General features: G+C 47.3%; 2 protein-coding genes across 3 annotated transcripts; both read left to right on the top strand.

Annotated features, from left to right (window-relative positions):
* Window positions 1–35,915: 35,915 nt before the first annotated feature.
* LOC123053385 (auxin response factor 9) lies at window positions 35,916–41,377 on the top strand. Of its 2 annotated transcripts, none has more exons than XM_044476854.1 (14): window positions 35,916–36,428; window positions 37,262–37,377; window positions 37,478–37,573; window positions 37,694–37,750; window positions 37,922–38,074; window positions 38,154–38,238; window positions 38,469–38,559; window positions 38,679–38,843; window positions 39,202–39,321; window positions 39,406–39,490; window positions 39,619–39,787; window positions 39,989–40,374; window positions 40,469–40,659; window positions 40,742–41,377. In XM_044476854.1, the coding sequence occupies exons 1-14, from the start codon at window positions 36,392–36,394 to the stop codon at window positions 40,905–40,907; spliced, it is 1,917 nt and encodes a 638-aa protein (XP_044332789.1). In that variant the 5' UTR covers window positions 35,916–36,391; the 3' UTR covers window positions 40,908–41,377. The 2 variants fall into 2 exon arrangements, with proteins under 2 accessions (XP_044332789.1, XP_044332788.1); XM_044476853.1 differs by having other exon boundaries at window positions 39,941–40,374.
* An 8,434-nt stretch (window positions 41,378–49,811) lies between these two features.
* LOC123053384 (CLPTM1-like membrane protein cnrB) lies at window positions 49,812–56,234 on the top strand. Its single transcript, XM_044476852.1, has 12 exons — window positions 49,812–50,122; window positions 51,437–51,583; window positions 51,673–51,787; window positions 51,869–51,960; window positions 52,087–52,184; window positions 53,005–53,042; window positions 53,301–53,536; window positions 53,774–53,867; window positions 53,957–54,147; window positions 54,879–55,098; window positions 55,444–55,611; window positions 55,700–56,234. Exons 1-12 carry the CDS (start codon window positions 49,913–49,915, stop codon window positions 55,882–55,884), a joined length of 1,794 nt encoding a protein of 597 aa, XP_044332787.1. The 5' UTR covers window positions 49,812–49,912; the 3' UTR covers window positions 55,885–56,234.
* The last annotated feature ends 15,855 nt before the right edge of the window (window positions 56,235–72,089 follow it).

The raw sequence follows: 72,089 nt of genomic DNA, 5'->3' as shown, positions 1-72,089 counted from the left end.
TGAAAAGGACTAAGGATATGTTCCTCGTTTATGGAGGTGACGAAGAGCTCGTCGTAAAGGGTTACGTCGACGCTAGCTTCGACACAGATTTGGATGACTCGAAGTCACAAACCGGATACGTGTATATTTTGAATGGAGGAGCAGTAAGCTGGTGCAGTTGCAAGCAAAGCGTCGTGGCGGGATCTACATGTGAAGCGGAGTACATGGCAGCCTCGGAGGCAGCCCAGGAAGCAGTCTGGATGAAGGAGTTCATTACCGACCTAGGGGTGATTCCCAATGCGTCGGGCCCAATGACTCTCTTCTGTGACAACACTGGAGCTATTGCCCTTGCGAAGGAGCCCAGGTTTCACAGGAAGACCAGGCATATCAAGCGTCGCTTCAACTCCATTCGTGAAAGTGTTCAAAATGGAGACATAGATATTTGTGAAGTACATACGGACCTGAATGTAGAAGATCCGTTGACTAAACCTCTCCCCAGGGCAAAACATGATCAACACCAGGACGCAATGGGTGTACGATTCATCACAATGTAACTAGATTATTGACTCTAGTGCAAGTGGGAGACTGTTGGAAATATGCCCTAGAGGAAATAATAAATGGTTATTATTATATTTCTTTGTTCATGGTAATTGTCTATTGTTCATGCTATAATTGTATTGTCCGGAAATCGTAATACATGTGTGAATACATAGACCACAACGTGTCCCTAGTAAGCCTCTAGTGGACTAGCTCGTTGATCAATAGATAGTCATGGTTTCCTGACTATGGACATTGGATGTCATTGATAACGGGATCACATCATTAGGAGAATGATGTGATGGACAGGAACCAATCCTAAGCATAGCATAAAAGATCGTGTAGTTTCATTTGCTAGAGCTTTTCCAATGTCAAGTGTCTTTTCCTTAGACCATGAGATCGTGCAACTCCCGGATACCGTAGGAGTGCTTTGGGTGTGCCAAACGTCACAACGTAACTGGGTGACTATAAAGGTGCACTACGGGTATCTCCGAAAGTGTCTGTTGGGTTGGCACGGATCGAGACTGGGATTTGTCACTCCATGTGACGGAGAGGTATGTCTGGGCCCACTCGGTAATGCATCATCATAATGAGCTCAATGTGACTAAGGCGTTAGTCACGGGATCATGCATTGCGGTACGAGTAAAGAGACTTGCCGGTAACAAGATTGAACAAGGTATTGGGATACCGACGATCGAATCTCGGGCAAGTAACATACCGATTGACAAAGGGAATTGTATTAGGGATTGATTGAATCCTCGACATCGTGGTTCATCCGATGAGATCATCGTGGAACATGTGGGAGCCAACATGGGTATCCAGATCCCGCTGTTGGTTATTGACCGGAGAGGCGTCTCGGTCATGTCTGCATGTCTCCCGAACCCGTAGGGTCTACACACTTAAGGTTCGGTGACGCTAGGGTTCTAGAGATATGTGTATGCGGAAACCCAAAATTTGTTCGGAGTCCCGGATGAGATCCCGGACGTCACGAGGAGTTCCGGAATGGTCCGGAGGTGAAGAATTATATATAGGAAGTCAAGTTTCGGCCACCGAGAAAGTTTCGGGGGTTACCGGTATTGTACCGGGACCACCGGAAGGGTCCCGGGGGTCCACCGGGTGGGGCCACCTATCCCGGAGGGCCCCGTGGGCTGAAGTGGGAAGGGAACCAGCCCCTAGTGGGCTGGGAGCCCCCCCCCCCATGGGCCTCCCCCTGCGCCTAGGGTTGGAAACCCTAGGGTGGGGGTGCCCCACTTGCCTTTGGGGGCAAGGCACCCCCCTTGGCCGCCGCCCCCCCTCCAGATGGATCTTGGCCGCCCCCCCCCCCCTCCCAGGGGGCCTATATAAAGGGGGGGAGGGAGGGCAGCAACATTACAGCCTTGGGCGTCTCCCTCCTCCCCTGCTACACCTCTCCCTCTCGCAGAAGCTCGGCGAAGCCCTGCCGAGACCCGCTACATCCACCACCACGCCGTCGTGCTGCTGGATCTCCATCAACCTCTCCTTCCCCCTTGCTGGATCAAGAAGGAGGAGACGTCGCTGCACCGTACGTGTGTTGAACGCAGAGGTGCCGTCCGTTCGGCACTCGGTCATCGGTGATTTGGATCACGGCGAGTACGACTCCGTCATCCACGTTCATTGGAACGCTTCCGCTCGCGATCTACAAGGGTATGTAGATGCACTCCTTTCCCCTCGTTGCTAGTATACTCCATAGATGTATCTTGGTGAGCGTAGGAAAATTTTAAAATTATGCTACAATTCCCAACAGCCCCCCAGTCGTGGCGCCCACGTTTTTTTGAAAACTTAAATACGGCGCAAACACGGCTCAAATTTAACGCAAACATCGGCGAGTTCATTCAAATTTAAACATATTTTACAAAAAAAAGAAAAAAAAACTACTAGGGGCTGCTCCTCACCGTCTCCATCGCCGCTCCTCGCCGTCTCCCTCGCCGCTCCTCGCCGCCCGTCCTTGCAGTTCTACATGCCGAGGAGGCTGTAGAACCGCGTGTAGTCGCCGCCGTCGTCGTCGTCGCCGCCGCCGCCTCCGCCGCCACCGTCCCAGCTGCATCCCTCCCCTGGTTGGCGCGGCGGGTTGGACGGTCCGGGGGCATCCTCGTCATTGTCGCTGTCGAGGATCATGACGATGTGCTCGTCCTCGTGCCCACGTTTGCGGGCTTCTATCTCCTCCAGGGCCCGACGCTGCCGGACCATCTCGTCGCGGTAGTAGTCGTCCCGTGCCCACTTTAGGGCCTCCTCGTCGGAGAAGCCGCGTCGGGCTATCTCCTCATACTCCGGGGGGAGGCCGGGCTCCGGCTTGGGCTTGACGAGGATGAAGCGGCCGGAGGGGGGTGGAGTCGCCGATGCGGACGCCGGAGCTGCGGGTGCGCGTGCTGACAGACGTTTCCTGGGGCTCCGGCTTGACGGGGCGGAGGCGGGGAGAGCCGGACGAGGGGCCGGACGAGGAGGAGGAGGCCCCGGGCCGCTCCATGCACCTCGGCGTCCAGGAGCTCCCACAACGGCGTGAGAAGGACGGGGGAGAGGGGTACTCGAGGCGCAGCGTGTTGCCGCCCTCGATGTACTCGAGGACGGCCTCCAACGTGCGGCCGGGCACGCCCCACCACCGGCGCCAGCCCTCGGAGTTGAGCCTGCTGGAGGGCACGACGTCGTTCGTCGCCTCGAGCTGTTCGGCATGGCGGCGGCGGAAGTAGGGCTCCCAGAGCGGGCTGTCGGGGGTGTACCGCGGGCCTTCCCTCGCCGCCCGCGGCAGGGACGCGTGGATACGTGCGATCTCCACACGTCGCGCCGCCCTGGTGGGTGGTGGTGGCACCGGCACGCCGCCGGCGCTGATCCTCCACGCCCCGGGCACCCGCATGTCCGGCGGGACCGGGTACTCGGCCTCGAAAAGGAGGCGAGCCTCGTCCTCGTGAAGATGGCGGCGCCCGAAGCCATTCGCTGCCGCGCCGTCGCCTGGGAAGCGCTCGGCCATTCTTCTGAACTGGAGACGGCGAGAGGAGGCGAGGGAGGAAGGGGAGAAATGGGCGCGTTGGCGGTGGAGGATCTGTGCGTGTCTCCGGCGCGCTGGTGGTCGGCTTATATAGGCGGAGGCGCCGCGTAGTACGCGTGGCTGGCGCATTACGCGTGGCGGGCGAGGGGACGTGCGTCGCCCGGCCTTCACTGCGCCGCCCGTGAGGCATCAATGGAGGCTAACCGGTGCAGCAGCGCGCGCAGCTTTGGCATTGATTCGCCGCGGGGAAAGAGGCGATGAGGACGACGAAGCGGCGAGAAGAGAGTCGAGTCGCTGGCAAGGGGGGCCCACGGCTCTTCGCGCCAAAAACGATTCGCCCGGCGCCCCCGAGCGCCCCCAGCGCGCCGGGTTCGGGTTGGGTCCGCCGGCGCCAATTTCGGCCCGAGCCGGCGAAAACTGGGCCCTTGGGGGCGCGATTGGGCCGTTTTTTTGGCACCGGCGGCCGAAAAATCGCCTGGGGAGCCTTGTTGGGGGCGCGGCTGGAGATGCTCTAAGGATTGCCATCAATGCAAGAGGCAATAACGGCAGAGGCTGGCGCATGTTGGCCGCGACAGATTTGTACCCCTACACGTTCGAAGACGTTGTGCGCCATCTAGGCCGCATCTTCGCGGTGATAAGCCAGGGGACTTGTTTCATCTGGTTGCCATCCTACGGTACGGGAGATTACAAACGGAATGCACAAACCATCATTTGCATCCCTATCGGTACTCCATTATTTTGCAGGGACCAGTCATCCCCTGGTCATACTAAGATCGCCGATCCTGGATGTGCATTTGCATCCGCGATTCGGTCTAACCTGGAACCTTGTAGCTGACTTTGGCATATTGGGATCAACTATCTTAGCAGTCATTACCCATGGTACCACTGATGTGCAACATGGTCACACAATCTACCACGATCGGACCGTCACCATCTACCCAGGTATTCCATTTTTTTAACCCTCTCGCCTTCTCTTTCATTGTTGTACTACTTACTAGTACTAGTGGGAGTACTTTTTACCTTGGAGGACGCATATAGCTAGCTAGGCCCTTGAAGACTTGAACCCACTAGCTCCCACCATTTTTGTTTTTCCATGTCTTACTATCTCATCCATGTAGCCAAGAGTGAGTGGCTATATATAATAAGTCGGTTATTTTATTTCCTCTATACCAGAGTAGTACTATTTGCTGCACGGTACTACTGACCGCCATATTCACAACATTATTATGCATGCCCTTGACTATGTACGTCACCATGTGTCCAGATCTGAGATGTCGCGTGTACCAGATAACGGCGCCGAGTTCGACCCCCGTGATGCTACGTGGGTGCCGAGGAATACTCTTGGAGAGTACTCGCTTTTCATTGGGGACAGCTACCCCATTGTGAAGCGGATGCCACCTTCCATGTACGACACCGAAGGCCTACCATTCATGAAGCATGGTTGTGTCTTCAGTGCACACCGCCGGATGAATGACATGCTGGGACACGCTATCCCTGATTTATGTCACTTCATCTTGGATGAGTCTCCATCGTGTGGAACCGGACTAGAAAGCTGCGACAATGATTCGCGATGCCCACCGCTATGGATCGTGTCATCCATGAAGAACACCTGGGATTGGAACCTAGAGGAGGACATGTAGCCCATCTATAACGTGTAAGTGGAGTATGGTAAATTGTGAACGGTAGCGCTGTGAATATATGTAGACTAGTCGTGCACAAATTTATCACATGAAGTGGAGATGAACTTGTGTGGTATACTAGCATTTGTCCTTTGGAATTTATTACTAGTAAATGTGTTATGTGTACGTGCAACTTGTGTGGTTGTTGCACGGGCTCCAACATGCTCTTTGAGAGAAAAAAAAGGTGGCACAGCTTTGGATATAGGTGACATGGCGGCATCATACAGTAGCATCGTTCGCTATAGTCGCAGTATACTCCTACTAGGACGACAACTCCTATAAAACCTTGCGCTTGGATCTTTGCCTCTTCGGGAGGTTCAACAGTCCGTACTCGTGTGAACCTTGCACTTGGCTCTTCGCCTCTTCGGAAGGTCCAACAATGATGATACTATAGTACAATATGCTTCTGGCAATCTGACATCGATTGAACTGCTGCACGTCCACCGCGAGGGCGAGGGCGAGGGCGAGGGAGAAGGAGAGGGAAAGGGCGCTGTAGTCAAAACCCTCTCCTCGTCCTGTGAGCCACCGCGCACGTGGGCGAGGGAGAGGCGTTGTAAGCAAGCTTCTCCTCGTTCGGCGAGTTGACGGGACACATCAAAGCAGTACTAGTACTAGTCCATACTTCATCCTTTCTGGTTAATATGGCTTAATTTGAAACGAGAAAAACACACTGGCGGTCAACGTATGTAACAATACGCTCTTTACGGTCACTATATAGTTTTGCGGTGATTATACGATCACTGGCTCATCGTAGAGCACCGTATTGCACCCTACTGACCGGCCACATAGTCGACGTGGCACTTTGTTGACTGGTTAAATTGTCACTTGGTTTCTGGGTCCCACCTGTCAGTTGGCAGAGCAAAGAAATTAGTTAAACAAAACTTTACGCAGGCGCGACAGGAGTCCAACCCTTGCGCGCTAACCACCCTGGCTATGTATGTGAGTGCATGCACGTGTACTCCCTCGGTCTTCCAACAAAGAGTGTACATCAGCTAAAAAACAAAGAGTGTACATCTACACTTCTAATGCATTTAGCCTTTAATCTAATCAATATTGATTGACTAATGCACCAACTTGTGCTCTAGCTATAGGCTACATGTCTATCCTTAATTACAGCATGCAACAACCTTCATTTAATCTTCTTCTCTCGATGGTCGCATGCACACATAAGTCTACTACTTTTGGGCGTTAATTATGCCCTGGTCAATGTGTAAATCTCTAAATGTACAGTCTTTCACAGACGTAGGGAGTAGGTTGAGCACTTGAGTGTGAGTGTGTGTGTTGCGTCGTGTGTTGTGCGCCGCATGGGTGCGTGAGTGTTGCGTGCGTCCATGTGTACGTGTGAGTGTTGCATGTTGCATGCATGAGGATTTTACTCCCTCCCGTTGACATGTTCATATTTCAAACTTCATTAAAATATTGCATGCAAGAATTAAGAGATAACTCACCCATGCGTGTAAAAGTTCTGGTCATTTGTTCCTCACGCATGCATTCCAATTAATACATTCGCAAACACAATTTTCTTGAGGAAAACGAGCCCATTATTGAGTACTCTCAGAAAAAAATTCTTCGGGCACTCATCATTTACTACTACATTGGTTGATGATTTTTTTATTGACCTGTATATAAACCTCCTTCCTGTTTAACGGTCCCCTTCGTACTTAGTGTAAAATTTTGATCATAAATTTAACTAACAAAGTGTCAATGCATGTCATAAAAAACTATACCATTGAAAACTATGTTCAAATACGAATCCAGTAATATGATTGTTGGTGAAATGCATTATCATTTTATTAGTTAAATACTCCCTCCATCTAGGTGTATAAGTCACTTTACGAAAACCAAATAATCCCAAAACACTTAGGCGCGGTGCATTAACTCCCACCTCGTTTCTTGACATATCAACCAATAAGAGATGTGGGCGTGCATGTTTTCAATGACTCGAGACTACCAAACAGGACATGTAGTGATTAGTTCACTGCATGCAATGCTATTAATTAGCAAATAAACATTAAGTTCTCTTGTTTTTACCCTCCTTGGTCACGGTGCACAACCAAAGATGACTTATTCACCTCGATGGAGGGAGTAGATGGTCAAAGTTTGACACAAAATTATTGCATTGGTAAACATAATTTTTTGAGGAAAATGAGTGCATTAATTGAGTGTTTTTGCAAACTACAAAAATTATTCCGCCACTCATCATCTACCTTGGTTGATGAGATTTTTGAATTGAGCCCTATAAACCGGAAAGGAGGTAGTACTAGTACTCCTACATTATTAGCGTCGGGTGCCTTGGCCAATGTTTCATCTTGTTAGACAGGATGAGCGTACAGGCATAGGGATACTGTAGATAGGAAGTCTTCGCGATCCATTATTCCCCATCTCGGTCAGAGAGAACTATTCAACTAGTCTTCACAGTGAAGTGACAATACACGCTGCAGCAGATGGGACACTTAATTAATAAGCTGAACCAGCGTGTTGGTGTTACTAAATCAGCCTTACCCAGTACAGCCATCATGTTTGCTAGTGGAGCACGCTTCCGCAAATACGCCTACGCACCTCTCTCCTCCATTAACTGACATATGGGCCCTCTTGAGGTAGACCCACATGTCATCGGCGTAACTATTTACACTCCGAAGGACGGTATATCCTGGTAGTAGTACTAGTAGAATTGAGATTTAATGCACTTTCTTCCCCGTCTTTCACTCTTGCTCCTCCTCTCTTCCCATCATCGGCCGCACACCATTTCTCCCCGCTCACTGCACGCCCGCCCGCGCCATCTTCCTACACCCTGCTTGCTGATGCCCGATCCTCGCAAGTGACCCAGACACCGACTTGACAATCCTACGGAGGTTGCCGTGGTGCCCCTCGACATGCTACCACTACCCGTCCACCTGTGCTTCATGCGCGACCACTACTGGGCGGGCATGAAGGCCAACTAGATCATCCTCATCCACCAATCCGGTAGTCCGTGGCGTCTCGTGGATATCTACACCCAGTGAGAGATCACCCTTCCATCGTTGGACACCGCCGCCATCGAGCCTCGCGGCCCGCCGGACACTCCTGCCTACTACGCACGAGATGTGTCGAGCTTTTGGCTCGACCTTTGTTTGGTGTAGGTTGTAATCTGCGAAGTGCCCACACCATCAGAAGACTACATGGATTACAAGCTCATTGCCTTGTTCAACATGGGATTAGTCTATCTGGAATCCGGTCGCCATACATGGTTATGGCTCATCGTCAATCCTGTTGAGGCAACATTTCTGTCTGATGCTATAGTGCATGATGGCATCGTTTATGCGGTCGACACACAGATTGGCTGCCTGTACTGGTGGAATCTATCATCGTGTAATTGTTCTATCTCATCTCATCTTTACCTTATGAATACGACTGCCTATTCATTGTTACAAATTTAGAATATATAGTATGTCTATAACCACATCATTGCTATATGTTCCTCTCATTTCCTAGATTTTTATGACCACACATGTTATTGTTAGAGTTGATATGAGAACAATTGGCATCTAATGATTGTTAGAATAGATATTATGAGTATAACCTCATTATTGCTATATGTTACTCTCATTTCCAAGATACGCATGTTATTGCTTAGAGTTGATATGAGAACAGTAGTAAGTGCTATGGTAGAATATGAGTAGGCCCTGTCATAGCTGTTTTCCTCTCATTGTTACATGATGTTTGAACCATGACATGTTGCAAGAATATAAAAGCCATTGGCTTGTTTTTTTTTAACTTGGGGTATGATTATGACCACGACATTGCAATTCTTTGTCTATGATATGTGTCACTTTATAATAATCTTAATTCCACACATGCTCTAAACATGATTGTATATTTTTGTCCTTTTGGTCTCCAATTTGATTTGTTCCAGCAGACGCAAATGCGCTTGCCTTCATGATTCCAGGACCTGGAATCATACCAGTCGATAGGTGGTGGTTTATCGCTCGTTCAGCTGACGACGGTCCTTTGATGCTCATTCGCACGTACCAAATTGACCAAACCATTACATCAAACCACATGCAGTACAATGTCTGGAGCATTCGTGACATTGATAGCTATGGCTGCTTCGTGTTCGAGAAAGATCCCAGCTCCGTTGGACCAGGCGTATTCAACTGGAGGCGGGTTTACAGCCTCGGCAACCACTCCATGTTCCTCGGGCTCAATTATCCGATCATCCAACCAATCATCGATCATGTCACCGGTGATGATTACTGTGCTAGGCAACTTCCATTCACCAGGGGGAACTGTGTTTACACATCATACAATGGGTTTCATGAATCACCATATCCAGAGATTCGTCGACACAGCTTGTTGCCAGATAATCTTCAGTGTGTGAAAGGCATCAAGCTTCCATGCGATGGATGGCTTTTGCAAACCCGACATGCGGCGATGTGGTTCATGCCAATAGCAAATATGCACAACTTGATTCGTACTAATATCTAGACTGAGCCATGTATCATGCTGCTGTAGCATGACCCTCTTTTGTTGGATATTATATACTGTTGTTAGTTTGAAGCACTCCTCTGGTTTGAAGGATAGATACCTTTCTGGGATCAAGTGCATCCTAACTCACCTGCATACGATGTACTGATAATGATGATGGAGATGTTGTGAAAAAGCCATAAAATGACGATGGATCAATTAGGCTTCAAGTGCATACTTGTTGGTGAAAGTGTTGTCCAATGGGAATTATATTTTGTATTACTCATGTAGCCTATAAAGTCTATCGCACAACCTTGTAACTTCTTACTCCATTTCTAAATTTGTACTAGTCCTCTATACCATATAATGCGTTACTCGTACTACTACCTCCCTCCTGGTTTATTGGTCCCCTTCGTAATTTGTGTCAAATTTTGACCGTAAATTTCAGTAACTAAATGTTAATGCATGTCACAAAAAAATATATCGTTTTATTCGTATTTGAACATAGTTTCCAATGGAATAATTTTCGGTGACATGCATTGACATTTTGTTAGTTAAACCTATGGTTAAAATGTGACACTAACTACGACTAGTAAGTAGTACAGTAGCAGTACTAGTATACGTGGTCAAATTATTCATCATGTCCTCACATTGAATTGACGTGACAACACGCTGCGCGTGAGGTGACACAAGAGTCCTGGTGGCGTGTTCGGGTATTGTGGACTACACATTTGGAGTACCACTTATCTGTCGAAATCTTTCATCATTCACTTAAAACAGTCGATTGATCATACATTGAGTACCATATAACTGGAATTAACCGATGCAAGTCCAAGAAGGATTGGCCAGTGCTGCCGGCTGGCGTCAAGTTTGATCCCATGGACCAGGAGCTGATCGAGCACCTTGAGGCCAAAGTGAGTGCTGACAGCGCGAGATCTCACCCTCTCATTGATTTGTTCATACCAACCATCGACAGCGAGCACGGCATATGCTACACCCATCCTGAGAAACTTCCAGGTAAGACATCGATCGGCCATCTACTTGCACAAACATATTCCTTTGTTTATAGCTGTATTTTTCTTTTTAGACGCAGACCTAGTGAAGCAATTACAATTTGACAATTAATAAAAAGTGAAACAAGTGACTGCAACATGCCAAAGATGTTATGGAAAGGCCAACTACGTACACTAAAACCTGTATTCGATAATACTGCAGGTATCACACTGAGTGGCCTAAGCAAGCTTTTCTTCCAGCACAACTCTAGGGCGTTCAAAAGGGGCACGTGGACGCGTCGCAAAATACAGTCGGATTGCGGCATGCACGCGATATGGCACAAGACCGGCAATACCTTGCCGGTGATGGTCAACGGCCGGCAGACGGGCAGTAAAAAGGTTCCGGTGCTGCACACCAACAAAACTTCGACCAGCAGAGGACCAACTGGGTGATGCACCAGTACCACCTCGGGTACCTGGAGCAAGAGAAGGAGAGGGGGCTGGTCCTCTGCAAGATTTTCTACCAGAGGATCACTAGGGCCAGGACTAAAAAGATTATAAGTTGGTTTGGTATTGGTACTTGTACTACCTTGTCGTCCGCAAGTTGGTATTGTTGTTAATGATCTTTCGGTATGAACTTGGAATTTGCTTCCAACCATCATGCCGAGGGTCGACGTGGATATAAAGCTGAATCATTTGTTTCGAAATGAATTTTCAGGCACCTAATTTTTATTTGATGGGTAGCATAAGCACCTGCCGTTCGAATTCCCAGTTCTCCAATTTTTTTTGAAACAAGTGCATGCACTTATCACGATGAAAGAACAATATACCTGTTGGATCCCAGTTATGAGTCTGTACTTGTAGAATTCTCTCGTTTATTGAGAAGGTATATTGTTTTTTCAGGTCGAACAAGTTTCGACTGGGCTGTAGACTGACCAGGCTTGGTTTTGTTTTTAACAGGCACAGCCCATGACGACAACGGGGCACAAAGATCCAGCAGGTATCTACTGGCCTCTGGCCCGCCAGCGTTAGTTATACTTTGTCTTAGAACATTCGCAGACAGCTTTTTTACTGAATCAAACACACAGCCCAGTTCTATTTTCTTCTTGAAACGCCACGTCCTACTTCCGTTTTCTAATCTCTACCTATAGTTTTACTAGTTCATATACACGTATCATTATATTGAAAATACATAAAGTTTCTTTTTCATATTTACATCCTTATTTTTGTTGTTGTTTTCCCTCCCAGCGCTGATTTTTTTATCACTTGTTTTCCCTTAAACCAACTCAATTGTCCCACATCTTATTTGCTTAAAAAAACAAAACGATTTTTTTGACAAAGCAATAAGTTATTAAAAATAAATGTTTATCATTTTGGGATTACAACAGTTCGGACTCCACCGAAATATGCAAAATAAGGTTGAACTTTTTGACCGTGGTCCTAGGCAGAAAATGGGCTGTAATAAATTACTTAAGAATTAGCAAATGGGTTGCAAATTATTAAAAAAATAGCAAATGGGCTCTATGTTGTCTGCCATAGATTTGGAGGCTGACTTGTGGGCCTACTAAGTTCATGCGTACACAAGGTTTCTCAAAAAAAAGAAACTTAGTCAACAATCGACTCACCCAGCGTCAGACTGTTAGATGTCAATCTAACGGCAATCATGCTTCTTCAGTCTCTGGTCTTCCTGCTCCAGCCACCCAAACCAGCGCCGACGGAACCGCCTGCTCCCGCCTCCCGTGGTCGGCTGTGCTGCCGGGCAGGCCTCACGGCCCCACCATACTCGCATCCCTAGCCTGGCTATCCCTGTACTCACCCACACCTCTTATTTTCCGGCGACGGCAGCCAAACCAGTCAACCCTCGTACTCGCCACCGCGTGGGCAGCCACTGTCATGTCTTCCCCGGCTCCGTGTCGTTCCCTTCGTAGGCCTCGTCGTCGTCCACCGCCCTAGTGCTCTCGGCGCCGCGTGGTCAACGTGGTCATTGAATGACATCCATCGGAAGTGGACTATACGTGGAGAGGCTGACAGCTGGGTCCACGACCGCACACAAGGAAATACGTCCTTATTACGCACAAAATAATGATTCCTCCACCTGACATCTTGGACCCACCGGAAGGGCCTCTGTATTTCGTGAAAAAAATGTTCCCCCGCTGACAGGTCGGACACACCAGCTATATCTTCGCATGCAAGGAAGTGCCTCCTTATTACGCAAAAAAAATGAAACCCCCCTGCTAGCTGGGACCCACCATAGTGGGAGGCTGACTTGTGGGCCTACTAAGTTGACGGGGACGGAGGGCTTTGTCAACTTAGTCAATATGAACGATTCTAGCTCCAGTGACCGTACGATGTCCATCCAACGGCTGTAGTGCTTCTTCAACCTCTGGTCTTCTTGCTCCAGCCGGCCAAACCAGCACCGGTCGTGCCTCATGCTCCTGCCTCCCGTGGCCGGTTGTGCTGCCGCGGAGGCCTCACCGCCCCCTACTATTCCCACTGCTAGCCAGGCCCTGCGGTGACGGCAGCCTCACACCACAGCCGAACCAGTCAACTCTCGTACTCCTCTCCGCGTGGGCATCCACTGCCGCGTCTTTCCCAGCTCCGCGTCGTCCCCTTCCTAGGCCTCGCCGTCGTCCACCGCCTTGGTGCTCTCGGCGCGGCGTGGTCAATGTGGTCAAGGAACGACTTCCATCGGAAGAGTACTGTACATGGAGAGGCTGACAGCTGGGTCCACGGCCGCAGCAAGGAAGTGCCTCCTTATTACGCGGAAAATAATGATTCCTCCACCTGACAGCAGGGACCCACCAGACGGGCCACCGTATTTCGCAAAAAAAAGTCCCCCCTGACTGCTGGGACCTACCAGCTACATCTTTGCACGCAAGGAAGTGGCTGACAGTCGGGACCCACCTGGTCGAAGCGTACGTAGCATTGTCATTCTGGTCGCGAATGTGTACGTACATACGATCGGTCTGTCTGTAGGCTGCAGCGATGAACCGTGGCTGTGTAAGGAAGGGCACGTGTCGTAGTATAGGCGCGCACATGTCGTAGTATAGGCGCGCACGTGTCGTAGTAGAGGTGCGCACGTAGCATGTCACGCAGTCCCGTTAATATCGTCTACACGTACGTATAGCCAGGGTGCAATAAAGTAAATACGGCCATGTACGTACATACGGGCGGGGTCTCGAATGCCTACTCGCGCATACGTACGGCTAGGGCTCGTGTACATGGCTGGGTCGGAAAGGAGAAACTACGTCGTGGTGTTCATCGGGAGCCAACCGGCTTGGACGGAACAGCCGATCGAAGCGAGGCCTGGCGTACTGCAGAACGGAGGAAACGACCTTGTGTTCGACTGGCCACGGTCGAAACGGGATCCTGTTCATCGGGAGGGGTGTGGCGTACCGCAAAACGGAGGAAACGGACTTCTCTTGGACCTCCTACGGTCAAAACGGGGTCCTGTTGATCGGGAGGGGTGTGGCATACCGCAAAACAGAGGAAACGGACTTGTGTTGGAGCGCTACGGTCGAAACGGGGGTCCTGTTCATCTGGAGGGGTGTGGCGTACCACAAAATGGGACTCCATGGGATATTGTTCATCTCCACCGTTGACTGCCTCCACGGGCTACTGTTCATCCACCGTCGACCTCCTCCAGCCTCCACCTGCGACTGTTCATCCACGGGCTCCTGTTCATCCAGCCTCCACCGCTCCCCCACCGGCTACTGTTCAACAAGGCCTCTCCACGGGGTTCTGTTCAACCACCCCTCCACGGGCTACTGTTCATCCAGCCCTCCACCGGCTACTTTTCAACCAGCCCTCCACCGGCTACTGTTCAACCAGCCCTCCACGGGTCCTGTTCATCCAACCCTCCATGGGGTCCTGTTCATCCACTCCCAACCGGCTCGATCGATCGGGGTCCTGTTCATCCAGCGGCAACACCACGGGGTCCTGTTCATCCAACCCCCCACCGGGAACTTTCATCCAAGCCCCCAAAAATGCTCACTGTTCATCAAGGGAAGGAGGCAGCAGGTTCAATCGGCTTCAGTTAGCAGCAGTAGCGAAGGAATCGCTTGATCAGGTTCCGTTAACAGCCATCGATCGATCGCTCGGGTTCAGTAACGCATAGCCTGGAGTGTAATCGCTCGGGGTCAGTAGCGAACGCCTCGCTCGGGTTCAGTTAGAGGCCAACGCCTCGCACCCACGCGCGTACGTGTACGAGAGAAACGCGCATCGCTCGGCCCCCGACCACCCACCGTAACCGGGAACTCCCTGATATTTTCCTCGTCCTCACTTCTACCACGTTTTTTCCATCATGGACGGCCCAAAGAATGTCATGCAGCTGCGTCTCCGGCCCGCCCAGGACGAAAAGCCCATTTTCTGTCATGATTTTTTGTCATAGAAGTAGGAGCCCACCACATCTATGATGATACCGGGTTTTGTCACAATTATCGTCATAGAAGTGTCATAAGCATGATAGAAAAAAATTTGTTCGGCCCAAAATGTCACGGATGTGTCTTTTTTTTGTAGTGTAAGGCATACTCTATGGCCTATCAAAGGGCGTTCTCCTGACGCCAAGCTTGAAGGCACCATGAAGACACTGGTCTTCTATATCATCAATGGCATCAGGTTCAACACCCAAGACTTCTTTATCCGTTAGTTGGCAGCTTCAGACATTGATCTATTTGGCCTCAAGTTTTATGCTCCATGGGTCATTCGGTTGATAAAGCTTCACTCAACCATCAACTATCAAGCTTCAGTGTGCAACCATGTTGTATTCTTGCCTGAAGTGGACATGTCTCATGAAGCTATTTATCCTGTGTCTGCTAAGGAGCCAATACGCGAAGACAATGTTGCCTTTCAAAGCTTCACTCAACCTATTGAAGGTGTTCATGTGCCGAATCCTCCTGCTCCTGCTGGTCCTCTTGCTAGTCAGCTTCGTCTACCGCATCTTGCAAACACTGATGCAACAGCCAACACGGTAGCTCACAGGCCTCAGAAGCGTGCTCGTGTCCTGAATGACAGAGAGCTTCTTGTATCCCTTCACCAGAAGCAGGATAGGCATCATGACTAGCTGAAGCGCCAGATGCAGAGTCTGCTCATTGATGTCAGTCGTATACGCAACCTTGCAACCAAGAACTCATTTGTTGCGCATGAAGCCTGTCGGCGGTCCTGGAAGAGCCTCACAATGCTCTGTTCTGAAGATGGTCTTCGAGCAGATGGCTTCACGGAACGTTTTAAGTTTGACTCCAGGCCTCCCCAATCAGCAAGTTGGCGTCCAACTCCTTCCCTTGAAGATTTTGACTATTCATCTTCAGCTCCCACTATTGTTGCGCGAGTCATAGATGAAGAGGACGACGCCACTTCACCAGTGATGGCTTCACTACATCACGATTCTTCATCAGGCCCCTCTGCACCGCCCAACTCCAACGTCGACCCTGCTGCCCCAACATCTTCACCGCCTGGGAACGAGTAGATACTCTGTGTCTTCAAACCTTTTTGGTCATTACTGACAAAAGGGGGAGAAACATATGAGTTGATAGTCTTCAAGCGCGTCCATATGGGTCGGGTGCTTATTATTTTGCCTAAGTTTTTACAACTCTCATTCTTGAACTATCGGCTTTTGACTTGTAACACTTCAACTTGATGGTCGTCTGCCACTTTTGCTGCTACCTTATGATGCGATGATAAATCCCGCATGAAGTCATTCTGCAGACGCCCATTTCTCATTATGCATTTCATTATCTTCATTACATTTGTGTATGCATGATGAATTGTCTTCATGTGTTGAAGAGGATCTCCACAAAGCAAAACCTGTCATGTGCATCTGCATTCAAAAGCAAAACATTTATATGCACATCTTCAGGGGGAGCCTCTTCCAACCTATGAAGACAATGCCTATGTAATTTAACTTTCACATACTTTTATCCCCGTTGAAAACTTCAACCAGTTTGCCATCAATCACCAAAAGGGGGGATTGTAAGTGCATTTAGTGCCACCCCTAGTTGGTTTTGGAGTATTGACGACAAATATGGTTGAGGGGCTAATGTGTTTGTGAGAATTGCAGGATAACACAGGTAGTAATCCCTCATTGATTCGGTTTACCTACCATAGATGACCCCTAAAAATGTATGAAGACATTGAAGACAGTGGTGGTTCGTGAAGACATTCATGTTGAAGATAATGACCTATGAAGACATTCACTTGAAGACTATGGAGTGCGAAGACATAGCTTATTTCATAGTTTCCTTTTCTTCCTTGTTGAGTCATAGGAACCACCGAACTGTTAAGTCCAAGTGAACAAAGTCAGATGACTGAAGTGATGCTCAACCAAAATCCTATGCCTTCGAGCGAAGACAATGAGAGCAAATCTTATCCAGAGTTGGATGAGTCAGCTTTGCTTGTAGCCCAAGTCAAGCTGCCGCGTGTGTTTGAAATCCGACCGTTGGACACGTGTTGGTTCCTTAGTGACCCAGGGTCATTTCGAACATATCATGTCGGATTGCCTCCTGGCTATAAATAGCCCACCCCGACCCTACACCATAAATTGGTGGCTGCTCAGAGTTAGTGCACGGCTTTTGTCGTTTGAGAGCAACCCACATCCGAAGCCTTTGAGAGAGAGATCCTTGCGAGGACAAAGCCCAAAACACCTAGAGCCAAAGAGTGTTAGGCATCACTGAAGTCTTTCTGTCCGCGTGACCTGAAGACTTGTTACACTTGAGGACTGTGCATCCTCCAGCCGGTTAGGTGTCACGTTCTGAGGATCCAAGAGTCATCGTGGATCACCGGCGAACGAAGTCTGTGAAGGCTTGGAAGTCTACCTTGAAGACTTACCAGAGTGATTGGGCAAGGACTAGGTGTCCTTAGCTCAAGGGGAATAAGGTGAAGACACAGTCTTCTGAGTTCAATCTCAGCCTCCCTAACCAGACGTACAGTTGTCACAGCAACTGAAAATGGTCTACCAAATCCTTGTCTTCACCAAGCTACTGGTTCTATCCCCTACCTCCTTTACATTTCAGTTTGTCTTCGTGAAGTCTTTGCTTGCCTGTCTGCTCTGTTTGACTTCACCGTGCGAAGACTATTACCTGTTTGGCTTCATACTGTCTTCCATTCCGATCCGTACTACCTAGCTGTTATTAGTCTTCGTGCTTTCACTATATTGCTTACTTGACTATGGCATGTCTAGTGTAGTTCATCCTCCACTGCATATCATATAGGTTCAATTGCTTGTTTGTCTTCAAAGACCTCGTGTTTTGTAGACTTTCATAAAAATCGCCTATTCACCCCCCCCCCCCCTCTAGTCGGTAACTAGCACTTTCATGACCCCTTAAAATTGTGTGGAAAATAAAAACTTTGGTGTACCTTTGCGAGGAATATGAAGATGGAGTGTACACTTTTTTTTATTAGTTTCATTTACTTATACAGAGTCAATGGAGCAACCGTCCTATTAAGGGGGTTCATGGTGAAAGTTAGATCGAAGCATAGTTGTGCATGCTTAATCATAAACCTATTTGTTCAGAGAGTGGAGACTTTGGAATCTCCTTTGAGACGTGATTGTGGTTGTTTTTGGCGATTTAGGGCCAGTTTGGTTCGCGTCCTGGGCATTTGGCATCTGCCTTGGGTTGTCCTTGGGAGCTACCCGACTCATGTTTGGTTGAAGTCTAGGCCATGAGGAAGTCAGCCTAGCCGGAGAACCAGAAAACATAATTAGCCTGGACCAAAGAACAAGATAACTTGGTTTGCCTGGCCAGACAACCTTTTTTGGATGCCTGGAGCAGCAGGATGAACCATTAATCACATATATAGTTCAGAAAATGAGGCGATTGGCCAGGAACATCAACGACTGTTAAGCACGCACCAGCCAGGTCGAGAATCAAATAGATATTACATGTGCTATCCTGACCAGGCAAAAAACTTGGAGTTCCCAGGCCCATACCAGGCATTGAAATTTCCAGGCACATTGTCCAGGACGTGAACCAAACTGGCCCTAGTCTCTCATTTTACCTAGTGTTTTTATTATTTTACTTGTTTTTCGTTGACTTCTTTATCATGACTATTGGCTTGGACTTGCTTGTATTTCGCTTGATTTTCGGTCATGTGGATGCATATGATAGAATGAGATTCTCCCGTGAATTTTAGTCATCTTATGTCCCCGTAAAAAAAGTTCTTCGCAACAGGTAAGTTCTTCTGTGTGCCAGATCATTGCTGACTCATGAGGACTGGCGGGTGATAAAATAATTATGTAAATTTTTTTCGAATCGCGTGAGATAGGCTGTTATGCACTAATGGTATCTTACGCTTGTTTAAACATCCGACTGGCCCTGCCAGTAGTTTTCCTGTCGAGGCTTACAAACTAGAGTACATTGACTAGAACTAGAATATCAGCGCTGGCGCGGACAGTTCACGCAGAGTGCACGACATGCACACTAAGCACCATTATCCATATAGGAGTATATAATATCCTCTGAGTTGTTACCTTTTCCCTTTCTTGATCTGCATAGATATCACCGAGCATCCAGACAATTGTTCGATCCCTTAATTCAACAAGGGTCCAGGAAACAATAGTAAAACATTGAAGAAGATATGATGCGCAGTTCGATCTCCTTGTCATGTTCCACAAGGAGAGGGAGAGGGAGGGGGAGGGGGAAACAATGAAGTCCAGTACCTAATTAGTCTTATATGCACTGCCTTCTCATGACTAGCTCTGGGGTAATAATTTTTGGATTCATTATACATATAGCAAGTCTGGATTTTTATACTGGCAGTGGCAGCCTTATGTTAAGTGCAATGTTGTGGTTTACACCTGGCTCTGTCGGCGTTGTGGATATTACGATCTGATTTAATGATCTATAACCTGCGATAAGTTGATCAGAAAAAGCACACTATATATACACACAAGGATTTCAAATCTATTTTATTTTCGAGAAAAGTATGTTTTTCATCCCTCAAGCTCCCCAAAAGTCTACATCTAATCCCTTAATAATTTTCCGGCCATATTTCGCCCCTCAAGCTTTAAACCCTGGATTTGGACTAATTTTGTTCGGTCATATTTCGCCCAAATCTTGTTTTGGACTAATTTTGTCTGGCTTTGAAACTTGAGGGACCGAGGGACCAAATGTCGCCGAATTTTTTTTAAGAGACCAGATATAGACTTTTGAGGAACTTGATGGACGGAAACATTCTTTCTCTTTATTTTATTTTTATTTACACAAGAGCGTAGCTTCCGCTCAACTTCTGAAACTTCCATGGAAAGAGATCGGATCCTAGAGCCTATAAACCAAACCCTCACAAACCTAACGGAAGTCCGAAACCCGCTACCCCTAACACGCAAGTTGCGATTATACTACCCCGCAAGCTTTTGATTACACTATAAACACAGAATCAAGGAGGAATAAAACGGAATCTTGGCCCTTGGCCACTGCCAGGAGATAGCCGGCACTAGAATAGTCTATGTTCTCGGCAGGGATTAAGTAAACATAACATTGTTGATTAGTGGAGCATGGTATTGGTACGATACGACGCTTGCGGCACAATCTGCCAATGGTCGAGCCGGCAGGCACAGGGGTTGCTTGCTCGGTCTCTCTCTCCGCAATACTAAATTTCCGTCCGTCTCCTGCCCCCTTTCCCTCTGCCGTGCTCCCCTAGCTTCCCCACCAGCAACCACGCAGATGGGGTAGGGTAGGGTGTCCACTGGAGGAATAGATTAGTCGGGCAATAATGCGGCATACATGATTAATTAATCCTCGGTGCTGCCTTTGATCATCGAGTCATGAGAAGGCAGGGTTAGAATACTATAGCTAGTCGTACATTGGCCTGGTTTAGTTTAGAGGTAATATCACCGGAAGTCATAGAACTTGCACTCAATGTTCAGTTTGGTGCTAGAACTTTGAAAATACGGAATTGCGGTCACTTAACTTGACTCAAGCGTGCACATACAGTCACAACATACATATGTAGGCGTATCCGTGTGTATGGTCCCATCTGTCAGTGAGTGGTGGCGCTCGGATGATGCATTTTTGCAAAAACTACGCGTGCATTTTTATTCACGGAAAAAGCCGACCACACGACACATTTTTCACAAAATCCCCTCTGATTTTTCTTTTATAAAAAAAAAACCCACTGTATTGTGCAAATTAACACAAAAAATTAGTGCGCCAGGTATCAACCTCACGACCCACGCTTACAATACTGGCCAGTTTAGCCACTCCACCAAACACGTTCACATGTCTATGGTTGATAATTTTTTTTTTTGAGCAACTACAGTTGATACGAAATGTATATGCACGAACGAAAAAGCATGTGGAGCTTACATAGGCTGCAGACACTATGGCCCATTTTGCACGCACTATTTTTTATGTATATTTGTAAAACATAAGTATTCTAAAAAGGTACTCCCTTTGTCTCATAATGTAAGACGTGGACGAAGAGAGTAAAATGTAAGTATAAAATTTGTTCAAATATTTGCGTCAAAAATATTATACATAAAGACGATTATTAGTAAATAAAATAATTAAATATAAACCTGTGTATTCTGTAAAAAATTGTTTAGTAAAACGGAAGTAATAAAGACATTTAAGATACTTTTTATGAAATTTGTAAAACTTAAGTAATAAAATTATGTTCGAATATTTGTGTATCAAAATCATTACACAAATAAATAATCAGTAGTAATAAAAAATTTAGATATAAAGCTGTTTGGCTACGGTTTGGACCAAATGAGATTGAGTTGCTACACCGGTATGATTGTAATCCCCATGGTTGAGCAATAAAAAATATTTAGCTAATGTGGACATTGATTTTTTTTATTAAATAAATATGTTTACTAAATCCATAGACAATTATACATTCACAAATTACATTTAAATTATATAAAATTATGAATTTAAAATATTTATGAATACTTGTATATTATTTTTACTCATGACTTATATTCAAAATTTTAGATGATTTAAATATTAGACACGATTGAATATTCATATTAGAATTTAAATTTTAAATTATACATGAACAGTTTTGAAAGTAGGTTATTTCCTTTGGATGAATATTTATAACACACGAATTTCTAAACGTTATTTTTATTACTGAAATTTATAAACAGTAGACATATTTATAAGACCCGATCGAATATGTATTTGTTATCAACAGTAGACATGTGAATGTTTGGTGGAGTGGCTCTGGCCAGTGTTGTAAGCGTGGGTCGTGAGATTGATTCCACGCGTACCCGGTTTTTGTGTTAATTCGCGCATTACAGTGGTTTGTTTTTTTTAAGAAAAAAAGGCGTAGTTGTGGTGGCTTTTTCCATGAATAAAAAAATACAATGGTGTTTTTTGTAAAAAAAAAGTGTGGTCCGAGCGCCAGCACTCACAGACGGGTGGGGTCATACACGCGGATACGCCCCCACACATGCATGTTGTGACCGTATGTGCACGCTTGAGTCAAGTTAAGTGACTGCGATTCCATATTTTTAAAGTTCTAGCACCAAACTGAACATCGAACGCAAGTTCTATGACTCCTGATGATATTACCTCTTTAGTTTAGCTCTCGCCTAACTTGACTTGTGACCAGGATTCACGTTCTCCGACTGAAACATCGATGTAAAGTGAGTTCTCTTATTCATTTTTTTTCTAATTCACTACGCTCTCTAATTTTGGAGCTCTCCCATTTGTTTGAGGTAATTATTTTTAGATTTTGTTCACGATTTTGATCGGATCAACGATTTTTTTCGAAAATCATATGGCAGCAACCGGTCTATAAAAAATATCAATCCAGCACACCCTCTCACCATCTAGAAAAAAGCATCCACGTGTGATATTGTAGCGTCAATATAATTGATGCAGCCACCGACGTAGAAAATTTCTCAACATAAGTATGGGTTGATCAACAGATAACACGGAATCACACCACAAAAGGCACACCAAACACCGCCTTATAAATATATATATAACACACTACAACATCTCCCCCACTCGTCAAATCATACTCCCTTAGTTCCAAATATAAGGTGTATAATTTAAAAAAAATGAAATTTCATTAACTCTGTCCAAGTTTAGAGTAAAAAAATATTGACATCCACACTAGTAAATAAATAAAACATGAAAATTCATTTCATGATGAGTCTAGTGACATCGATTTGATGTTATGAATATTGATATGTTTTGCTACAAAGTTGGTCAAGCTTAAAGAGGTTTGACTTTTCAAAAACTAGTGCACCTTATATTTTGAAATAGAGAAAGTAAAAAAAAATGGAAACACAACAACACCAACAATGCAACAAAGCACACCAAACCTTTTTAGTATTTTCTAAACTTGAGAAGGAGAGAACACCTTTGACCTATGCATCGATTGATATATGCAATCCTTTTATTGTAAAGCATTCAAACAAAAATAAATATAAAATGCGGCAATACGCCTCAAATGCCAGAATAATCACAAACATAGATTGCTTGTTGCACTTATGCACCACCCCAATTCTATTGCTAGATTTTCATGCAAATTGGCCGAAGATAAACGAGATTATCATATCAAGGATCATAGTACAAGTCACGTACACACAATTTGTATCATGTTTTTTGTAAGCATTATAGATAGTGTTCACTAAGTGGGCTATCTCCAACAAATAAGTCTTTTGAGAACTGCGTATTGTTGATATTTTCATCCATAAAGCCACCTCCGTGTGAGAATTCATGTTTGACCGCCCATGTTCCTTTCAAAAAGAGAATCAATGGGCTATGTATTCACTTCCGATCATCATCGAAAGTTCAATGATTCATGTCCTCTCCGATTCGCAGAGATTCTCAAAAACGCAGTAATAGAAGAAAATAAAACATAATTAGAGTGTCATGTGCTCTTGAACACCATAAATTTAGAAACTACATGAATGCAGATTATACAGTGTTTGAGGAAAAACAAAAAAATTCTACAAATAGTTTTGGAGTGGATGATCTTTTTCTCCCTTCAAGGCTTCGAATGAAGTGCAAATAAACCGTAAGGAAAAATTTGTGAGGATTTAATCATCTGAACCAAACGGGCACCAATCCTACGAAATTTCAAAAAGTTACACTCAGCCAAGATCATCATGTTTGACCGCTATTGTTCCTTTCATAATTAGAGAGCACGTGCTACTGAACACTGTGTAATTAAAAAAACTACATGAATTCAGATCGTATAGTGGCTGACAACACAAGAAAAACAAAGGAATTCTACCGAGAGGAGTGGATGATGTTTTTTTCCTTCGAGGTTCTGAATGAGGTGCAAATGAATCGCAAGGAAAAAATAGTGAGGATCTCAATCTATGAAACGAAACGGACACCAAATAAAAATTCCAAGGATAAAAAATCCCATGGATTTCCAAAAGGTTTTTTTTTTGAATGAATTCCAAAAGGTTGCACTCAACCAAGATCATCATTGTTCAAATCGATGTTATCTGAGGAAACATGGGCTGTTTTATTCCTGCATCGTCGGTTTGTCCGCTCACGCGATCAACGTGCCCGATCGGGTCATAAGTCACATCATGCCGTCTTAAATAGCCCCGCGAGCGGTCAAATGGACTCACCAAGCTACTCTTAGAAAAGAATGTATTCGGAGTTTTCGGGAACTAGGCTCCTATGCCATTGCCATTGCCATGTATGGTCCGGCAGGGGGGCAGCTACCAAACCAACGGTCGCTCTCGCTTTTGGTTTTTCATTCAAAATCCCCGATTGATCAATGAGAATCGACGGGACGAGACGTACACAAAACACCGAGAGACAGACCGTGCGTGGGATTCGATGGACAGCGACGCGCCCACTACCCTTGGCTCCGTCGTCTTCTCTTCTTCCCTTGCTGGCGTCTCTTTGTCACTTGTTTTTCTACATGCATCTTCTCGTCCATTTCGCTGCCGGCAAACATCACGCATGGCAAGATTACTACTCCCCCCCACGGGGATATTTCCACCTGGGGTAGCTACGAGCAAAGCGTATTCTACGGGGAAATTACCAGGTCAACACAACGCGCCTCATTTTCCAACATAGGCAAGCTGCTGGTTGCAGCAGTCCACGCCACCAACTTGGCACTGTGCTGCACTGAATTTGGCAGCACACCAGACTACTACACTCGTACCGGTACCAGTGTGAAATGGGATTAAATCACATGAAACCATTCGTTCATTTCTCTTGAATTCTCCACTGGTGGCGTCCACGTGTCAACGGATGTGCTACTCCCGTGGATGGATGGAGTCGAGCGAGCACTGCACTGCACTGGTCCAGCCGCGTTGCCGGACTTTGCAATTGCAGCCGCTGGCGTCACATGCGCCATCCATCACATGGCTGGATAGCTGGCTGTGGCTGTACAGCAAGCACGCACGCGCGCCCCTCCCGGGCCGTTGCTGTGACAGCTTGCTTGGGGCTACGTACAGGTACAGAAAAGAAGGAAGCGTACGTAAGGTGCTTTAGTTGCCGCGACATGACTGGCTCCGTGGTGGGTGCGGTTGCATGCCGGGTCGGTGAGGGACATGCTATCGGGCTATAGGCAGCAGCTACTCTACTACGCCGGAGGGAGATCTCACGTCGGCGCGTCGGTGGTTGCACCGCCGGCCGGCCATGCTAGCCGGTCAGGCGAGCAAAAAAAGAAAGAAAAAGCTGCTGCATAGGCTGGAGAGGAAGTGTCGGCGTGGAGCTGGGATGGGCTCGCGTCCGTGGAGCAGAAGATCCCGGGGCCGGGCCGGGCCGTGCGGGCGGCAGCGAGCGAGCGAGCGTGACGACACGGCGCGGCGGAGTACGCTGCACCCATCACGAAAGATTCGCGCGGCCGGGGCGGAGCAGCGTACGCGCGCGCGAGAGATCTCCACTGTTACCATGAATGGCAGGTGGGCCCTATGGATCCGCAGCCACTGTGGGTCGGATCCGCGCCATGCCTCCTCCAACAGGGCGGGCGTGTTCCTCGTGTGGTGTGGGGGTACCGTACCGTAACGGGAAAGCCGTGCGAGCCGGCTACTCCAACAAACAGCCCTGTACCGAAGCAGCAGCAGCAGCAGCGCCAGCCACCGACCCGTCGCCGTCAAGATGGATCCAAGACCATACATACACACGAAAACACGGGCAGAACAGGGGAGACTCGCTCCGGTGGAGGCAAAATTTAGTGTTTTGACCTTTTTTTCAAACAAAATCGAGATCAGACCCCAGTTTGAAATTTTTTCGAGATCTGACCCTTTTGCTACCGCTAGACCTTCAGGCGGTAGGGTTGCACAGTCTACCGCCACAGGTTCTGGCGGTAGGTGTGGCTGACGACCGTTAAGAGCCCTGGCGGTAGTCAGCACAAACCTACCGCTGAAAGCCCTGGCGGTAGGTTATCATAGTGGCATGAAGTTAACTGCTTTGATTTTGTCTTCAATTTTTTTGCCATAGACATAAGAAACAATAAGCACAATTTCATAGACATAAGAAGTTTGATCACATCCAAATAGTTTGATCACATAACGTAGTTTGATCACATCCAATTAGTTTTGCCATTACGGACTAAGAAATAAGTACCAAATAACATAGTTTGATCACATCCAAATAGTTTCACGAAGCCAACATAAGTAGTTTAACAAGTTCAACGGTCATCGACCACATAAAAGGTTTCATCCATAGATAGCAATCAAACATGACCATCATCAGCAGCCACACGCATATATAGTTTAGATGATATCGATGACGATCATCATCTTCAAGCCTTGACGGTTGGTGTTCCTGATAGTAATTAGGATGGCCTGTCCAACATGAAGATGTAACGCCCACGATGCGGCTATATCTCCCACGTGTCGAGGCACGACTTAGAGGCATAACCGCATTGTGGTTTTGTCGTAAGAAGGGTCATTTTCACACAATCCCATGTAATGAACAAGAATGGGATAACGAGAGTTGGCTTACAATCGCCACTTCACACAATACATAAATATAATCCATACATCCTCCAAAATACACACATAGACCGACTACGGTCAAAATCCATATGAAAATAAGATAACCACAAATGCTAGATCCCCGATCGACCCAACTGGGCTCCACTACTGATCATCAGGAAAAGACACATAGTAACGACCACGTTCCTCGTCGAACTCCCACTTGAGGTCGATTTCGTCATCTGCACTGGCATCGTCGGCACCTGCAACTGTGTTGGTAGAATCTGTGAGTCACGAGGACTCAACAATCTCACACCCGCGAGAGCAAGACTATTTAAGCTTATAGGAAAGGATGGTGTAATGAGGTGGAGCTGCAGCAGGCACTAAGCATATATAGTGGCTAACATACGCAAAAGAGAGCGAGAAGAGAAGCAACGAAACGGTCGACATCTAGCAATGACCAAGAAGTGATCCTGAACTCATACTTACGTCATTCATAACTCAATCGTGTTCACTTCCCGGACTCTACCGAGAAGAGACCATCACGGATACACACACGGTTGATGTATTTTAATTAAGGTCAAGTGTCAAGTTCTCTACAACCGGATATTAACAAATTCCCATCTGCCACATAACCGCGGGCACGGCTCTCGAAAGTTTATACCCTGCAGGGGTGTCCCAACTTAGCCCATTATAAGCTCTCACGGTCAACGAAGGATATTCCTTCTCCCAGGAAGACTCGATCAGTCTCGGAATCCCGGTTTACAAGACATTTCGACAATGGTAAAACAAGACCAGCAAAGCCGCCCGGATGTGCCGACAAATCCCGATAGGAGCTCCACATATCTCGTTCTCAGGGCACACCGGATGAGCCAGACGTCGGGTTGGCATAGACCCTGGTTGCCCAGGGGGCGCCGGACATCGCTCGGTTTGGACGAGCACTCGAAGGAGAACTGGCCCGGGGGGTAAATAAAGATGACCCTTGAGTCTGCAGAACCCAAGGGAAAAAGGCTTAGGTAGGCAAATGGTAAAACCAAGGTTGGGCCTTGCTGGAGGAGTTTTATTCAAAGCGAACTGTCAGGGGGTCCCATAAATCACCCAACCGCGTAAGGAACGCAAAATCAAGGAACATAACACCGGTATGACGGAAACTAGGGCGGCAAGAGTGGAACAAAACACCAGGCATAAGGCCGAGCCTTCCACCCTTTACCAAGTATATAGATGCATTAATTAGAGAAGAGATATTGTGATGTCCCAACATAAACATAATCCACCATGGAGCAATCTTCATCTTCACCTGCAACTAGCAACGCTATAAGAGGGGCTGAGCAAAAGCGGTAACATAGCCAAACAACGGTTTGCTAGGAAGGGTGACAAATGTTAGAGGTGGTTTCATGGCAATTTGAGAGGCATGATATATCAAGTGGTAAGTAACGCGGCATAGCAATAGAGCGAACAACTAGCAAGCAAAGATAGAAGTGATTTCGAGGGTATGGTCATCTTGCCTGCAAGGTTCTCAGAGTTGTCGAAAGCTTGATCCTCGTAAGTGTACTCAACAGGTTCCTCGTTCACGAACTCGTCTCCCGGCTCTACCCAAAACAAGAACACAAGCAACGGAACCACAATCAATCACGGGAAATGCACAAGCAAACATGATGCAATACATGAATGATATGCAAGATATGATATGCGATGCATATGCGTGCTTCGGAAGGAAAATGATGAAATAAGACAGTAACTTGGCAAACCAAGCATGCCACTGGAAAGATGAGATGATTTCGGTCGAAATTGATATAAAGATCACCGGAAACGGATGCATGGTTTGCAAATGGCAAGCAAAACAAGAATGACACGAATCTGCGATTAACAGCATGACAGCATTTAGAATGCAACAAGTAACAATGCTACAGCACTCCAACATAGCAACAAAGCATATGACAGTAATCTACAGGAGAAGCTTGACAAAAGATGAACACTGAGCTACGGCTAGATCACACCACAGCAGGTTCAAACAAGCATGGCAAAAGTGCAAAAGATAATAGGTTCACAGACTTGGTGAAATTACTGGACATGCCTGAAACAGCATCAGGTAGCAATGTTCGGAGCACGAAATCAACATGCTACAGGAACTTAACATAGCAAAACAAGGCATGGAAGTATTCTACTAAATACATATGACAAAAGTCCCTTCCTGAACATAAGCCAAAAAGGACCAGAAAATATGATGGCAACCATGTAAACATAGCAAGTTCCGTTAACAGGTTTCAGACTTGGCAGAAAACAGAGCATGGCAGAAACAGACATTATGAGAGCATCTTGGCGAGCTTGATGCACTCATCACAAAGCAATGCATGACAAAACAAGCATACCTACAGCAAGAGGGCATGTTTATGAAGCTAACCATAGCAAGAGCAAATACATAGCATGTATGAAACAACTACAACAATCTTGGCAAAATTGAATAACACGTAAACAATCTGCCAGGAACATTTTATAGCAAAAGTAGAGCAAGATTAAGACATGCTATGGCACTCCATAATTTCAAACAGGGGCATGGATGGATAGCGCATAACTATATCTACAAAACATCCTTACTGAACATCACCAAAAGGAGCATGGATCTCTCTGTAGCCACATGGATCCATAGCAACAAAATAACAGCACTCACAGACACAGAGAAAATACTAAGTCTCTGAAATCAGAAACATTATGGAGCCTAGTTTGCATGCTTGTGCTAGTCATCACAGAGATCACAAAAATACATGGCATATACCTCTGTAAAGACGGCATGGCATACAACAAAACACATATAGAGCTCATGCCATAAGATGCACAGATTAAATGCAACAAAAATAACAAATCTCCAAGTTCTGCTAAGTAACAGCAGATAACAGCAACTAGCACTCTTGCACCAGAGATTTGGGAATCTAGATGGACTCAAATGAACATGGTGCAATGTAACAAAATGAAGAGCATCACGAGACGAACATTTCGATATATTACACGCACGAAATGAAGCTATATGCAGAGAGTTATGATGCGATGAACAGGGGCATATCTTGTAAAAATCACAGGACTTAGAGATTTTCGGGGAGGAGAAGTCAACCTCGGCGTTGACTGGATCCAGATCTGGAGCAGTTCGCCGGGGCAGCGGGCTCCCCGGAGTCCTTGCTGGCCGGAGCTCGACCGGAGGGAGAGGGAGGAGGGAGAGGGCGGCGCTCGGGGAGGAGGCGCCGGACGGGGAGGCGCAGCGGCGTGGCGCCGGCGGCGAGGCGGCGGGCGGACGACGACGGCGGCGGAGGGCGCGGGGGCGTGGCGCCGGCGGCGACGACGCGGAGGCGGCGGCGCTGGGGCGCGGGCTACGGGCGGCGGGGCGTTGTGGGCTCGCGGCGAGGAAGACGGGCCCGGCGAGGGCCAAACGCGGGCTTCCCGGGCCGCGGCGGCGCGGCGTACGGAGGCGACACGTGTCGCCCTCTGAGTGGCTGGGGCGGCGGCGGCGATGTGTCCGGCCCCGGGCGGACACGTCCAGTGGCGCGGAGGAGCGGGTTAGGGTTTGGACTGCGAATGTATTTCGGAAGGGATGCATATATATAGCTAGAGGGAGTTAGGAGACTCCAAATGGAGTGCGGTTTTCGCCCACACGATCGTGATCGAACGACCTAGGGCATGGAAGTGAGTTTGCTGCGTTTTGGGCTGTTTGGAGGGGGGGTTTTGCTGCAACACACAAAAGGACTTTGCGGTTACCCGGTTAACCGTTGGAGCATCAAACGACCTCCAAATGGCACGAAACTTGACAGGTGGTCTACCGATGGTATACCAAGGCCACTTGACAAACCTCGGTCCATTCCAAGAACGTTTAACACCCGTTCACGAAAAGAAACAAGAGGGGTGCGCCGGAGGAGGTGGGAGTGCCGGATTGCAAAACGGACAACGGGGAAAATGCTCGGATGCATGAGACGAACACGTATGCAATTGCAATGCACCTGATGACATGATATGAGATGCATGACATGAACAAAATGCAAAACGAAGAACAAAACCCGACCACGAAGGGAAAAATCATAACACATAGCCGAAAATGGCAAGAGTTGGAGTTACAAATATGGAAAGTTACATCCGGGGTGTTACAGAAGATTCTTGTCAACGAGGAAGCTCTTCCACCCAACCGAGCTTAAGTGTATGCGACCGTCCGTGTCCACGCCGTACGCACAAGTAGTGACGGGGCCCCTTGCGGTAAGGCGTATTCCAGCATAGTCTTCTTCATCAGCCTCGATGCCACAACTCTCAGATAGGCTCTTTGGCAATTTCTGAATAAGAAAAACATATCAATTAATAAATATGGATTATCTAAACTATTAACAGTTCCTTGGATTCTACACTAATAACATACCATGACATGTCGATCGATCATGGTACTTGTCAGACGGGTCACGAATGGCACCCCGACCAAGTCAGCACGTGGCAGAAAGTTGTCCCATAGGCTGCACACCTCCTGATCGCTCAGCCTCACTCTTTGAGCACAGATGGCTTCCTCAAGTGGGTCTTCATAGTCATCATCCTCATCAAGTGGTGGTGGTGGCGCCATTTTCCTTATATAAGCATTGATTGGATAAAGTTAATTAAACATCAATATTTGTTCTAATGCAAGCATTCATCAGATATAGGTAGATTCCACCTAAATCAATGGAGATATATGGCAAAACAAATATCTACAATATGCACACAATAAATCATCACATATGGCTATAAGAAAGACTAAACCTAGGGTTCATCTAGGTTCTAGGGTTCATCTAGGTTCTAGGGTTCATCATATAACCTAGAGAGGGTTCCTCATATGGCTATAAGAAAGACTAAACCTAGGGTTCATCAACTAGGTTCATCACATTGCAATCATCTAGGTTCTAGGGTTCATCAACTAGGTTCATCACATTGCAATCATCTAGGTTCTAGGGTTCATCATATCAACTAGAGAGGGTTCCTCATATGGCTATAAGAAAGCGGATTGATTTGACTCAAACTAATTGGGGGATTGGAGGAGCTTACCTTCCTCTTTCCGTAGCCATCTCGTCCGCAAAATCCGTGAATCAACGAAGAAGATCGGAGTGGGGAAGTGGAGGAGATGAGAAAATGGGCGAGAGGAAGAAGAAGGCGGCTGGGTGGGTGAGGATTAGGGGTTGGGGTGGGGTGGGCGGGCGGTTGGGTTTATAAATGCCCAAACCCTACCGCCATAGGGTGCGGCGGTAGGATTCTACCGCCAAGCGCCCTGGCGGTAGGGTGTGCAACCCTACCGCTGCGCTGCTCGATTTTTTGGTCACAGAAGGGGGCGTGGGGGGAGGCACCCTACCGCCGGGTCTGATGGCGGTAGGATGTACAGACCTACCGCCGGTGTGTGTGGCGGTAGGGTGGCCCAGTGTGCATTTTTTGCACCTTCTAACTTCTTTTGTCTTTAATTTTTGGCATACAACATTTAAACAACATATGTATGACATATGAAGCACACAATGTATGATATATGATGCGCACACCACAAATCTATAAATAAGGTAGGTTCGATACATAGCAAATCTATAAATAAGGTAGGTTCGATACATAGCAAATAAGTTATACATAGCAAATTAACGAAACAGTTTCACGAGCAAATTCATATGGTTCACGAAGCAAATATGCAAGTTTTTAGTTCAACGACACGGCAGCAACTTCAGTCCTTCCTTCCCCTCTTCGACTTTCGGTCCTCGTTATCCTTGGATCGCTTCTCGGCCGCCGTCTTCTTGCGGGCCGTAGGACGTGCTTTCTGAAACGGGGATGGACTCTTCCAATCCTTCTTCGGCACATTCCTCTTCTCACGCTGGGTTGGCTGAGTTGTTAGAGGTCCATCGTCATCATCGTACTCCTCCTCCTCCTCATCGTCCTCCTCCTCTTCCTCACCATGTTCTTCTTCTGCGCCCTCTTCTTCATCTTCCTCTGCATCATCATCGTCGTCGCTCTCCTCCTCGTCATCTTGAACCGCCCTAGACGACGAGGCTGCATGGCTCGATGAAGCGAGGCTACGCATCGGTGCAGGAGGAAAAACATCCTCGGTGTTTGTAGCGCACCCAAGCAGGCCCACAAGCCGCCGTGCTTTGTTGACGTATTTCTGCAATGATAACGAAACAATATGAACTTCTCGAATGTCCAATGATAACAAAAATGAACTCCGTATTACCTTCACCGTTTCCCTCAACTTGTTCTCACTAGCTCGAGTCCCAGGGACAGCACTAAGCGCATCAGAGGCATGAAAAATACTTTTGTTCAGCTCCGAAGACTGCAAAGTAATAAAATGAGTCAATAGCACGAAAAGCTGATTTCATCCAACCGTCGGTTCAAAAGAGGTAAAATCAACATACCACTCTGTTCATGAGGGGTCCGTACTCCCTAAACCCGCCTTGAAGCTGTTTGATGCTCTCGTTGTAGGCTTCATTCTCTGAGGCGTCATCGAACAGGTCTTCGGCATCTGCTGTCGTCCACTGGGGCCTCAGACGCAGACGATGCTTGATGCCATCATCGTACCATAGCATGTGATCCTCGTACTCGTCCCAGTCAATCACTCTCCTCTCCGTGTCTTTGCGTCCTTTCCACTCGTTTCATTCCTTCACGTATCTCGCATGTTCGGCTTCCCAATCCGTGATTGATTGATTCTTCTGCCTGCTCATACTGCAATGCATAAGAAAGAATGTAAAACACCCTTCTTTTATGAATGTAAAGCATCAAAACAAGAACTTAGAATCGATGAGGATGGCTTGTGGTACTCACAGGTGTAGGTCGTAGTCACCGGTATCGTGGCCGGTTGGTGGTGTGTGTTGCGCCTTACCAAATTGTGCGGCAACGCGCTATGGCAAGTGGTACTCCACGGCATAGACACAAATCATGGGCACGATGCACCGGAAGAGAAGCCGGTCCTGCTTGCACATGTTGTTCAGCTCGAACCCCCACTCTCGATCATCACTATATGGCCGCCAAGTAACCTATAACCAAACAATGTTAGGCTCAAGTGAAAGTGTTATCGAAACAATGGTAAGCTCAAGTGAAAATGTAGTTCTTATACCTGGAAAGGCGTGAGAGCATCAAGCTCGTTGCTGAAGACCTTGTATAAGGCCTTCGATTCGCCCGTGTAGACACGCACCACGTCCCAAGCGTATGCGACGGTCGGGTTCCGATCATCTTCGTCATCTTGGCCATAGTCCGTCCATGCACGCGAGCGCAGCTTCTCCGGACGGCCCACCAGGATTCGCTCCCGCATCCAAATGGAGAGGCCCCATACACATCCACACATACCGGACGTGACTTCCGCTCTCTGGGTCGCGTCGTCAAGCTACAAACCATGTTCAGATGATAAGATGTCAAAATGTAAAGTAGCACACGTCTGATATTTGAAAGAAAGTGATATTCACTTACCGAACGGTATAGGTAGGCGAGTCCGGCGGCCCCCCCAGCTGTACCCCGCATCCCAGTCCTTTAGGAAGCCGAGATACATCCATAGGGCAGAGTTCCCGGAGAAGTCCGGAAACACTACCTCCGTGAGAATGTACCACAGGTAGGCCCTGGCGTACTGCTCCACCACCCGGGGCTCGGCATCTTCCGGGCACTTGCTCCGGTGCTCGAGGAGCCATGACAGCGGTATGCCGGAAGTCCGGTTGCTCTTAGCGGGGGAGGGGGGCAGTCGCCGATGAGGCTGACAACCCTCTCGTGCCAGTTCGCCCTCTCCACTCTTCCTGTGAGAGCACGACCCTCGAGCGGTAGTGCCGTAATCATCGCCCAATCCTCGAGGGTCACGGTCATCTCCCCCGCATGGAAGATGAAAGATGTACGTCTCTGGCCGCCACCGGTCGATCAAAGCCGTGAGAGCTGAGTGAACGAGCGTCGGCGGCTTACGCTTGAACTGCAGGACGAAACCCAATAGTTGGGCTCTCCTGAAGAACAATGTGTACCGATCCTCGTACTCCATCTTAACCGTCGTCTTGTGAGCCCTCATCCGCAATGGCGGCAACATCTGTGAAAATCAATAACCAAAGCATAATTAGCATGGACATAATAGTTAGCAACTTGTTTTCATCAATTCGAAAGATTTGGTTTAAAATGGTAATTACCACTCCATTCTCAATGAAACGGGCACGGTGACGCTTGTTGAACCTAGGGTCAAGCATTTTGTACTTCGTGCCGATGTCGTCCGCAAGAGGTGGCCTCCTAAAAGAATTGCATAAGCATATCAAAAGATTTTTCAACATGAACTAGGGTTCAACATTAACTACGAAACATATCGATGCATACAAAAAATTAATCACATCCAACAGAACCTATGAGTTCAATCTTTGAATAATCATATATCAAGATTATTATGAACATGAACTAAATACAATACATAATAAAATACTTTTATGAAGATGCAATCACCATGGTTCCAATGCATCATAACACATATTTCTCTAACAACATCCAACACGCATGATTTCATTTTTTGTTACAAAACAAAAAAATGAACTAGGGTTCATCTTGAGGATTCATACACTACATATAACAAATATATCAAATATGCATCTCCAATATTCATCATACACTACATCCAATACTTGCATCATAGCATAGGAACATGCATCATCCATCATATAAAAAAACATTCAAATCAATTATGAACTAGGGTTCATCTTAACACAACCATACCAACTATTCAATATAGTTCATATCTAACACAATATAACATCTAGAATCAACCTAAATCAATCCTAGGGTTAATTTTTTTTAAATAGGAGTGATTTGAATCGAATAATGCGACGAATCGAAAGGTGTTTGTTAAAACTTATTGGAGGGATTGAAAGAGCTTACTTTTTTTTCTTCGGGGCCATCTCGGTCCGCAAAATCCGTCAAGAAACGAAAAAGATCGGAGGGGAGAGTGTAGGGGATGAGAGAGGGCGAGTTGGAGCAACTACTCTGTTCTTCGTGGTAGGGGGCGGCTGGGTGGGGGGGAGAAGGGGGTGGGGGCGGCCGGCCCGCGGTTTGTATATGCCCACACCCTACCGCCAGAGACTCCGGCAGTAGGTTCAGACATCCTACCGCCGGGTGGAGCAGCGGTAGGGTGTGACGGAGGGGGCACGGAGGCCGTTATCGTTGCTGATGTGGACAAGTTTGCTACCGCCGCAGGTCTCGGCGGTAGGCTATATGATCCTACCGCCAGGCCCCCTGGCGGTAGGCAAAAAAATCAGATCCCAAAATATTTTCGAACGAGGGTTAAGATCCTGATTTTGTTTGAAAAAGGGTCAAAACACGAAAAGCACGGGCACCCAAATGCGAATGCAAATCTTATCCGCCCAGACCCACCGCCGACCGACCCAACCCACCCGCACCCGTACCCGTACAGCGCGCCCATCCGCCCGTGATCCATCCGATCCGCCTGTCTCCCCGCCCACTCTGCCTCCTCGGCCTCGTGCAGCTCCCCCCTCCCCTCCCCTCTCCTCCTCCTTCGACCGCGACCGCGACCGCCGCTCGCTGTCAAAACCCAGCCCAGCAGACCAGTCGACTCAGTCACGAGCATCCAAATCCCAAGCCAACACACACCTCACCCTCCTCCTCCTCCTCCCTCCTCCTCACCACACACGCTACACGCCACCTCCTCCTCCCCGGCTCCCACGCCGCCCCGATCCCCTTCCCCGAGAGCAGCCCCCCACGTGACCCGGATCCGACCGCGCTGCCGCCCCCCGGCTTCATCCCCCGTCCACGGCCGCCCAATTCGCGGGAATTCCTCGATTCCCGGAGGCCCGGCCGTCGAGGCAGATCCATGGAGCGGAGCCGGCCGCAGCGTCGAGGCTAGCACATCGGGAGGAGCTCTCGGTTTCGTAGCTCACAGAGAATTCTCTTGCCGTTTGGCTCCGCAAACGTGGCTGCGGCGATGGCGATGGCGAATCCTTCCGCGGCCGGTGCCCCAGGTTCGATTTGCCGCCCTCTGTAGTCGCAGTTTCCGTCTATGCAATTTTTGCCTTTGGGGGAACTGCTTTGGTAAAAAGTTGGTCTGGTTTCTCTCTCATGGTAAGTTACTAAGTTAGGCTTCGCCCCCAGACTGAGGGTCTGAGGCGGTAGTTGATTAAGTCAGTGGACTCGGCTAGTTGACTGCTTGTGCAGAAAAATTAGCGGAGCTTCATGTAACTTGAGTCGATGCCGATTAGTAAACATAATTGTATGCCAGCCTGTCCATTTTGTTTCCAGTATTTGGTTGCAATCGCTCTTGTTGATCCGAGTAAATCGCCCTCTATTCAAAGCAATCACGATGTTTGCGCAATTTTCTCTAGTAAGTATTTAGTACCGCACCTTATGGAGTGATGGGTTGCTCTCTCGTACCGATGCCTGTGATGTGAATTGCGATTCACTTTATGGAGTGACGTGAATTGTGATGCACTCCCTTTTTTTCTTCTTCCGACGCGTGATCCAGTCAATCGAAAAAGTATGGATATTCTTGTGACTTAGTATTTTCTATTTTTGTTAATATGCTTGATTTATGTTGAATCCGTATGGTGGCAACTTCAGCACATGGCAGTATTTTATTGATGCGCTAATGATAAATAGGACCAACGGACACTTCAGTTGGGTAGAGTTTTGTGCTTGAACTTTCTAATTATGATTAGGAAAATTCATGATAAATGATTAAATTTCGACAACGGGAAATTTAGAAAGCAAATAGTGTCGTACCATGTATCTTGGCCTCTGATGTTTCTGTTCTAAAGCTCTGATCACCTAATATTGTAAATCAATTGCTTCCATGTAGGAATCTGTAGCGACGCACTATTCCGGGAGCTATGGCATGCTTGTGCCGGTCCGCTGATCACAGTACCCAGACAAGGCGAACGAGTCTATTACTTTCCCCAGGGTCATATGGAACAGGTACTCACCGGTTTATATATCTTTTCTGCCTGTCTCATTTGATCAATTCTTCTTGCTACATATAATGTTCTTCTTAAACTGATCATGATTTACTGTATAGCTTGAGGCGTCTACAAACCAGCAGCTTGACCAGTACCTGCCGATGTTCAACCTACCATCCAAAATCCTATGCAGCGTGGTCAACGTAGAGCTCCGGGTCAGTGTGTTTTTATCTGTCTGCTGTAACCTCTTTGCTTGGAGTGTCTGGGAAATGGTTGGTCTAGGTATGCAGCTAGAAATGTTATTCTTTGCTAACCGGCTGAACTCTGTAATGCAGACGGAAGCTGATTCAGATGAAGTTTACGCTCAAATTATGCTGCAACCAGAGGCTAATGTGAGTCTTCCTGTTTTAACCATTGCTAACATGCAAATGGCTCATATTACTTTCCAATGTACAATCTTATGCCCTTTTCATGTTGCAGTGTACAGTACTTTGTTAGTTCAGTTTCATGTCCCTGTTTACATGTACATTCATTAATTTCCCCATTTGAACCCCCTTAATTAGCAAGGTGAGCTCACAAGCTTGGGTCCTGAGCCGCAAGAACTAGAAAAAGGCACCATACATTCCTTTTGCAAGACACTGACAGCTTCGGATACGAGTACCCATGGTGGTTTCTCTGTTCTTAGGAGACATGCTGAAGAGTGTCTTCCTCCGCTGGTTAGCATTGAAAGCGTTTTTTACTCCAGTTGATGTCTACACTATTTCTGGCTTATTGAATGGTAGGGTTGCTTCACAGGACATGTCTCAGAATCCACCATGTCAAGAACTGGTAGCCAAAGATCTCCATGGAACTGACTGGCATTTTCGTCACATATTTCGGGGTGAGTTTACAATTTGAGCATTCAGCTTGAAGCCCCTTTAAGCTTCTCGTCGCTGTGTTCTTATTGTTTAATTGTTTCGGTGTAGCACTTCATGTCACAATTGAATGCTGAACTCTTACCACTGCAGAAACATGCAGCATATACTGATTCATTACTTCATGACTATGTGTGAACTCTCTCTCTCCCTCTGTCTGGTTCTATCTCATGCCTTCCGGTGTTTTGTGTTTCAGGACAACCTAGGCGACATCTACTTACAACTGGCTGGAGTGTCTTTGTTAGCTCAAAAAGATTGGTTGCTGGTGATGCATTTATCTTTCTGAGGTACACAACACAATACTGTAATCCTGTCACGTGGAGGCAGTTTTTATGCATTTTCACCTCTCTCCTGTCTCGGCTTAATTCTGGTGAATAGTAATAAGTAATATTTGTATCATTTGCAGAGGTGAAAATGGTGAGTTGCGGGTCGGAGTAAGGAGGCATATGAGGCAAGTAAATAACATGCCATCATCTGTGATATCAAGCCACAGCATGCATCTTGGAGTCCTTGCAACAGCCTCCCATGCAATCTCCACTGGGACCCTCTTTTCTGTTTTCTATAAACCCAGGTAAGGTTCAACCAGTTTTCGTCTTTGTTATGCCCGTTGCTGCATGGTAATGGTTATTTCTGGCAACCAAGCAGTAATGCAAGATAATAAAGATTTTTTCGCAGTTTTTACTTGATTGCTATGGCAATTTCTTATGTATGTTGTACATTCTGCTTAGGTGTGATACAACTCTTGCTCATTTGGTCTATTATACCTGTTATGCATTTACGTCCGAGAATTCACCCAACTAATGTTTCTTTTGCTTGCTTAACTGGGATGGCATCATGGTTGTCGTAATGAGTATTAACAATTGGTGATTTTTTTTATCCATACAATCTGATGTATAAGGCTTACCGGGCCTCTCTGACTTTGTTTCCAGAACAAGTCAATCTGAGTTTGTGGTGAGTGTTAACAAGTACCTTGAAGCGAAGAAGCAGAACATTTCCGTTGGAATGAGATTTAAGATGAAATTTGAAGGCGATGAAGCTCTTGAAAGAAGGTAACCTGGGGTTGCTTTTGACAAGAGATGTTGGCTTTGTTCCAACCATCTAGGTGGATATGACAAACATTTCCCTGGTTACAGGTTCAGTGGAACAATAATTGGTATTGGGAGCACGCCGATGGTGTCAACATCTCTATGGGCAGATTCTGATTGGAAATCTCTGAAGGTACTAAGATTCTGTATTTTTGAGGGTTCAACTAGAACTACAGTTTCTCTGGAGTGCTTTTAGTGGTGCATTATCATGTTTCCATGTTTGCTTTCTCATATCTGATTCTTTCCTGTAATTATTGCCAGGTCCAATGGGATGAGCCTTCATCCATTCTTCGTCCAGATAGAGTTTCACCATGGGAATTGGAGCCACTGGATGCAGCTAATCCACAACCCCCTCAACCTCCACTGAGAAATAAGCGTCCCCGACTTCCAGCTTCACCTTCTGTGGTTCCAGAACTTGCTCCGAAATTTGGCAAGATATATGAACTCCTTAGCGCCTGTTACGATTAATATATGTGGTTTATGGATGCAATGCTCAGCTCTCAGTCATGAATATCATATTTTTCTGTAGTCTAGTCCATTATCCTTGAGTTTTACATATCTAAGCTGGTGCTATTTGTATCAGGACTATGGAAGTCCCCAGCTGAACCAAGCCAAACCCTCTCATTTTCAGAACCACAACAGGCTCGAGGGTTATTTACTAATTCACGCTTCTCATCATCATCAAACGTTGCATTCAATCAGTTCTACTGGCCAGCAAGAGAATCAAGAGAAGACTCTTATGCTGGAAGTACTAACAAAGTCACTGTTGAAAGAAAGCTTGAACCAGCTGCTGGTGGGTGCAGATTATTTGGAATTGAGATAAGATCTGCTGTGGACGAAACACAACCCGTGCTAACTGTCTCAGGTGATGGTTATGACCAAACGGCTGCATCTGTGGACGTGGACTCTGGCGAGCTCTCGCAGCCATCCAATATCAACAACTCTGGTGCCCAAGCAGCAAGCAGTGAGCGTGCTCTTCTTGAGACCCAAAGTCGCCAAGTTAGAAGCTGCACAAAGGTGATAGTTGTCACATTTTGAAGATGCTCAATTTTCAATTCTTGTAGCGTTCAGGGTAATTAAGTACTGATCCTCATTATGATTCCTCCTCTAGGTAATTATGACGGGAATGGCAGTTGGAAGAGCAGTGGACTTGACAAAGCTATATGGGTATGTTGATCTTCACTGCAAGTTGGAGGAGATGTTTGATATACAGGGGGAGCTATGTTCCACACTCAAGAAATGGCAGGTTGTTTATGCCGATGAAGAGGATGATATGATGCTTGTTGGGGACGATCCTTGGGAGTAAGTACCCTTATCACTGTCTGAATGGATGCAGTTTTCCTATATCCAAGTCCTAATTCCACTCTAATTCATGTTGTTGCAGCGAGTTTTGCAACATGGCGAAAAGAATTTACATTTATACATATGAGGAGGCCAAGCAATTGGCACCAAAGGCCACCAAGCTCAGCCGTGTGAACTCATCACATGAATCGGTCACTCCGCAGAGTGGCTCAGACTATCCAGCCTCGTTTGCCAATGCAGATTGCTGAATGCTAAGTTGCTAACTTTGCTCTAATTACGCTCTTTCTTCCTTTGATCATTCGGGGAAATTGCCCATGATCATCCGCTCTACTCAGGAGAGCTATGATTGCTTCACGGACAAAAGACATTGTGTGCGTTGCTGTGGTGGGTTTGGTCCTGTGTCAGCAAAGAGGCATTCTGGCATTTCGTGACGTTTAGTCGCCAGTTGTTTTATGCGAGAACTGGCGGTGAGCCGCAGTATGCATATTGCCGTAGACTTTGCCTTCGTTGCTTGCTACAGTAGTAAATAGGCGTATGTATATATTGATCTTTTGGGTACCTGTACGAATTGATGCAATTCAGCAATTGTTACTTTTAGCAGCAGCAACCTTTTCGCTAGTGGTGGCGGTGGTTAGTATGTTTCTGTATCGTGTATACCTTTCTCCCTCGTGGAAGCCATCTGTATATATCTAAGAAGTAAAGTTGTGTTTTATGGTCTTTGGCATCTGTGTGCCTTTTTGTTCTTTTAGAGATTGGGCATCTGTGCCTTTCGTTTCCTGAGGTCCAGTGTGAGGTATGTCGGCATATGATCGCCCCCAACTGGAGCCTGCCTTTAAACCATACTTGAGGCCACCAGGGGAAGGCAGGAAATGTCTCTTCCATGGAGGGCCTCGTTTGGGTCGTAGGAAGTTTGGAGGATTTGAAATTTAAGGATTTTTCTCCTATGAAAGCCATTTGGATCATAGGCTCGCGATACCAAAGTTACTATGGAATCCTTTCCTATGCTTCCCCATTTCATATGAATCTTCTTAACATGAGCTCAAACCATATTTTACCATTTTTTAGAAGTCCAATGCTCTTTGCCCCTCTCTTTACCCTCTCTCGTCAATACTTGAAATTTTCTATGTTCGTCATCTGTGTATCATCCGAAGGTATTTTCAGTTCTAGTGGGATTTCACGGTACATGACATCCCACTCCTACTTTTCCCTATTTCTACGTTTTCAAATTTCTTCAATCCAATTAGTCCTTTAGTGCTCCCTCGGATCCTCTACTAAATTAATGACAATTAATATGGATCAGTGGGAGTAGCTTGTTGCGGGCCGATCCTCTTTGTGGCTGTGTGGTTGTTTGGGTGCGCATGATTCATGTACTGCTTGACTGTTCTCTAATAAGAAATGCTTGGCTGTTCTCTAATAAGAAAAGCAGTGTATGAGACTTGGGTGGTTCTCTAGTAAGCTCACCAAGAAACCAGGGAGTAGGCCGAGCCTGATTAGATTTTAAGCCTGTTGGACAAACTCTTTGGCCCTGTTTGGTTCAGCTTTTATCGACGGATTCCGCCGCCGCGAAGCAGAATCTGAACCACAGGGCGAACCCAGCAGAATCTGGTTCCAGAAATCCTCTGCCAAAATCTGAACCAAAAGCGGAAGCAGCCCAGGACGTGCTTTCCAAAATCTGATTCTGCTGCGGGCCAAAATCTGAAAAAGCTGTATCATCTGGTTTGCCAAATGACCTACATCTTTTTCACATCAGATTTTCCACAGCTGTTTTTCCACAGCAGATTTTTCACAGCTGCTTTTAAAAATCCACAGCCGAACCAAAGAGGGCCTTTGACGTTCAGAGGCCGTCGTCCTTGATGGTTATGTAGCGAATCTGGTATGCCGGAAATGAGGTTGCTCACCACAAATCACCGGTCCTCATCGAGGCTTGGTGTAGATTCCTCGCGAGCTATATCACGTCCTTAGAGCATCTCCAGCCGTTGGCCCCTCAGGGGATCCTAAAATCGCCGCTTGGGGCCGAACCGGCGCTAAAAATTAGCGTGGGGGCTGTCGGGTTCCTAGAAGCCGGCCTCAGGGTCACCCCTAGAAGGCGACTTTAATTTTTTTTTTAGAAGGAATTAGCCTAAAATTCGGCGAACGGGACACAAATTCGGCTAAAATTCGGCAAACATGACATTACTTAGGCGACTTAAATAATTTTTTACATAGCAAAGTGAAATACTTAAAAAAAGGCCGCAACTACATGCCGAAGAAGGCGCTAAGCACGGCGAAGTCGCCATCGTCACCGCCATCGCCATTGTCGTCATCGTCCTTCTCCTCCTTCACGCGGCCGCCCCTACCGGAACCCTGCCCGAGGTTGCCCCGGCGGACCGGTGGCGGCGCGTCGTCGTCGCTATCGTCGTCGAGAACGACGACGCCTCCCTCGTCCCAGCCACGGCGCCGAGCGGCGATCTGCTCTAGGGCACGGCACTAGCGCTCCAGCTCCGTCCGCGCCCAGTCTTCGCGCACCCACTTCAAGGCCGCCGCGTCGGAGAGCTCCGGCTCCGTCTTCACGGCGGCGAGCCCCGGCTCTGTCTTCACGGAGGCGAGCCCGGGCTCCATCTTCACGGCGGCGGCGAGCCCTAGCTCTGTCTTCGGCTTGACGAAGCGGGGCGGAGCCGAGGAGGAGGCGCGCCTGCCCTCGTTGATGACGATGTCGGCGCTGCGGGTGCGTCGGCCGAGCGGCGTCTCCGCGGGCTCGACCTTGACGCTGAACAGCGTCGGCGACCCAGAGGAGTGTGAGGAGGAGCGGGAGGAGGAAGAAGAGGACGCCGTCCTCCTCGGCAACCATTGGTCGCCGCTCCGGATCGGGGCGGCAGGGTACGTCAACGGCGGGTCGTTGTCGCCCTCGAGGTGCCCGAGAACGGCGTGGAGCGTGCGGCCGGGAGCGCCCCACCACAGGCGACGGCCCTCGCTGTTCTTGGTCCCCCAGACCACCGGCGCGTTGTTGGTGGAGGCCAGCTGCTGCGCCTGCCGGTGCTGGAAGTACGCCGCCCACGCCTCGTGGTTGCCGGCGGCGTACTGCGGGAGGGCCCGCTGCTCCTCCGTCAGCAACGCCCGCATGCGGTCGACCTCGTCGGCGAAGTAGTCGGCGCGAATGGTGACGTCGGGCAGCGGCGAGATGGGGACGCCATCGACGCTGAGCCTCCACCGCCCCAGCGCGCGCATGTCGGGAGGCGCCGGGATGGTGGCCTCGAACAACAAGTGGGCTTCCCACTCGTGCAACGAGCGGCGGCCGAAGCCGTTGGCCGCCGCCCCATCGTCAGGGAACCGCTCGCCCATCGTCGCGGCTGGGCACGAGAGAGGGGAGGAGCGTCAGCGGCGGCTGCGCACGGGGAGAGAGAGGCAGAGCTCGGCGGCTGTGGGCGGGGTGTGGCCACAAGCGAGGGGAAGGCGTTGCTTTATACCGGCCAGGGCTGGGCGGCCGTGTGTACGCGTGACGGAAAGGGGGGGCGTCGCCGCGCCGCCCGTGAGGATTCAATGGAAGGCTGACCGGCGGCAGCCTTGGCATTGATTCCCCGCGGCGCGGGAAACCAAGGCGTTGTGAGGACGACGAGGTGAGTGTCGCTGACTCGGCGAGCCCGCAGTTCGTTCACGCCAAAATCGCTTGCCCCGGCGCCCCTGAGTGCCCCCCAACGTGCCGGGTTCGGCCTGGGTCCGCCGGCGCCAGTTTCGGCCCAAACCGACGAAAAACAGGTTCCTGGGACGCGACTAGGCCGATTTTGGGGGCGTGGCTGGAGATGCTCTTACTCGCCATTCAACAACATATGAAGGCGGACCTGAAAAAGGAAGGGAAGGAGCATAGTTCTAAAAACCAAACCGGACCGAAAGTCTGACCAGAAAAACCATGAACCAGCACCTTGCCCTTTTTTTATGGTGTACTGGTCTTTTAGTAAAAACTAAAAATATTTTAAAAGGTGCATCAACAAGGAATCAAACAGCTAACCTTCACGCAACACATGCTAAAGGCCCAATAACCAACTAGGCTAATAAAAATTTGTGATTTATTAATGGTTTGCATCCAATATTACATGTATTCATTTGATATGAGGTCAAAAAATTGAAAAATTATCTTTAATATATTTTTCTTTATCACAAATGAACCGGTGAACTGGCGGGCAAACCAATAAAAAACTGAACCAACAACCTCACCGGTTTGATTGCTGGATCAGTTTTTAAACTATGGGAAGAAGGTGATCAACTTCTTAAGAAGTATGCCGGTCAATGTACAAGAAATAACACCTACCCCATGCTGGGAGGTGCTACTCCTGCAGGAGTCGTTGGGTTTCGCCAAAGAGGAAGGGCCATGCAGATAACAACAAAGTTGTCTCTTAGTTAAGAAGCAAGGTTTATCGACCAGCAAAAGCTCCTAGGCTACCAAGATAAGCAGCACCTGCACAACATAATAAAATGCTTGCACCAACGCGACAAGGGGGTTGTTAAGCCCCTTGTCCTTCTAGTTACAAGATTAAAAACAAATAGATAGATAGGTAGTTGTATATTAAAACGGCAAATATTAAAGGCAATTTTTATAGAAGAAAGTATAGACGGAGAATGGACCCGGGGTCCATAAGTTCATTAAAAGTATCTCTCTTGGAAGCAGGCAATTGATATGGTAATAAATTACAGTTGGACAATTGACAAAAATAACAACTTTGAACGTAAATCATCACCGTTGATTAATAAAAGTTCCTTTCTTGAAAAAAAAACTACTCCCTCCGTAAACTAATATAAGAGCGTTTAGATCACTATTTTAGTGATCTAAACGCTCTTATATTAGTTTACGAAGGGAGTACCCTCTACCAATAAGTACTGATTTTTTGAAAACAAATTTGTTTTATTTTTCTATAAGCATGTCTCCAAGTTTTTTTTATGAGAAGACCTCCATGGCCTAATGTTAGACTATTAAAAGAAAAAACTGACGTGACATACCGCAAAGGCCCAACTCTATCCGTTCAATTTTTTCTCCGTGTAGTGAAGGAACCCGTGGTTGGATGGTTGGGATGATACTGGTATCTTCAGCCCCACAGGGTTCAAGTCACAATGCTCGCATTTAATCCTGGATTTATTTCAGGATTTCTGGCAGTGCGCGTTCAGTGGAAGAAAACGTTCCCGTCAACTACGAGGCGTCTTTGGTAACTTCGTCAATCTCAAAATGATATGAGTCTCTTGAGATGCTCACAGTGGTAGGGTGTGCATGTGTATTCATAGGGAAGAGTATATGCATGTATGTATGAACGTCTGCGTTTGTACTGTGTTAAAAAAAATCTTTTCTCCTTGTGCGGAAATGTTAGAAATTTTGGCCGACGATGACACGAGATAATTAAAGTCTCAAAAAACCAATGTGACGAGATAAACTTCGGGACGAAGACAAATTGACGGGTCCCTTTCATTCTCCACGTCATAGAGTAGGTTCGGGTCCATGGCCTCGGAGCCCCGCAAAACATCTCTCTGTCCACGGCTTCGCCTTTTGAGTTGAAAATTGCTAGCAGAACCCCACACGCCAAGGCCAAGCTTGCATCTAATCTGAGTATCTGACTAATCACTACTCCTACCATGCATATGAGCCACAACAGAGTACACGTGAAATTCTAGGTGACAAGAGATCTTAAAGCAATTATGTGATTAAATGGCAAAAGAAAAACATGTATACACCAAAAAAGATGATCGGACCCTCCATCGTGCTACACATCTAGGGATGGCACCGGCAAGATATGGGTACGGGTGGAGCCTCCCCATACCCTTACCCGTTTACTATGAACTTACTTATCACCCATACCCATACCCGTTAAGGGTATAACTTTTTCCCATACCCGTCACCTAACAGGGTATGTGGATACCCATGGGTAAAAATACCCGCATTTACAACACATCAAATTGAGTAGACAGTAGTTGTGAAAAGCAACATATAATCATAAATTATTAATAGCAACACATTTTAAATAAGAATGTACGAAAACACATTCTCAAAAACAAAACAAAAAACTTGCACATAAAGCAACCCATAAAAATGTTAAACAACAACATATAATCATAAATAACAACACAGTCATACACTTTACGTTCACAAAATCACGATAAATTATAGAGATAACTTGACTGCACATTAGAGTTTTTACCTAGTGCGATTAGGGGAAAAAGTTAATACTATGTTAGAATATTAAAGGAAACCCACTTGTCAACATTTTAGATGGTTACATGGGTACACGAGCATGGGTTATATGATCCCATGCCCGTACCCTCTCTACCCGATGGGTATGATATTTTTCCATTTAAGTACCCATGGGTAAATTTATGTTCCATACCCTTACCCTAATAGGGTTTTACCCGCAGGGTACGCGAGTAATGCGTACCCATTGCCATCACACATCCCGAGTGAACTGTTGGAAGAAGCCACTACAAAACCAAGTTGCTCTAAATATGGACGCGGCATTTTCAGAGGAAGAAAACATGTGGGCCTGTGGAGCAATTTTGCGAGATAGTATTGGCATGTTCATTGCAGTATCCAGTAGCGACGGCTAACCTTGATCACGTAGCCGATGCTTGTTCAGCTGAGGCTGCAGCTCTGGTGAAGGGCCTGAAGCTCGCAAATACAATTGGCGCAATTCAATCCCGTGCAATCAGACTGCATGGTTCTAATAGAAGCTGTGCAACAAAACGTGAGGCACTCGATGGTGGTTGGCCCAATTCTCGAGGAATGCCGGTTACTTTAGTTGGTTTTGCAAAGGTCATTTTAGAGCATTGTAATCGTGATTCTAATATGGTAGCTCTTGTGCTAGCGTGAAAATGGTCGTGTTGATCCACCAAACTTGTGGTTGGACTCATCTACTGCTTTTTATTCCTGAACTTTTAGCTAAGCATTGTTTCATATTAATAAAGCTAGTCATGATGGTCTTTTCTTAAAAAAAAGTATATGGTATTATCGTTTCTAGGCAACTGTGGCTCAATACGGTTGACCTTATCGTTGGAATGTGGAAGCGAGCGGGCATCCTAAAGGGAGAGGTCGAAGCCTTTCTTGGGCTCTCGCAATGTGGGCGAACGCGGGAGTTAGAGCTTAGTTTCCGTGTGGAGTTGAGATTGTATTTGTAGTCACCAACGTGGAGGGGTTCTTTACCCTCATTATCTCCTTTAATATATAATATGCACATGCGTATTCACATTTTTTGGGTTGACTTTGTCCTTAGAAAAATTCTCAACATTTTTTCTTGGATGCATACAACCACATCATTTATTATAATAATGTTTAGCGGCAAGACGAATGTATAGTCTAACAACAACTCACATATTCAAATATTACCACAGACAACTCACATCTCCACATACCTGTTCGCAAAAGGAAAAAAACACTACTAGAACCTAACAAAGTACGTGGTACTCGGAGACAAGATCTTGAAGAAGAAAATAGTCAATCGAACAACATGTTGCCCGGTGTAACCAAAAGGTTAAATATGGGGCTATCACCCTTGAAGCATAAATCCGAACCAACACCTTCAGCAAGGATACAAATATGCACCGACATTGCTTGATCCAGTTGAAATGGCTACCACAAGTTTCGCCCCGAATAACTTGCACACTCTTTTGTTGATGGCGATGTTGCCATCCAACTTTGTTGCCGGAGAACACTTGCTCCCACAGTGCATCATGAGCCAACCTCCCACGTTGAACGAGCCCATGCCCTGCTCGCGTTGAAGGAGAAATCGCCATAAGTGTCAAGCCGCCGCCTCCACCGCTTGGGTTGGCACACCACCATCAGAGGCCACCATTTTGTTGATTACCCACGATCGACGGTAAGAAAAAGAAGAAACACCATTGGTTGGTTAGATAATAAAAACAAAGCACAGTCTACGCCTACACCCATCGACACCACGTCGAAGCTTAGCCGAGGACCTTCTCTCAAACCCATCCAGGGAGTGACTTTATCTTTGCCTGATAATTCGGCCGCAACCGTGCCGGACCCATCCACCGCCAACCACCACGACGTAGGAAGTCATTGGAGCCTCCATCTCCGCTCGTCGTCTCCTTTATCATCCTCTCGCTGCACCATCGGGACATCATTGGAAGGCACAACATCGTTGGGAGGGAGCCGCAGCGTCGAGATTGACGGCCCGTCGCCATTTGCAGCAGCAGCAATGACAATGACAACATGCGAATCATGTGAGGGCAATGATGGTTATATATGGATCGCCTCTCGGGTACCCCTTCCGAGCGACATAGGGATCAACTGGATTAGAGGAGAAAGCAGAGGCAGTGGCGGGATTGAGCCACGACATCACTGGTCAGGGTTGAGGTAACTTTTCTTTCGTATCATTGTCTTGTTTTATGAGGCGGATTACATTTTTAGTGGGATTTTTTTAAGATCTAAAGACGATAATGAGCAAGAATATAACAGATGCGCTCTTTTATTGTGGCTTTACGGAAAATTGGGCCTTTTGACCGACCTTGAGTTGAATAGTAAATACAACGAGAATGAGTGCCATCTGTGTAGAAGCCATGATCTTTTGCATTTGCAATCATAGAAGCGTGAAGTATGTATAGGCTTATTTTGTTAATTTTAGTATAAATAGCATAACCATCTGCACATAATCTCCGGTCATCTAAAAAGTGCATATCCCGTTAATGCAGATTAATGTTTTGGTGGAGACGACATTCACGTCGATAGCGATGTACCTGCGGTAAATCCAGCAATCTTGAGTCTCTTTTGTTCATGCAGTGAGTGCGTGCGTGTGCGTTGCGTCTAAGTTGTACTCTCTCGTTGACGTTCAAAAGGATATATCTAGACGCACTTCATCAATCATCAAAACAGAAAAAAATCCTGCTGATTCCTTGACTCGGGTGCACCTAACAATTTGCTTCCTTTAAAGACGGCAACTAGCCTCGTCGTCCCCTAAAAAAAAAAACTAGCCTCGTCGCGCAAATCCCAGCATCATCTACCTTCTCACTGCCAGCAGCCCCCGAAGTTCCCAGAAATTACATCTCTGAAAGCAGCGAAACCAAAGCAGTCCGGCATCCGCACGAGCAGGGACTCCAGACTCAATTTTCAACAACTCACGTACGTATCTGCAAAAGAAACCTATAAATTTATCGTAAAACCACACCCCCCCCGCTTAAATCCCCGGAGAATCAATCACACAGAGCTCCTCCAAAAAGAACTCTTGTTCCCATCGCATCTCGGCGGCTCCCTCCCCCCTCCTCGCCCCGATCTAACTCGCCGGCGGCCATGTCGCAGCCGGCTGCCGCCGCCGTCGCGGCGCAGCCGCAGGGGCAGGCCCCGGCTGGGCGGCAGGGAGGCGGCCTGGGCCAGAGCCTCGCCGGCATCGTGCGGATGGCCGTGTTCTGGTACTTCGCGTCCAAGTTCTTCGGCCCCAAGCGCGCCCCCACGGAGCCGGGCTTGCTCATGTCCAACCTCTTTCAGAAGGGAGAGCCAATGGTGAGAACGCCCCCCCAAGCCCAGGAACCTCGATTTTGGGTAGAGGAGCCGTGTTAGGTTTCTATGGCGGTTTTAGAGCGGTTTATTATTGGGGTCAGTATAAAGGCGGGGGGGGGGGGGGGGGGGGGGGGCTTCGCGGTCATGCAGTGCGGGTTGGTTCTGCTTGCTCCGGAGCGAAAATTGTGCGGCGATCTCATCAGCTTTTTTTTACTGTGATCTCGAACTTTTCTTTTTCTTAATATACCAGAGGGTGTATTTGTGCTGATTATTATAATTGGGGCAGCTGATTTAGTCGGTTTATGCGAAGACACCTGTTGTTTGTGTGCCTGTTGGAGGCAGTCGAACAAGTAGGCCACGTTTGTTCTAAAACAAGCAGATCACGGAGATAGTGGTGCTCCACAGCATTGTGGTTTGATGTACTGTGAAAAGAAAGGCACGCATGTTAGTTGGATGTTTTATGATCTCCTCTCTGGAGGCCAAGGGTGTTCATGGTTGTTGGGAACTAGTAGAGTATGCAAGGAAAAAGAGAAGATACACCAAGGATCTCGATTATTTTGGATTATGCGGTGTACCTGGTTCACCGTTGAGTGAGTTGTGAAGATGATTGATGTTTAAACACTTTTTCTGTTGTTCTTTGAAATGTTTGTCCACGATGAAGCTTAGGATGTCATAGTATGCAATGTACCGTGTGTCCGTAATGAAGCTGAAAACATCACCCCATACATGGATAACGACTCTTTATGGGTTTGTCATTTAGACTTTGGTGAGGTTGTGTGAACTAGGTATTCCTCGAGATAAAGCCAACTGTACAATTTATTTGGTACATTGTCACTTTTTTTATTTTGGGTGGGAAGTTATTTTTTGGTGTTTATGCGGTGCACACCGACCTTATAACTTGGTGTGTCGCTCCAAATATTTGACCGAGGAGGTGTAAATCCATTTTGTTGTCAAATCGACGATTCAGTGGCATGTGGTAATGTCTTATACAGGTCTACATATCAAGGTAATTGAATATTAAAAATGTTTCTATGTAGTACCTGTTTTCAGTAAATTCTAAGTTGAAGTCAACCCCCCCGCCGTAAATTTGGCCCGATTTGTTATCTTGCCAAATTTACGTGTTTGGCATTTTTAGGAAATTATGGGACCAATCAAGCAGAAAGACGTTACTGGATTTATTAAATTCCTCAGTAGTGCCACCCAAATTTTATGACAGTTTGGAGGTAGCACGGTGCATGCATGAAGCACTAGTCTTGAAGTCTTGCCCATTTTGCGTTTTCCTGAAACACAAATTGAATGATGATTATGTTGCTGCAGGATATGTGGATGTATTTATCGGAGAATGATAAATTTAGCAACTTTGGTAATGAGGATGCACTCATCTGGCATGAAACAAACATACCATATGCAGTCTGGACACCTACCAGTACCAGAACACACACACTGACATACTATCCAACGGAGGTAGAATAATATTTGCTGCAATTTACAAATTATGTTATGGTTATATTTTGTTGGATTGCCTAATTTTGTGTCGATGGATCTTGCCATAGGCTCTCAAGCACAATGGCTCTTTGTATGCTCATGTTTATTTTTCCCGTTCGGGTTACCCTGTGGACCCTACCGATCCTGAATATGAGCAAAAATCTGCATTTGGAAGGACACATCGTAAGTTTCCTGTTCATCTCAACCATCCTTTTTATTCATTGCATGTTTGTATGAAATGCTCACTGCATTATACCTATTTAGCTATTGTGGCATACTTGCGGAAATCAAAAGCTGGTCATAAGAAGAGCTTGCTTGGAGATTCGGATGAGTCCGAGGAAAAGCTACCCCCTAAGGTCATTACTTGATTCTTTATTGTTGGGACAGTATGCACTAGAAATTTCTATTATAGATTATCTCTAGCAAACACAGAATCTCCCATGAAAAAGCAATTAACAGAAGACCGCATTTGATTTCTGCAGGAGAACAAAGAATCCGAAGACAAAGAGGAGGGCCCAGTTGAATATATTTCTTATTGGAAACCAAATGTGACAATAAATCTTGTTGATGACTTCACACGGTATGCACAAGATCAAACTATATTTCACATTTCCACTTGTATATGCCTGGAACTATTATTTATTCTTTTGAATTGTAATCGCATTGGCGTGATTAATATCTTTTACTTTCTTTTCTAAATATCATGAAAAGTACCCCCTCCGTTCCAAATTATTTGAAGTTCTAGCTTTGTCCAAAGTCAAACTTCTTTAGGTTTGACCAAGTCTATCTATAGAAAAAATATATCAACATCGACAACATAAAGTTAGTTTAATTAGGTTCGTCATAAAACATATTTTCATACTATATATAGTTGATGTTGTGGTTGTGCATATTAGCACATTTTTCTATAGACTTGGTCAATTATAAAGAAGTTTGACTTTGGAGACTTTTTTTAACCGTAAGGGCATACACTCGCAATCTGCATGCTGAAAACTATTTTCCAGTGGATGCTAATCACAAACCGGCACTGCTATACCATGCAATCATTTGTGTTTAAGATTCTTCTGAAACTGCCGCTAGAGCCTTGGCGCAGCAGTAAAAGCTGTCGCCTTGTGACCATGAGGTCACGGGTTCAAGTCCTGGAAACAGCCTCTTGCAGAAATGTAGGGAAAGGCTGCGTACTATAGACCCAAAGCTACATGCACCGGCCTGCCCTTTTTTATGATTATAGATCCTTTTTGTTAATTTTGATATATGTGGATTCTCTCATCTCAGCTTCATATTAACCATGTAACAACTGCACAATTGTTTCTTTCTAGTTTCACGGCTTTTAGTTCTTCGTTGTTGTTCATCTGTCCTACAAAATTTTCAATTGATATTTGACCATTTTTATTTCACAGGTATCCCCAAAACAACATTCCTCCAAATGTTGCTCCATGTATCCTTCAACTGTAACAATTATAGTGCGATATTATCCTTTTTATCTTCTTTTTCCTATGAATTTTCTACCAACGCACACGTGTTGCATACTGCTATGTTATTCTTATACTTGAATCAATTTTTTATACTTGAAGATGACGTTGCACATAGCCAACTTCTGATGAACCTAATTTATTGTTTAAAATATATCTTGTTAAGATTAGCATTTTCTCAAAGTGAGGGAAGGATTGGTGTTTCCTTCACCATATATATACAGATTTGAATGTGGATCCAACTACAAACAGCTACTATCCAACTGTATTCTTCAATGAATTTTGGCTGTTGAGGGACAAATTGACAGCACTCAACGAGACTGTGAAGGAACTGACCTTGAACCTTGAAGTTAGTCCTATCAGCATGACCAAGTGGCAATTATTTCTACAGATTGAGCAGTCTTTCCAAGTTCATCGTAGTTACGGAAGTATGCTTGAAGGCGAGGCTGATGAGCTCAAGGTATATGGAAGTTTTCAACTGTGCTCATTCAGACTCTTGCCTTTTTTTTGGAGATATGACGTGCTCTATTTTGTTCTGTGTGGTAGTGATGTCCCTTACACCCTTTCTTTTGTGAGATGCCAAGTATATGCACTTTTAATTCAAGTTCCTTGGAAATGGTTGCTTCTGTTATATGCCTACTGTGTTAGTCAGATTTGCTTGTTACAGGTTTTCACTGACCTTGGACTGCTTTTGCAGAGGGTTTTCCTTGAAGGAAATCCATATCTACTGGGATTGACCATGATTGTATCTCTGTTCCACTCTCTGTTCGATTTCCTGGCTTTCAAGAATGGTACGTGCACAGCATGGTTTATTTAATACCATAAAAATGAGTATAATCCAACAATAACTCATATGTTTATGATGTTTCACATTGATCAGATATCCAGTTCTGGAATAAAAACAAGTCCATGGAAGGTCTTTCAGCGAAATCTGTTGTTCTGAACTTCATTTGTCAGCTGATTATATTTCTGTACCTGCTTGACAATGATACATCATGGATGATTCTTGCTAGCTCTGGAGTTGGTGTGTGCATTGAATTTTGGAAGATAGGAAAAGCGATGCATGTTGAGGTAAGCCTATTATGATGATTGTATTCTTTGCTTCTGTTAGTATCTTATACACAAGCATACAAACAGAGCCGGTCTGCTTGACATGCAATATGCACTAAATGGAACTACTTGATCCTAGTTGTCTTCACCTGAAAAGTAAATACTTTAAACACTGGGTAAAGTGCTAGACACAGGATAGCATACAAACAGAGCCGGTCTGCTTGACATGCAATATGCACTAAATGGAACTACTTGATCCTAGTTGTCTTCACCTGAAAAGTAAATACTTTAAACACTGGGTAAAGTGCTAGACACAGGATTGAAATAATCAAGCTCATGGGTCAATATGAAGAAACCAATTATGCACTCCCCCTGTCTCAAAATATAAGACATTTTTTGATATTTTGAGACAGAGGAGTACTACCTATTCACTTGGAATTTCTTTCTCATAATTCAGTGTAAATTTGCAATACTGGGTTAGCGCTTGTTTTGTGCATTTGCTTAGGTGCATTTATTAAAACCCATGTCTTGATGATCCAGAATCATGACCTTGTGTCAGCTAAGTAAGGACTAAGCCATCACTGTTCCTTGACTTTGATGGTATATACATATTACCAAAGCAGTGTATTCTCTACTGTGAGGTCTAATTTATGAGTTATTCTTTCCTCATAAAGCTTGATGATATACAAATCTGTTGCATTTTCTCACTAGTTTTTCTCTCACTTGGAACAATTTCTCTTACTTGAGTCCAGATTGACAGAAGTGGAAAGATTCCCATGTTGAGATTCCGGGATCGTGAGTCATATACACAGAATAAGACCAAGGAGTACGATGCGCTTGCAATGAAGTATCTTACGTATGTCCTTCTAGTCCTTATGGCTGGTTTTGCTATCTATTCACTCAAGTATGATAAACACAAGAGCTGGTACTCGTGGATACTCTCTTCCCTCACAAGTTGTGTTTACATGTTTGGTAAGTAATTCCTTCAACACCGTTTCACGTATTTTGCATGATTCACTAGGCAAACTAGATGATACCCCACATGTTGTTGCGGAAATTGGTTGCTATATATTCTGATGAAGTTGGAACACAAATATTTGATTATTGTATAGATGTAAAATATTGATGGAATGTAAGTAGTGTAAATGGTTTTCACATTCATGGTAGCATGTTGAGATGGTCCTATTCCAATGCATGGTTGCATGTTTAGGTGGCATAGCTGCATGTGTTAAGATAAATAGAAGTGGCGGGGATCACTCGCGTAAGTATATATGATTAGCAATGGAACTTATGTATATACATCGTTACATTTTTCAGGTTTCATTATGATGTGCCCACAATTATTTATCAACTACAAGCTGAAGTCCGTTGCTCACATGCCATGGAGACAAATGACCTACAAGTTCCTCAACACTATAATTGATGATCTGTTTGCATTTGTGATTAAGATGCCATGGTTGCATCGTCTCTCGGTTTTCAGAGATGGTAAGATGAACTACTATCATTGCTGATAGCGGTGGACATTTCATCCAGTCTTTAGGCTGCTAACTGACCATTTCCTGTTGCTGCGCAGATGTTATCTTCTTGATATACCTCTACCAGAGGTGGGTATACCCAGTTGACAAGAAGCGTGTCAACGAGTTTGGCTTTGGAGGGGAAGACGAACCCGCAGCGCCCCAAACTTTGGAAGGAGCAGCGGCTGCCCAACAGATCGAGGCCAAGGCTGAGACGAGCACGGAGGACAAGAAGACAAAGTGAGCCTCCGCAAGCTTCAATCGACACAGACACATCTCGGCAGCACTGGCCGTTTTGGCCGCCGGGCACAAATTTTCTGTGTGCCAAATTCGACGCTGAACTCATCTTCACGCGTTGCTGACCATTAAGAGAAGGATATGTAACAGGTTCAGATTGGGCGCGTGGACACAATACACATAGTCTTGTTGCCATTACCGTTTATTTGATTTTGGTTTGTTTTTTTATGCTTAGCGACAGCAATTTCTAGATGGATCTTCAGGATTCTTGTTGATGTATAAGTTTTGCCTGCTGGAAAAAAAAACCATTCACACCAGTGACATGCATTTTGGCCGTAATGCGGTCGGCATTATTCAGATTTGGTGTCTTGTACAGGGCACAAGGGGGCCGAGGGGAATGTCCCTGGACCTGCAGTGGTGAGTGTGAGTGACAAGTGACACGACGGGGAGTTGACTGCAGCCGATGACAGGCCGGCGTGGATTGATCAGCAGAGGGGGCACTGGCACTCCTGAACAGGGCGGGCTGATGGATCCGAGTGGATGAGGTTGCTTAGGTGGGTGGAGAGTGGAGACGGATTGCGCGGCGGAGGTCGCCTCGTGTAGCAAGGGTGGCCGACCTCCACCTCCTTCCTCGTCCTATGTCGATCTTCCGGCGTTATGTAGTTCTCTCATGGCATGCATACTTGGTTCGACGGCCGACGGACCCAGCCCTTAGCGGGTGCGCCACCAACCACTAATGTAAAGAAGATATGTTCCTCCCACGTACAGGTCCCCCAATTCTAAAAAAATTCTCAAGAAAAAAAAACCGTACAGGTCCCCCATCCCTCACCCCCTCAGACTTTTCGACCTATTCATCAGCCGTCAAGTCAGTTTCTCTCATAAAAAAACTTGTCAGGACAGTACAAAGAACACCAGAAATCCCTTCCCCAGAATCCAGGAAAACCTTGTTGTTGTAGACAATTGAAAAGTTATTGTGCTAAGGCTCAACAAGATCAACACGCCAAAACAACAAAAATTGTTGCTGAAGAGAATCGTAGATCAGAAGGATCCAACCTGTAGATACACAAACATATAGATAAACAAAGACCATATCGAAGCGGAGGCCGGCGAGGCGAACACAGACGAATGAAGACCAGATCTAGGACCAGATATACGAACGAACACCGACGAGAGGGGGGGGGGGGGGGGGGGGGGCGCTATCTCCTGCGTAAGGTTACTTTATTCAAAGGAATTTCGTAGGATTTTCTAAAGGATTAAAATTCTTAAGATTTTTTTCTACATTGGTCATTTGATTCGTAGGATTGGATCTTATTTTTTTCTAAGGAATCATTTGTGTTATACTCCCTCCGTCTGGAAATACTTGGCATCAAAATAGATAAAAAGCGATTTATCTAGACGTATTTTAGTTCTGGATACATCTCCTTTTATCAATTTTGATGACAAGTATTTTCGGACGAAGGGAGTAGTATTTTGTTGGGAATCTAGCATCTATTCCAACCTCTTTTAATAATTTCTTCATTTTCTCCGTGCCATCAAACACTCTCTGTTTTAAATTCCTATGTTTTGCTATGATATTCCTAATCTAGCGTAGATCAAGAAGGATCCAACATGTAGACAAACAAACGCAAACGAACAAAGACCAGATCCAAAAGGATCCACCGAAGACAAACACGGACCGAATCTTCAGAGATCCTCTTGAGAGACACCTCCACACCCTCCGACGACACTAAACGCACCGCCGGGACGGGCTAAGCGGGGAGGACTTTATTCTATTTTTATGGAGCCTCTACCGCCTCGCCTTCCTGAGTAGGACACATGCCCTAACCAAAATCAGAAAACACCTAAAAACAAAGCCCCTCCAAAGCGGCGCCGACGGGAGGCAGGGGAGCGCAATCTCCTACCTAAGATTAATATTGATTCAAAGGAAAGGATTTTCTGAAGGATTACAATCCTTCAGATCTTTCCATACGTTGGTCATTTGATTCATATGATTGTATCTTATAGAATTTTTTCCCAAGGAATCATGTGTACTACATTTTATAGGAAATCTATGATCCACTCCAACCTCTCTTTTATAATTTCTTTATATTTTGTGTGACATCAAACACTCTCTGGTTCAAATTCCTATGGCTTGCTATTCCATGGGATTCAAGTGGTCATGCCACTTCGATCCTGTATTTTTCTTGTTCCCGCATTTTGAAATTTCTTCGAATCAAAGAGGCCCTAATAATGCAAGGTCGACAATAGTACAAGACACGATCAACTCTTCTAGTACTTGGATGACCCATCTCGTGCTGGCCGCATGTTTCAAAACTCTCATGATTGTCTTGACCACAAGGAAAATAAGATGTTTTTGGCCACAAGATTCATGCACGGCGATGTTCCTGTCGATCGATGGACGGATGTTAGCGCCCATGCCGCGTTGCTTCTCCGTTCCTGGACAAACCCATCGGCTGGTTTCACTTAAAGTAAGTGCTCTCCCGTCTCCACCAAGGTGCCTCGATCGTCGTCTCGTCTGCAAATTAAACCGGCCATGTGCATTGTACTACATGCATGGTGCTCCGAGGTTTTTGTCATTAGCAAGATCTCTAAGTTATTATCATGCATGCATCGCCAGATGATTATGGTGTCCCCTCCGCCTCCGGTGCAAGGCTAAATGGGAGAGCATGTTGCATGTCAACCTAAACGGAAAGCTAACGCACGCTGTCACCACACAATGCAGAATCACTTTGCCTGGCCGGTTTCGTACGAAGGGACAGATTGACGGACGACCTCGACGTTTCTCGGCTAGCAAATATATACCATTCTCTTGTCTCTCTCTCGTCAAATCCACACGGAAAATCGTCTAGTGGTTTAGTTATGCGAGGGGATAGATCAAGTGGCTAGGACTGCTGGTGGTGCAGCTGCTTTGCATGGCTAAACAGGCATCATGGAATGGCAAATGAGGTTAATCAGCCGCGTTGTCTCAGAGGTCGCTCTCTCCGATCTGTTTCATGCGATTTCTGTATATGCTTTGTCCACATGCGATGCGAGGAGCGGAAATCATCGTCGTATTTCGTTTCTGGCCATGCAATGTGCCAATGCTGGCTTTGCGCCCACTTGCCGAGGAATGTCAAGACGCCGCCGTAAGGACACCGATATGTATATATTCTGTAGCATGGCATGTGAGATGGTGGATAAAATCAGCATAAGTTTGCGGCTAAAAAGGCCTGGATCTGTTCCGCCCGCGTGAGGTGCAGATCAAAGCCAGGAAGCAAATGGTGTGACAACAAGATGCCGGTTTTCATTACTGATGAATAATGGGCATCATATTGCTATCAATCGTGTACAAAATAGGGCGTGGTTTCAATCATTTGCGTCAGTTGGTATAGTCAGGATTACTCTTCGGGGATTGAACAACCGCGGTTTCAGCTGGCCGCTCTAGTAATTCTCGCCCCTGCTTTCTCTGCAGCTAGCTCGAGATGAAACCGTCCTTGAGATTCTACCTAAACAGCCAAAGGAGGCTTGAGGCGTGAGTGGGCTCACCAATGCCTGCGCCCCACCGGGCAGGCATCAAATCAATTTCGAGTCACCTCGCTGTTCACTTGTCAAACGTTCGGATTCCCTCGCCACGACCAGCATGGCAACATTTCACCTCACCTGCTGGTTTTTCCGTTGCTTGCAAGAAAAGATGGTGGGAGAAGAAGCAGATTGATGCAACACCGGGGTTGGGTGGGTTCCCAAGTCTCTCAACAGTGAGCCCACCGGTTGTCCGAGTCCAAATTGTCATGCCGAGGTACGAAGAGTTTCCTGCGTCTCAGGACGGAAAGGGTGGGAGTGCTTTGTCCTCGAGCCCTTGCGTCTATACCTGGCCATCTGTCGGTTCGGGCCGGGCCTACCAAAGCCCGAGGCAGAAAACCTAGGCCCGAGCCCGGCCCGGCCATCGGCCTGTTTTTTGGACCCGAGCCCGGTCCAAAAGTGATAAAGCCCGTCAGGCCTTGGGCCGCGGGCCGGGTCCCTTCAGTAAATCACGAAAATGGCTGGCCTGGGCCTGGCCCGGCCTTTGGGCTCAAAATCCAGGCCCGGGTGCAGCATCAGGTCGAGCTGGGTCGGGTTTTTTCAGGCCGGGTAGGGTCAGGCCGTTCGGGCTGGGCTGCCCATGGCCAAGACTACTTGCGTCCATGTAGCTCTCCTACCTTTTTTCCTTGGTTCTGTATACATGCAAGGACAAGTGCGTCAAGCGTGTGTGCATTATTATTTTTCGTCACACGGGAGGTAAGGCCAACTTCAACCGTCGACTCAAAAGGACATTCCTTTTGTCTGAATTTCGTTTGTTTAGGGCGGCAAAACGGCAACCCGTGTTCATTTTTGTCTGTCCTACTGTAGGTGCCCTCAATGCGCGGCCGCATCGCAACTTGTCCGCGTCGCAAACGAACATTAAAAGAAAATATGACTGCACATTTTAAGACACGCACATAAAACACAATCAAACTAGTCATGGGCGCACATTCAAACATAACTAAACTAAGAAAACTTTAAAAAAGATAAATTAGATGCCACCGCCGTTGTTGCCTTGGATGCCGTCGTCGTCCTCACGCGCCGCCGTCCTCGTCCTCGTCCAGGGTGAGGTCGACGTACGGTGGAGGTTGCGAGAGGTGGGCCGGTGGCCCTTGCGGTGGCTGCCAGGCCGGAGGTGTCGTGGTTCTAAGTCTGACAGTAGAATGGGGGGGGGGTAGGGATGTAGAGGCAAGATCCTAGCTATGGAGAAGTTGTACGCACGAGTTTTACGAGTTCAGGTCCTTCTCGGAGGAAGTAACAACCCTACGTCTCGGAGCCCGGAGGCGATCGACTGGATTATATGCGTGTGTGTTACAGGGGGTGCGAACCCTTGTGCCAGTGGAGGAGGGTGGCTTATATAGAGTGCGCCAGAACCCAAGCCAGCCCACGTTACAAGGAGTTCAATGTTCATCAAGAAGGAGCGTTACAGGTAACGTCCGTAATAAAGTGTTATAAATGGCTATTAAGTCTAGGAGTTAATGCACGACCGTTGCTGTGTAGAGTGACTTTAGGTCTTCTGTCCGTCGAGTGTTTCTTGTTACGGTCGAGTGACCTTGATTCCTCCGAGTGGAAATGTTTCTGGTTCAGTGGATGATGGTACCCCTCGAATGCTTCTGGCTTTAGAGTGATGTCCTTGGGGAGGGTATTTAGGTCAGGCCTGTGACCCTACCCTAGGTACATGTCCTCATCATAAGCCCCCGAATGGATCAGGGTTTGAGTGGAGAAGGAGTTGAAAATACTTTCGACTCATTTTTCGCGCTTCGGGTGTGTCTTGTTTTGGATCAACGAACCGAGGTGATGACACCAACTTCTTTTTCAGTCGCCTTGATCCATTCCTGGTTTTGTCGAGTGAACTTTTGCTGGAAGAGGTCCGAGTGCTAATGTGGAGGAGATCTTCCGTCTGACAAGTTGTTCTGCTGCCCGCGGATCTCGCGGGATTCGAATTTCGGGAAGCACGCGGGGCGGAGGAGGCCGCAGTAATCGGGCTGGATAAGGCAAGGCCGCCTCGATTCCCGCGCCGCCTTTTTTGCCACGTATCGCGCGCGCGACTGTTGCGGGATTTGATAAGATCGCCCGGGCCTACAGGTCAGTCACTCGGAAGCAACCCCATATAAGGCGCCGGACCGGGGTTTTTGAACAGTGCGTCCTCATTCTTCTTCTCCCTTCTCAGTTTTCCCCACTGCGCCTGCTCCCGCTCCAGCGCCGCCGCTCCGTTCGAGCTCCGTCCGCGGCGATGGGGAAAGAAAAGACGGTGGCTCTGGAGCGCGCGAAGAAGGCGACGGCGAAGGCGAAGGGGAAAAAGTCCAGCCGGGGCGGATCCTCGTCGCGGTCCGGTTTGCCGCGCGGCTGGATCCAGGGCGACTGGATCCGGTCGACGATCCGCCAGGACGACCTCGACGATCTGGCGGAGGAGGGGCTGATTCCTCACGGATCGGCGCGGCTCCCGGAGGATGAGACCGAACCCCGACCGCGGGAGGGTGAGTGCGTCCTCCTCGCCACTCACATCGACCGTGGATTTTCTTTGCCTCCGCATCCTTTTTTCCGAGCTTTCTTGAATTTCTTTGGAGCACAACTTCATCACTTTTCCCCCAACACCATCGTGTATCTTGCTGCTTTCGTGTCTCTGTGCGAAAATTTCTTGGGTTGTCGACCACACTGGGGTCTCTTCAAGCACATTTTCACGTGTCGCTCCCAGTCGGTCAAAAAGGCCAACCCGAGTGACGAGAGGACCCAAGTGATCCAGATGTGTGGGGGTCTTGGGATTCAGATGAGGGGTAAGAGCTCTTTCCCAGCCATAATTCTTCCTGAGTCGGTACGAGGGTGGCAGTCGACCTGGTTTTACTGCAAAGACCAGCCGACTCCAGGTCAGTCGACTGGACTTCCTCCTTTTTCTATGGCTCGCGTAGAGAAGCCCTCCGCCTTGAAAGTGACTCCAGGGGAGAAAGCGGAGGTGAAAGTGCTGGTTGAGCGAGTGGTCCATCTCATCCGTGAGGGTGTAACTAGAATGGATCTGCTGGAAGTCTTTCTCAGATGACGCATTCAGCCACTTCAAGCCCGCGACCATCCGATGTGGATGTACTCGGGCATTGAAGATTCCACTCGGGTGCACCCAGAAGAAGTCGACGAGGATACGGTGGAGAAGTGGTTGAGGAGTATCACTGGCAACAAGGATAACCCCAGAGGAGCCAGGAGAATCCCTCCACTTGACCAATCCTATGAACCAGACAAGGTCCGATTCTGAATTACCGAGTGCCATCTTGATTTAACATGCAACTGTTTATGCTTCACCGACTGAATTTGTCTTGCTTGTTTTCTTCTAGGCCCTTACTAAAATGTATTCGATGCCCAACGGAGAGCAGGAGCAGGACCCGGAGGGGGAGGCAAGCGGAGGTGAAAGCGGCGAGTGGCATTCCGACGGAGAGGGGGACGAGGAGAGCGATGACCCGAGTGACGAAGAAGAGGTCGACTCTCCTCCCCGCAGGGAAAGGCGATCCAAACTTACTCACGACCCGGCGAGCGCCCGTGACAAGGCGACCGTTCAGACCGGGCAGTCGTCAAAGCGTCCTCGGACGTCCTCTCCGGCACCAACTGAAAAGGCTCCAAAGCAGTCCAAGGTTGTAGTGCAGAAGACTCGGAAGGCGCTGCCGAGAATCAAAATTGACGTTCCTGTTGCTTCTGCGTGAGTGTCCTTCTTTCGCTTTTACTCGACGCTCTGTGCTGTTTATTTTCCCCTTGGTTTGACCGAATGAATCTTGAAACTGGCAGTGCCGCTACCTCCGGGACCTCTGCTTATAAAAACGAGGACGAGGAAATGGAAGATGCGGTCACCTCCAATCCGGGTACAATCTTCGTGATTTTGTCTTCGCTTTGTCGATTGAACTGTGATATATCCAATCGGGTGATGAAATTTTGGCGACTGATCTTTTTACAGCTCTCAACGTCATTGACCTCCCCGACGACGACGAGGACGAACCACAGAGGCCCTTGGGGAGAAGAAACAGGAAAACGTCCGCTGGCAAGACGCTTCAGTCGACGCCGGTGGCGGAACCGGTAGTTCAGGACGCCGGCGATGCCAATCGGACTTCCGTCTCCTTCGCCATACCGCTGTCGAGTGCTCGGCCTTCCGCGTCAGCTGCACAGGCTCCCGCCGATCCACCTTCACTTTTTGCTACACATCACGTCCCAGAGGACCAAGTGGGTGCTGCCAAAGAGGCTATACGCCAGGCGGGCATTATGATGGAGAAGGTGAAGATGGTGCGGGAAGCCAGCCAAGCTGCTTATGATGCCAGCTCCGCTCTCCAGAGCAACGTCCAGGTTAGCAGATTGCCTACCGACTCTTTTGGCTTGTTCTGTTAGGATATGGTACCTGAAAACTTTCTTTCAAAGAATCTTTTCATCTGTCTGCGCTTCGCATCTGTACACCCACTGGGTGTTTCGATTTCTCACTGAGCAAATCCGTACTTTGAGCTGAATTCGATGTTGTCGTCGATTGAATTTTTGAACCAGTGGGGGCACGCTGAGTGCACCCACTGGGTGTAGTCCCCGAGACTATGGTGGACTGCGGGCAGTCGATTGTAGTCTTGGAATTTGAATTTCTTCACTCGGTCTGGTCTGGCCATGTCGAGTGGAACTTTGAACCAGTGGGGGCACGCTGAGTGTACCCACTGGGTGTAGTCCCCGAGACCGTGGTCGACTGCTGGCAGTCGACTATGGTCTGAAGACTCTGTTTGTTGCTTTCTGTCTTTTTTTGCACTCGTGCTGGACAGGCCTTGTCGAGTGTAAACTGAACCAGTGGGGGCACACTAAGTGCACCCACTGGGTGTAGTCCCCGAGACTACTGTTGGATATTTGATTCAGCAGTAGTCTTAGAATTTGTTGGCTTTATCCTTTTATCTATCCGAAATAACCAATCTTTTCACCTGTCGACTGACCTGTTCTTTGGTTGCAGAAATCTTGTGATCTTGGAGCTCGTTTTGCTGACCTGGAGAAGCAGCAGATTCAACTCAACCTTGATCTGGAGCTGGCCAAGACAGAACTGCAGAAAGCCAAGGATGACGCCGCTGGTAAGGAAGACCTGTCGACTGAGTTATCCCTGAACCGGATTTCATTCTGCTTTTTCTGAATCAAGCATTATTTCTTTCAGAGAAACTGAACCAAGCTCTGGCGAAAAAGGATCAAGATCTGGCGGCCGCGCAGAAAAAAGCTGATGAGAAAACCGCGCTCGCTGAACAGAAGTTGGCTTCAGTCGGCAAATTGGAGGAAGAAAATTCCAAGCTGAAAACTGCCCTTGACGAAGCCAATAAGGAAGCGACTCGCTTGAAGAAGGACAAGGAAAATCTGAACGAGAAGATGGAAGGTATTGCCCGCAGGAGGAACGATCTGGAGAGTTATCTGGGAAGCCTTGCTAAGAAGTTGTTCGTCATGCTTGAAGGTGTTTTCTTTGATCCGACTGGTTTGTTCTTGTCGACTCGACATATGATCATTGACTCACCCTTGAATTGTGCATGCAGAGTTTTGCCGGGACTTCGAGGAAGAGACCGGGCGAATTGAACCAAGCTTGGACCCCATCAACTCTCCAGTGAAGGATGAAGCTGCCATGAATGTGCTCCGACTGGAATCCCGCATCACTGGTGTTGTTGATTATCTCGCCCGACTGAAAGTCGCGATGTCGCGGATTGACACAGCTCTCTGGCCCATGGCAACACTTCAAAATGACCTCGAGTCTATGATGGCTCAACTCAATGAAGTTCCCAGTCGAATTCAAGAATGGAAGAAGTCTTCTGCCCGGTGCGGCGCTGATGTGGCTCTATCTCTGGTTCGCGTCCACTGTCGAGAAGCTCAGGAAGAGAAGCTGGCGGCGATTAAATTTGCTAACACCAAGAGGCACGACTTCCAGTCCTTCATGGAGACTTTCATTGCTGCCGCCACTTGGATTGCTGACGGGATGGACCTGGACGAATTCGTCGAGCCTGCCAGCCCCCCTCCTGCGGAGTGAACCAACTTTTATGCCCTGCCTTAAATTTGCCTCGGAATGCCGAGTGATTTTGTAATCGTTAAACTCCTTCGGGCTGAATGCCCGAGTACTTTGATCCGTGGTCTTGAACTTTAGGATTTATCTGAACTTGATTTATCTCTGAATATGCTTGCATTTGCCTTCGAGTGGAATTTGTTCTCCACACGGAATAATCTTTGTGCTTGAGATGCAGCTCCGAGGTGGATACTCCAGTCGACTTGCACCTCGTCGTCCTTGCAGATAAGGGTGGAGCGCGCGTTGTACTTGTGACACGGCTCCGAAGGAGAAGGTTGCAGTCGACCTGCACCTCGTCGTCCTTGCGGATAGGGATGGAGTGCACGTTGCGCTTGTGACGCAGTCCCTAAGGAGAAGGTTGCAGTCGACCTGCACCTCATCGTCCTTGCGGACAGGGATGGAGCGTACGTTGTACTTGTGACGCAGCTTTGAAGTAGAAGGTTGCAGTCGACTTGCACCTCGTCGTCCTTTGCGGATAGGGATGGAGCGTACGTTGTACTTGTGAGCAGCTCCGAAGGAGAAGGTTTCAGTCGACCTGCACCTCGTCGTCCTTTGCGGATAGGGATGGGTTTCGAACTTAGGCGAGTACTGGACTACAGCTAAGGCTCCCGAGTGGGAGGGTTGCTCATCACTGGTAAGATTTTTTCAAACTTAGGCGAGTACTGGACTGCAGCTAGCCCCGAGTGGGAGGGTTGCTCACGACTCGATAGGATTTTTCAAACTTAGGCGAGTACTGGACTGTAGCTAAGCCCCCGAGTGGGAGGGTTGCTCACCATCGGTAGGATTTTTCAAACTTAGGCGAGTACTGGACTGCAGCTAAGCCCCCGAGTGGGAGGGTTGCTCACCACTCGGTAGGATTTTTCAAACTTAGGCGAGTACTGGACTGCAGCTAAGCCCCCGAGTGGGAGGGTTGCTCACCACTCGGTAGGATTTTTCAAACTTAGGCGAGTACTGGACTGCAGCTAAGCCCCCGAGTGGGAGGGTTGCTCACCACTCGGTAGGATTTTTCAAACTTAGGCGAGTACTGGACTGCAGCTAAGCCCCCGAGTGGGAGGGTTGCTCACCACTCGGTAGGATTTTTCAAACTTAGGCGAGTACTGGACTGCAGCTAAGCCCCGAGTGGGAGGTTGCTCACCACTCGGTAGGATTTTCAAACTTAGGCGAGTACTGGACTGCAGCTAAGCCCCCGAGGAGAGGTTGCTCACCACTCGGTAGGATTTTCAAACTTAGGCGAGTACTGGACTGCAGCTAAGCCCCCGAGGAGAGGCTTGCTCATCACTCGGTAGGATTTTTCAAACTTAGGCGAGTACTGGACTGCAGCTAAGCCCCCGAGTGAGAGGCTTGCTCACCACTCGGTAGGATTTTTCAAACTTAGGCGAGTACTGGACTGCAGCTAAGCCCCCGAGTGAGAGGCTTGCTCATCACTCGGTAGGATTTTTCAAACTTAGGCGAGTACTGGACTGCAGCTAAGCCCCCGAGTGAGAGGCTTGCTCATCACTCGGTAGGATTTTTCAAACTTAGGCGAAACGGATTCGCGGCTAAGCCCCCGAGTGAGAAGCTTGCTCACCACTCGGTAGGATTTTTCAAACTTAGGCGAAACGGATTCGCGGGCAAAGTCACCCACTAGGGGATTTCAGACGCAAACAAAAGCAACAACAATCGTTTAAGAAGACTGTAAAGCTCTTGTCTTTGATAAACAAACTACAAAGGTATTTCTTATTACATCTCATCCGAATGAGTACTTAAGTATAAAAGGGGCGGAGTAGCTCCGCATTCGAAGCCCGTGGCTCGTCTTTCTAATGCTCGACATTGTAAAGATGGTATGCTCCATTGTGGAGAACTCTGGTGACAATGAAGGGACCTTCCCAAGCAGGGGCGAGCTTGTGTGGTTTCTGCTGATCCACTCGAAGAACCAAGTCTCCCTCTTGAAAGGCTCGGCCCCTCACATTTCTGGCATGGAATCGACACAAGTCTTGCTGATAAATGGTCGACCGGATTAAGGCCATCTCTCGTTCCTCCTCTAGGAGATCGACTGCGTCCTGCCGGGCCTGTTCTGCTTCATCTTCAGAGAAGAGCTCGACTCGGGGTGCATTGTGAAGCAAGTCACTCGGTAGAACAGCTTCAGCTCCATAGACCAAGAAGAATGGAGTTCGGCTAGTCGACCGATTGGGAGTTGTCCTCAATCCCCAAAGAACTGATGGAAGTTCATCGACCCAGGCGCCTGCTGCGTGCTTGAGATCACGCATCAGTCGGGGTTTCAGTCCTTTGAGAATCAAGCCATTTGCTCTTTCTGCTTGTCCATTCGACTGGGGGTGGGCGACTGAAGCATAGTCGACTCGTGTGCCTTGGGAAGCGCAGAAGGCTCTGAACTCATCAGAATCGAAGTTCGACCCGTTGTCAGTGATGATGCTGTGCTGAACCCCATATCTGAATGTCAACTCTCTGATGAAGCTAACGGCAGTACTGGCTTCAAGATTCTTGATAGGCTTGGCTTCAATCCATTTGGTAAACTTGTCGACTGCTACAAACACATGAGTGAAGCCGCTCCTACCAGTCCTCATCGGTCCAACCATATCCAATCCCCAAACAGCAAAGGGCCAGACGAGTGGAATGGTCTTCAGGGCTGACGCAGGCTTGTGGGACATATTGGAGTAAAATTGGCAGCCTTCACATTTGTCAACTATATCTTTCGCCATTTCATTTGCTCGTGGCCAATAAAATCCAGCTCGGTATGCTTTGGCCACAATGGTTCGAGAGGACGCATGGTGGACACAGGTCCCCGAGTGGATATCGTTGAGGATCACTCGACCTTCTTCTGGCGTTATGCATTTCTGGCTGACTCCAGTCACACTTTCTCTGAACAGCTGTCCTCTTATCACATTAAAGGCTTTGGACCGACGGACGATCTGTCGAGCCTCCTCTTCATCCTCTGGGAGTTCCTTCCTAAGGATATACGCAATATATGGCACTATCCAGTCGGGAGTGATGACTAAAACCTCCATGATCAGGTCGACCACGGCTGGGACCTCGACTTCAGTCGGATCTGTAGCACTCTTAGGCTGCGGGGGCTCTTCAGGGAAAGGATCTTCTTGAACTGAAGGTGTATGAATGTGTTCCAAAAACACATTGCTGGGAATGGCTTCTCTCCTGGAACCTATCTTTGCCAAATCATCGGCTGCTTGATTTTTCAGTCGGGGTATATGATGGAGCTCTAACCCCTCAAACTTCTTTTCCAACTTCCTCACCGCATTGCAGTAACCAGTCATAGCTGGGCTTCTGACGTCCCACTCCTTCATCACTTGATTGACTACCAAATCTGAGTCGCCGTAGACCATGAGGCGACGGACGCCGAGTGAGATGGCCATACGTAACCCATATAAGAGTGCTTCATATTCCGCTTCGTTATTGGAGGAATCAAAGTGAATCTGGAGAACATATCTGAGCTTGTCTCCTCGGGGGGATACCAGTACCACCCCAGCACCGGAACCATTCAGCATCTTGGAGCCATCAAAGAACATGGTCCAGTGCTCCGAGTGGACTTGAGTCGGCAGTTGCTGTTCGATCCACTCGGCGAGGAAATCTGCTATTGCTTGGGACTTGATAGCTTTCTTTGCCTCAAACTTGATATCCAAGGGAAGGAGTTCAATCGCCCACTTTGCCACTCGACCAGTTGCATCTCTGTTGTTCAGAATCTCTGATAATGGAGCGTCGCTGACGACTGTAATGGAGTGGTCAGAGAAATAGTGTGCAACCTTCTTCGTGGTCATATAAATCCCATAAACAAGCTTCTGATAATGTGGATATCTTTGCTTTGATGGAGTCAAAACTTCAGAAACATAATATACTGGGCGCTGAACTTTATAGGCTTTTCCTTCTTCTTCCCGCTCGACCGTAAGTACTGTACTGACGACTTGTCCAGTGGCTGCAATGTAAAGCAGTAAAGGCTCTTTGCTGATTGGGGCAGCAAGCACCGGCTGGGTGGAAAGCAGGGCTTTGAGCTCTGCAAATGCTGCATCAGCTTCAGGAGTCCACTCGAACTTATCAGACTTCTTCATCAGTCGGTAAAGAGGCAATGCCTTTTCACCGAGGCGAGAAATGAATCGACTTAAGGCGGCCAAACAACCTGTAAGCTTCTGGACATCGTGCACATCGTACAGGGCGTTTCATTTGGAGAATGGAACCAACTTTCTCTGGGTTAGCGTCGATCCCCCGTTCGGAAACGAGGAAGCTGAGTAATTTTCCGCCCGGAACTCCGAATGTGCACTTTGATGGATTAAGCTTGATATCATACCTTCTGAGGTTGGCAAAAGTTTCAGCAAGGTCAGCCAGCAGGTCGGAACCTTTACGTGACTTGACCACAATGTCATCCATGTATGCTTCCACATTCCGACTGATTTGAGTGAGTAAACACTTCTGAATCATCCTCATGAATGTGGCTCCAGCGTTCTTCAAGCTGAATGGCATGGTGACATAACAGAAGCACCCAAATGGGGTGATGAAAGCTGTTTTTATCTCATCGGGTCCATACAGTCGGATCTGATGATACCCGGAATAAGCGTCCAAAAAGGACAAGCGCTCACACCCCGCAGTCGAGTCGACTATTTGGTCGATGCGGGGGAGAGGAAAGTGATCTTTCGGGCAGGCCCGATTGATATGCTTGAAGTCAATGCACATGCGAAGTGAGTCGTCCTTCTTGGGGACCATGACAACATTGGCTAGCCACTCGGAGTGGTAAATCTCTCGGATAAACTCAGCTGCTAGGAGCCGAGCCACTTCTTCACCGATTGCTTTTCTCTTCTGTACGGCGGACCGTCGAAGATGTTCTTTGACTGGTTTCACTTTTGGGTCGACTCGCAAACGGTGCTCAGCCAGCCCCCTGGGAACACCCGGCATGTCAGAAGGTTTCCATGCAAAGATGTCCCAGTTCTCACGGAGGAACTGGATGAGCGCTTCTTCCTATTTGGAGTCGAGTGTTGTCGAAATGTGAGTCGGAGCAGCATTGGGATCGGTCGGGTGAATATGAATCGGCTTCATTTCACCAGACGACTAAAATGCTGAATCCGTGGCAGGCTTCTTAGCTCGCAACAAATCACTCGGATCTACATTTTTTTGATACTCCTGCAATTCCACTACTGCCATTTGCGCATCGGCGATCTTTGAGCCCTTCTGGAAGCACTCTTCTGCCTTCTTCCGATTGCCAGTGATAGTGATCACTCCTTTAGGACCAGGCATCTTCAATTTGAGGTACACGTAACATGGTCGAGCCATAAAACGTGCATAAGCCGGCCTGCCCAGAATAGCATGATAAGCACTCTGGAAATCCACGACTTCAAACGTTAACTTTTCTTTGCGGTAATTCTTGGAATCACCGAAAACCACATCAAGGGCGATCTGGCCGAGTGACTCAGCCTTCTTGCCAGGAATAACTCCATGGAAACTCATATTGCTTTCACTGAGTCTGGACATCGGAATGCCCATTCCTTCAAGGTCTCCGCATACAGTATATTCAGGCCACTGCCACCATCCATCAGAACCTTAGTCAACCGAGTGCCTTCGACGACTGGGTCGACCACCAACGCTTGCCTCCCAGGGGTGGCTATGTGTGCTGGGTGATCAGACTGGTCGAATGTAATGGCAGTCTGAGACCACTTCAAATAACTGGGCGTCGCCGGAGCGACCATGTTCACTTCTCTGTTGATGACTTTCAGTCGACTTTTGCTCTCAACATCAGCAAAAATCATCAGAGTGGAATTGACGTGGGGGTAACCATCATCGTCCTTCTCTTTATCCTCAACTTTGTCCGACTCTTTCTCCTTCTCTTTGGGCTGTTTCTCTCGGAACTGCTGGATTAGGAGCCGACACTGTCGAGTGGTATGTTTCGGGTAAATGAGATTACCCTCTTCATCTTTTTTGGTGTGAATGTGGCATGGTAAATCCAACACATCATTTCCATCTTGATCTTTTACTTTCTTGGGGTTCCATGGCCCTTTGGGCTTCCCCTTGAACTTTCCTTGAGTCACGGCTAAGGCTTCTCCAGGAGCAGCTGGCTCGGCTTTGCGCTTCTGCTTCCGACTGGAGTTCCCTCCTCCGGTTTCGTGGGCGACTGTTTTGTGCTTGCCACTCCGGAGCCGATCCTCCTCTTCACCATTAGCATACTTGGTGGCAATCTCCATCATTCGACTCAGAGACATATCTCCGGTCCGACCGAACTTCAGATTCAATTCTCGATACTTGACACCTTCCTTGAAGGCACAAACTGCTTGGTGATCAGACACATTCTCCACCGTGTGGTGCAACGTGATCCATCTCTGGATATAATCCCTCAAAGTTTCATTCGACTTCTGCACACAAGATTGTAGCTCTGTTAGCCCTGCTGGCCGTTTGCATGTACCTTCAAATGTTCTGACAAACACTCGGGCAAGCTCTTCCCAGCTATAAATACTGCCAGGTGCTAACTGATTCAACCACGCTCTGGCCGAGCCCTCCAACATCAGAGGAAGGTGCTTCATGGCCACTTCATCATTGCCACCACCAATCTGCACAGCCACTCGGTAGTCCTCAAGCCAAGTGTCAGGCTTGGACTCACCAGTGAACTTGCTGACTCCAGTCGCCAACCTGAAGTTGGGAGGAATCACTGCTGCTCTGAT

The sequence above is a fragment of the Triticum aestivum genome, chromosome 2D, assembly GCF_018294505.1.
Source record: "Triticum aestivum cultivar Chinese Spring chromosome 2D, IWGSC CS RefSeq v2.1, whole genome shotgun sequence".
NCBI lineage: Eukaryota > Viridiplantae > Streptophyta > Magnoliopsida > Poales > Poaceae > Triticum > Triticum aestivum.
Note: the sequence above shows the minus strand (reverse complement) of the source record. Positions and strands in the feature narration are given on the sequence as shown.

Excerpts from the sequence above, each read along its gene's own strand:
- LOC123053384 (XM_044476852.1), top strand. The coding sequence starts at position 49,913 with ATGTCGCAGCCGGCTGCCGCCGCCGTCGCGGCGCAGCCGCAGGGGCAG. Across the intron at positions 51,961-52,086 it reads AGGAAAAGCTACCCCCTAAG|GAGAACAAAGAATCCGAAGA; the intron begins GTCATTACTTGA and ends TGATTTCTGCAG. Across the intron at positions 53,043-53,300 it reads TCCTCCAAATGTTGCTCCAT|ATTTGAATGTGGATCCAACT; the intron begins GTATCCTTCAAC and ends ATATATATACAG.
- LOC123053385 (XM_044476853.1), top strand. The coding sequence starts at position 36,392 with ATGGCGATGGCGAATCCTTCCGCGGCCGGTGCCCCAG. Across the intron at positions 38,844-39,201 it reads TCTGTTTTCTATAAACCCAG|AACAAGTCAATCTGAGTTTG; the intron begins GTAAGGTTCAAC and ends CTTTGTTTCCAG. Across the intron at positions 39,491-39,618 it reads CTGATTGGAAATCTCTGAAG|GTCCAATGGGATGAGCCTTC; the intron begins GTACTAAGATTC and ends AATTATTGCCAG.